Raw genomic sequence first — 72,089 nt, forward strand, 5'->3', positions numbered from 1 at the left:
CACAATATACAGGTAGCCCACAAACCTACCCAGACCTTACGAGCTAAAGTGATGCGCCCCAAGGACCAGCTCCCTACCGCCGAGAGATCAGCTATAGTTTATAAGATCAACTGCACGGGGTGCCAGAGTAATTATGTAGGCGAGACCTCAAAAAGACTTAAGACTCGTCTACATGAGCATAGGTTGGCTATTAGACGAGGCGAACAACATTCGCAGATTTGGGCCCATGTAGCAGAATACGACCATTGCTTTGACTTTGAGAATGCCCAAATCTTGGCCAACGACACGACAAAAGGAGGTCGCCTACTGAAAGAGGCATGGTTTTCAGGAACGGAGTCCATCAATCGGCGCGTAGACTTGTGTGCAGCGCACCAAGCTCTGAAAATGTGGAGTGCCAGCAACCGTACTAACATGTGGGGGGGACCCAATCAAAAAACTTGTAATCAAAATACCACCCAGCCCCCCTCCCTGCGTAATTACACCAATGGAGCCTCTTATTGACAGCTCCTCCCTCCCGGATCGACAACAGACTAACTCCAGCGGACAACTGCGGCTAGGTTTGCCACGATCCGCCGGGAGCAGACTCTTTTTGGGACGGAATGGAGATGGAGTGGGGCTTGAGGAACCGGAAGGAAAACGGAATATAATAAAGTCTAACGAGGACGATGAGAACGAGGATGAATCCCCCCTTTGAGGATACTACCAGGCACATTATGATAACCCAGTCGCAGTCGAGCAGAGGAAGGCACCCCCCTCTGACATTCTCAACACAAAGCTGCGGAGTGAAACAGCGACTGCAATTAAAGGGGAAGAGCCCCGTACGGAGTGAGAATGGAGAATTGGGGATGAGTGGGAATGGTGCTTACCGACAATGGACGGAACAACAAGGCACTGACAATGGGACAATGGCAGAAAACATCTTGAGTGTGCGCAAGGGAGAGAGCGTGGAAACGAACAGTAGATCATTTAGGAGAACTCACGGGAAGGAGGAGGGGAGGAGGAATAGCATGGGTGGTGACTATGAGCCTGCGTTACAACCCCGAGGGATAGATAAACAAGATCAAAGTGGTCTTGGGGCTTGCAGGGATATTGGAAGCAATTTAAATAATTACCCACCCCCGCTCCCTAAGGGAAGCCGTGTGTGGGATGGTGGGGGAGTTATGAGCAGGGGAGACAAAAAGATCCTGACCCCCAACTCTGAAACAGCTAACGGAGTAACGTATGACAGAATGCAAATTAGCAATGGAAAGAGGATAGATGCTGATGTGGGGCGTGCGCTTGAGACTCAACTCGATCAGCTGGGGCCGATGACACGCTCCAAGAGCCGGAAACAGGCATTAAACAACTGTATATAAGACTTCCCCCGGCGTTTGCCTTTTAACCCTGACGATGTCAAATGTATTTGACGAAAGCTTGGTGGATTAAATTCTATTTTTGATAGATATTCTCTTGGTGATCATTATTTTGACAATATGAATACCCCCAAGAGTCGCATTTTTGTTTTTATATATATATATATATATATATATATATATATATATATATATATATATATATATATATATATATGTTTTCTGAGGTTTTCGCGGCTGTTTGTATGTAGGTCTTTGGTTGTTCGAGTTTTCTCCCGCGTAAAATTGGAAGTGTCTTGGCGACGTTTCGACGAAGTCCCATGTGTCATCTTCAGGCTGGTGCTTTCAGCTTCGTGCTTCGAGGAGCAATGTGTGGTCTTAGCTGTTTCTTCCTTTTAACTGCCAGTGGGGGTATGAACTGATTGGGTGGGAGCTTGGCTGTGTTCTGATTGGGTGGAGGTGTGTTCTGATTGGTTAGGGGCATGGCTGTGCTCTGATTGGCTGGGGGTTGGCTGTGCTCTGATTGGCTGGGGGGTTGGCTGTGCTCTGATTGGCTGGGGGAGTGTTCTGTTTGGTTGTGCTCAGGTTAGTCTGAGTTGCAGAGGGGTTTAAGATTTTGGGCTGCCTTGCTATTTTCTGGCTTCGCTTTCGTGGTCGTGCCTCCTCTTCATGGAGGGTGTCAGTTTGCTTCATGTATGGGTTGGAGGGGTTTAAAGTGGCTAATGATGCAGCTGTGGTCTGGCTTCTGGTTTGTGGTCGTGCCTCGTCATCGGTGTGGCTTTGGGTTTGTTTTTTGCGTGGATGTGTGGTGGTGACATCCTGTGTGGTTCTTGTGAGTGTGGGTCTGGTATCATTTTTTGTGTTAGGGAGTCGTTTGTCAATAAGGGCGGGTTTCCAAATGGCTGGTAGGCGGGAGGTATCATCTCTCTTGTTCATGCTGTGTGGTCGTTTTTCTATCTCGATGGCTTCTCTGATTATTCTGTTATTAAAATGTTCACTTTTGGCAATGGTTCTGGTATTTTTAAAGTCAATTTCATGTCCTGTGGCTTTAAGGTGTTGGACCAGGGAAGATGTTGGTTCCTCTTTTTTGCCTGAGTTCTTATGTTCTTCAATGCGTGCACTTATTCTTCTGTTGGTTTGTCCGATGTATGTGGTGGGACAAGCAGTGCATGGGATTTCATATACTCCTTGATTTTCTAAGTCAATTTTATCTTTGGGGTTTCTAAGGATGGTGGATATTTTTCTGTTTGTGCAGAATGCTGTTTTGATGTTGTGTTTATGGAGGATCTTATTGATTCTGTCTGTGGTGCCTTTTATGTATGGGAGGAGGGCTTTGCTGTTTTCTTGTTCTTTGTCTTGGATTTTAGTGGGGGTTTCTTTTTGGATTAGGTTTGTAATCTTATTTCTATGGAATCCATTGGATGTTAGTACATTGGTGAGAGTGTGTAGTTCGGGTTTTAGGTGTTGTTCGTCAGCTAAGCGTTTTTTCTGGAGATGAGTGTCTTGGCTACAGAGTTGATCTGTGCTGGGTGGTGGTGTGAGAGAGCGTGCAGATAGCGGTTTGTGTGTGTTTTCTTCTGGTAGATGGTGTGTCCTAGGGAGCCATTGGATTTCTTGTAGACTAAGACATCCAGGAAGGGAAGTTGGTTGTTAGCTTCTGTTTCCATGGTGAACTGTATTTTGGGGTGTAGGCTGTTGAGGTGTGTGAGGAAGTTGTCCAGTTTTTCTTTCCCATGTGGCCAGATTATGAAGGTGTCGTCTACGTATCTGAGCCAGAGTTTGGGTTTGTGATCCGATTTTTCTAGAGCTTGGGTTTCAAAGTGTTCCATGTAGAGGTTGGCAATGACAGGTGAGAGGGGTGATCCCATGGGTGCTCCTTCTGTTTGTTTGTATTTTTGTCCATTATAGATGAAGTATGTGTTGGATAGGCAGTGGTTGGTCAGATCTAAGATGTGTTTGGGGGGTTATATTTGTTTTGGATAGCTGTCAAGTCTTCTTTGATAGGCACTTGGGTGAAGAGGGATATGACATCGAAGCTCACTAGTAGGTCGCTGGGCTGTAAGTTTTGTTTCTTTATGATCTCTATAAACTGGAATGAGTTTTTTACATGTGAGGTGATGGATTCTGCATAGGGCTGTAGTTGTTTGGCGAGAAATTTGGCTAGGTTTTGTAGAGGTGAGCCTATGGAGCTGACTATAGGTCTGAGTGGGGTTCCTTCTTTGTGTATCTTGGGGAGACCATAGAGTTTGGGGCATGTATTTGTTAATAACACTTAATGTATAAACAAAAATGCTTCAGCAAAAAAATTTTTTTTTCAAAAATGAAAAGAATGAAAACTTTATTTTGCAGAAAAAATAATGGACTAAAGTATTCATTAAATATATTTTTCCTTGTCAAGGATTTTAGGAGTGGTTTGCTACTGCTTCCTTCCTAGGACAGAGAAAGTGACTAGCTCAAAGTTACCCAGCTGCCTTTCCTACTATCTTCTTTATTGGTTTGTTATGATTTATCAACTGTTATAACTTATGATTAATTATTGTAACTATGATTTATGATCTGTGACCTATTATTTGCTATTTATATACATTTATATGTATTTATATACATTGTGAGCTTATGCACCAGAGAGAAATTCCATTGTCCAGTGTCCAGTCACATTTGGCCAATAAAGAATTCTGTTCTGTTCTGTTCCATTAAAGGCTAAGGGCTATTTCTGTGGTCACCGTTCATTCCAGATCAATTCACATTAAATAAAAAAAGAGATTTAAACTTTGTCCTTCAGCTTGTGATTTATGGAAAAACGACAAAGGGGAAGACTAGAAAGAGAAAGCAAAAACAAAAAGTATGAGAGGAATGTGATGTTTGAGAATATTACTGGCCTGAATTCACCATTATTACCTCAAATTTCACATCTACATTAGGTGACCTATACTTCCCCTCACATACCCCATTCAAAGTTATGCATATTCTAGGAATTCCTCTGGGAATTCGTAATGTTTCAGATGTTTCTTTAAGTATTTCTCACAATGAAACTCAATGAGGAAGCCTGCTTTGATTGCTTTTTTGCCCACTCTGAAAATATGACCCAATGGGGCATGGCTTGTCTATTGTTTTTTTTATAAGTGACCTGGGCTGTTTTTTGACACTAAATGAAAATTTACCTGAACCATTTTCAACAGTTACTAACATCTACCACCAGAGGGCGTAGGTAATACAGCGTACTTGATAGAAGCTTGGTACTGTATGATTTTTCTTGGATTTTTTTTTTAAATAACGTCTGCATTTTCCTAGAAAATGGAAAATACTAGCATTATCTAATCTGTAATAACTATAAATTATGTTTACTTTACATTTTCTTTCAATTTATAGTTATAAATTGCCTACTTAGTTAAAATGACAAATTTCACATTGTTTTTGAAAATTATACACATATTATTATTATTTTTTGTAAAGCGAGGAATATAATAACCAGGAAAAAGCCACCATTCTATATTTTTTTCCATACCTGAAACAGGCCAATATTGCACAAAACACTACATTTGAAATACTTCTAATTTGAGAGGTTACATTCCAAAAGACATCCGGTTGGTGAATTGCTGAATCAGTATTGTCCAAAGAAAGAATTGAATGCTCCAGAAGTTTTCTGGTTGGTTTAATCTCTATCTAATACGTATAATGTACCACTTATGGCTGCATTTTGATAACAAATTGTCATTTCTGATTATTGTTATACTTCATAAAAGTATCAGAACCTGGGCTTAATATTGGTGCTTACTGACTAGGCCTACAGGTTTGAGCTGCAAAAATACTGAAAACTTTTATAGTTTTTTCTAAGTCATCAGTTCAGAAGTGTTGCAGATCCTGTCATGGCTGCCATTTGCCATCAGTTCCTTTGTAACTAATTTTATGTAACTAGTTGTTACTGGAAAAGAAGAAACTTTTCATCTCATAAGGTAGTTCATTTAACATTTTATGTTTATGATTCTGAATGATCTTTTTATTGTTTTAATTAACATTTAATTTAGTTTTACATTTTAAGAAATATATTGATATATTACAGTTATCAGTTTTTAGTCCTTTAAGGAACAATTACTTTTGCTTTGTAATAAACTGTTCAGACTGGGGAAGAATGAATAAATCTATAGAAAGTATAAAATGTACTATTCCTCACTGTAGATCTCTAGCTGAAACATCTTGATGATCTCTATAAACTGGAGTGAGTTTTTTACATGTGAGGTGATGGATTCTGCATAGGGCTGTAGTTGTTTGGCGAGAAATTTGGGTAGGTTTTGTAGAGGTGAGCCTATGGAGCTGACTATAGGTCTGAGTGGGGTTCCTTCTTTGTGTATCTTGGGGAGACCATAGAGTTTGGGGCATCTGGATGATTTCTCTCTGGGAATGATTCTTTGCTGGATCTCTTCGCTAATGGGGGAGGCTTTTATTTTGGATCTGGTGGTTTTTTCCAGGTAGGTGGTGGGATCTGTATTTAGGGGTTTGTATGTGGAGTCTTGGAGTAGGTTGGTTAATTTGGTTTGGTAGTCAGATGTGTTCATAACCACCGTGGCGTTGCCCTTGTCTGCTGGTAGGATTATTATGCTGGTGTCTTCTTTCAGGTTACGTAGTGCTGTCTGTTCCTCTTTGGGTAAGTTGCTTTTGGGTGGCTTGCTGGTGCAGAGGATGTTGGTGATTTTGAGTCTGATTTTGTTAGCGTCATCGGGGTTGATTTTGGTCAGGCTGGTTTCAACTCCACATATAATGGTTTCAGTGGGGATGTGTTTGGGAGCGACTGCAAAGTTGAATCCTTTGGAAAGGACATTGGTTTCGGCTTTGGTGAGGATCCTATCTGAGATGTTATGCACTGTTTGTTTCATGTGTGGCTGTGAGGGAGGAGGGGTTTGTATATGTATATGTATATGTATATGTATATGTATATATTGCTGTGCAGGTTTTGATGTTTTGCTTGATAAAAAAGACAGGAAATCAGAAGTTTCAAGCTTCACATTTATTTATTTTATTTATTTATTTATGAGATTTATATACCGCTTTAAGTGCAAGCACTCTCTAAGCGGTGTACACCAGTAAGCAATGTATATATATATATTTACATTGCCCCCAACAATCTGGGTCCTCATTTTACCTACCCCAGAAGGATGGAAGGCTGAGTCAACCTTGAGCCGGTGAGATTTGAACCGATGACCTGCTGAACAGTCAGCTAAAGTGGCCTGCAGTACTGCATTCTAACTGCTGCGCCACCTCGGCTCTTTTTATTTTTATTCAGCTGAACAAAGACAGGCTCCTCTAAAAGAGAGAAAAGCCCCAAATATCAGAAAAGCCTTATTTGTATACCTTTTTGATTACATAAGCAATTCACCCAGCAAAGCTGACACACATAAGATAAAGACACACATTAGATAAAGATATGAAGGAAGAAAGCAGAAGTAGCTAAAAATGTTCCCTTTTGGGTGTTCCCCTAAGACACCATATGTTCCGTTTTGGGTGTTTTAGGTGTTTCCCTAAGACACCATATGTTCCCGGGTAGGTTAGGTTATTGGATGTTTCCTTTGCTGTCCTTTTATTACCCTGCATTCATGGTTCTGCAAGAGCCCAGAGATAGCGGGGCCATCTGCACGTATTCACAATTGATACTTCCTATGCTGTCCCCTAAGTCTGGGTCAACATAATGGCCATCTATGACTCTTGGCTAAAAATAGTTAAAAACTATACTAAATAAAAAAATAACTGTAAGGGTGAAATTAAAACATGCACAAATAACAAATTAACACTAGCTAAATAGCTGAATAGGTATTAGCTGAACAGTTATTCTACATATCCATGTCACCAAGCCCAGGGTGATAAATGCAGGATCAGGATCAACCTATCTCATACCTGGGCGTTCTATAGCCTGCAGGTCACATCTGGCCTTTTGACTATCCCTGTACAGCCTGTGGCAGCAGGGGCTGTGGCAGCAGTGACCCTATTGGTTCAGATCTCCACAACACTCCCAGTTTCTCATGTGGCCTCTTGGAAAAATTGTCCACTCCTGATCTAATTGAAATCAATTTCCATGGTTCTGACAGACAGAGACAAATAAAGCAGAACTCCGAGGCTTGGGAATTCCTCAAAGAACATGTTTATTAGTTACAAGGTATTGGCACATCAAAAGTGAAACCAAGTCTGAAGACACACCTAACAATTCCCCAATACAAAGTTAAGTCATTCTACCTCTGAAGCTATGCAGGCAACTACATCCCCCCAATACATCTTCTTGGTAGGCTTTTCATGAAATGCCCAGCCTGCAATCTCAGGAGCAGCTGATGACCTTTGTTCCCACAGGACAAAAGAATATTTTGACTAGCCAAGCATCTGGCAATCCCCCCTCCCACCTTTCTATGTGTCAACCGATGAATAAGGAAAATGGCTACATCCATGCTCATTCTTAAAGTTGACATCAATCTTACTATGATTCAGCTGAAACAAGTTCACAGTTCACACTCCCATAGTGTCCAGATGCTTAGAAACCTCATAGAATTACTTGAACAATCGGGCGGGGGGGGGGGGTGGAGGTATAAGCTGGATATCATCAGCATACTCATCGGTATCTCAATCCAAGCTATAAGATGAGGTCGCCCTACAGTTTAATGTAAATATTAAACAAAGTGTGGGGGAGGAAAGCAAAGCTCATCTTTTTCTTCCCTGTGTGAAAGCATACAAGCAAAACACTGAGCATGCCAGAATGTAGATGTGTAGGTGTGTTTGGGGGAAGATTTGTGTATATGAAAGAACAGAAAGGGATTTGCAGCTGAGAGAGTGGAATAAGTCAGCTGAATAGACAACTGAAAGTAAAACAGAAACAGAAAGGACTTCACAACACCAATAGCAGACAAGCTGAAAGAGAAACAGAGCCCAGCAGTTTCATTGCTCAGCAGAGACATGGAGCAGTATCTGGAAAAAAACAGCTTCCTTTTCTCACCCCAGCAGATTGACAAATTGCAAAACAATTTAGAACAGCAGCAGACAGCACCAGAAACCAACTTGAAGGTGGCTAAGTTCTTTGGCGTAAGCTCAAGCAATAAAGAAAGACTAATAAAATATAGACATACAGTAGGTGTTATTATAGGTATTCAGGTAGTCCTCATTTATTGACCACAATTGATATTGACATCTGTTGTTAAGCAAAGCACTCGTTAAGTGGGAAATGACATGACTGAGACTGTTTTCCCCACTCACCCACCCTTTGGAATGCTCATCTGAGTACTGGGATAATTAGCAAGAAGGGAATTAATGTTTGTATTTACGTTTATTGGAAAAGGATTGCAAGAGAGTAAACAGATGCAAAAGGAGAATACACAACAAAATATGCTGACATTGGCAGTCGTGAGCACAGTACACAAACAGCTGGTGTTATTTCCCATTGTGTGCCTGCTTACTCTCTTATAATCCCTTCCTATCCTGCGTATAAAAATACATTTTTTTTCTTGTTAATTATCCCAACATCAAAAGTGAGCATTCCATAGATTGGAGAAGTGAGACAAAAGGATAGTAAGAATTGCCCCATAAACCACACTTTCTTGTGAGTCATTCCAGTGACTATCTTAGGTTCACCTGGCTGTTGAGTAGTAGATCCCTCTGGCCTTGTAACTATGTTACAGGACAATTCTTAATAAATTTCTAAAAGGTTTATTGCTGTCTTGGGGTCTCTTTTGTTCTTTGCTGCTTCATCCTGAAAATCCTAAATTAAATGTCTATGCACAAGTTAGGGTCAGGAGAGCATTAAGAAAATAAGGTTTACTTTACAACAAATACTTGTTAGGAATATTATCTTCATACTTCTTTGAATAACAAAATGGTGAAAATGAATGGCATATATTTCAATTGACCGTATTATTTTCTTCTGTAACTCTCCCTCACCAACATCACAATTGAACTCATTTGTTTTTTCAGCAGTCATGTATAGGATGGCATTATAAAAGATGAGCACTTGATACATTGTATTGTACAGTAGAATCAAAATGCTACATATCTACATTATTCTCAGTTGTGGTTCCCTAACCCATGCAGATTACATTTCATGACAGGTCATTCCATGAGAGGTCTTTAAAAATTCATCAAGCTAAAGGAAAGCCTTTTGTTGAGATGTTCAAATGAGTAATTACAAGTATTTCCATTTCAATTATTTTTTCCCTTTCTCTAGAAACAGTTATAAATAAAACAATTCATATAGCTGTTTGTGGAAATCTCAATTTACAGCAGTTTTACTTGGGTGTAAATTTATTACACTGGATTTTTAAAACAATTAAATCTGTCCAATTTTAAAAATAATTTACGTAAGAAATTTGGTATCAACTGATAAGAAAATTCATATACAATATATGCACATTCATTTGAACCATGAATATAGTGTTTCTATATACAAAGACTGAATCATGTTATACTGGCTTGTTTCACATATCTAATTAGGTCACACTGTAGTTTTGGCTTAATAGAATATTGTGAAATGGAATAATATGGTTTCTGTAAATCCAATTATTACAATCTCTTCATGTTTGAATCCATTGTGGTCTCTATGGTTTTTTTCCAGATGGTGCAAACCTGATGCGCAAGCAAGACAGATTTCCATTCCTTATTTTATTACACTGGGGGGGAGACTAGTCTGAATTGGGTTATGAACCACTGTGTTTCACCTCTTCTAGTTGTACTGATCGTTGAGTCATTCCCAAATCTTGTGTAATCCCCAGAAGTACCCAGAAGTGACCCTTTGCCACTTTTCCTGCCTTGATCTGGGGTTTTAACGGAGAACTGCATTGCTGGGAACTCATCCCCCTTCAGAAGGTGACATCCTGCTAGGGTGGAAACCTGGCCTTTCTGTCAGCCCTTCACAGACACAGGATGACAAAGTACCCAGCAAGTGGCCCTTCTGAAGATTTTTCTCCTGGCAAGGAAGTCAGTTATCTATCCCTGTGCTTTTTATTTTTTTATAGTAACGTCATGTCTTTCTTTTGCTTCCTTGGTTCTGGCCATGGCAAAATATGTGGAGGTCTGGAATTTGCAGTTCTGTAGCAGAAATGTTTTCTTTCGTATGTGCCTAAAATATTAAATTAGCCATAAAATTGTCAAGAACAGCAAGTAGAAACTAATGATATATCTAGAATCAAAATTGAAATCGAAGGGACTTAGATACATAAACTTGATAGTGAGATTTTGGAGGGAAAAATGGAAAGTTTTGGTGAAGAAAAATATGGGATTATTATGGAGTAAAAGCAAGGAAAACAGAAAGGACCAGAGAAGGGTACTTTCAACATAGTTGAACATAGACTGTATTGGTGAAGAATAAATTGTTGGAAAATATAAAGCTTTGATGAAGAGAAACAAGTGCTTGGTTATTAATAGATTTTTAGCAAGAGAGTATTAGCAGAGTGGAAATAGAATTGTTAAGAAAAAATTGTTCTGGTAGTGTGAAGAGATTGGAAAAATAGTCTAGATATAAAGTTGAATAGAAATGCAGTACTTAGTTAGGAAAACTAAACACCTTCCTACTACAGTATTCATCCTATGTATTTGTACTTCTACATGTTTGCTATTTTTATGGTGTTTTGATGTCTGCTGTTTTAAACCTTGTTGGTCACTTGCTATTATAATTGCAATTATTCTTACTGTTGCTATTTGCTTCCTGGATTTGCCCTTCCTCAGGGCAGTTTTTATTGCAGTAATTTGTGTGGGTCTGATTGGGTTGATGCTTGGAAATCTTATTAAATCAAGTAAACTGCAATTTTATCATACTGCAATGTCTGTTAGTCATATGGTGTTTAAAATTGTTACAATGGTTTCTTGGGGTACTATAAGCATGTGTGGGCTCATTACTTTACATAAATAAGACCGTGCTGCAGAGTGCTTTGGAATGGATTTTACACTAAAGCAGTGATGGCGAACCTTTTAGAGACCGAGTGCCCAAACTGCAACCCAAAACCCACTTATTTATTGTTGGGTGCCAGGTGGGTGTGGCCCATTGGGTGGGTGTGGCTGCAGTGGTAACAGCAGACTGGGTGGGACTAAAAAGTTCAATCAATCAATTCCAACTTTGCAAGATCTTTTTTTCCCGCGAGTTGAAATTGACTGATTGAACCTTTTTTTTTGTACATGGTGGTGGAGGCCTAAAGCGAAAAGGTTTTATAAAACCCAGCTGAAGGCCTAGGACTGGGGCAACAGCGCATATGCCCACAGAGAGGGATCTGAGTGCTGCCTCTGGCACCCGTGCCAGAGGTTCGCCACCAGTGCACTAAAGGTTTGGCTGGGTGGTAATAAAAATTAGTTAAATTCAAGAATAATGATCAAGGAGAAGTGCATACAATTGCAAGGTTCAGGGTGGGAAGGTATGAGTAAATTCTCCCAGCAGGTTTCTATGTATTCCCATTTTTCTATGGGAAAAATGATGGGCTAAGACTGTTAAGGTGGTACTACTCTCGTTGATAAGCATTCTGTCCTGAGAGTTTACATGTATAAATATGAGGGCAATTCAGAAATAAACCTCTGTTTGGTTACCAATGACAGAGACTCAGATACAGAACGTTTATTATACATATTAGAAAACTACATTACATTACTTTTTGACATAATCGCCATTCAAATTGAGGCACTTATCATAACGTCTTACAAGGTTTGAAATTCCTTGGTAGTAGTCACTAGGCACCAAATCCGGGCTATGGGGAAGAGGGGGTGATAAAAAACATCCCAGCGGAACTGCTTCAAAAGTTCTTGGATGCGTCTAGTGGTGTGCAGACGAGCATTATCATGAACCAACACCACACTGGAAGTGGTGCCATAGAAAATCCCACCAAATGTGAAGATGCCAAAGGAGTACTGCTAGTGAAGTTCATGGAGTGTGGTTCGACTATCCATCCAGAAGTCTACTGTGAAACATTACGAAAACTCAGACGAGCCATAACAAGTGTCGAGGCATGCTGACTTCTGGTTTATTTCTGAATTGCTCTTGTACAATGTATAAAAACAAAACAATGTTCTGTATGATGTGAAGAGTGTCACGGATGTATTAAAAAAATCAGATTTCACATAGAATGACAGCTAATATCTTGAACATTGTGAGACTTTTAGCTTTATTAACTATGATTAAGATTTCCATCTGTTGTATCTTCAGTTTTCTTGATTGCCTGTATATATTTTTTGTAGTGTACACATATTTCACATTATTCCTAAAAAAAAAAAATCTGCAGCTTTTCATTTCTTGGTTCAGAAATTGTACCCTCAAGAATCATTTCTAAATAAGATTTAACTGCTGTATATTAAACTATTATAGCTCACTTCCTTATTTTAGAAATTTATGCATAAAAAACCCAAAACCAATTTATGCATAAAAAACAAAAGCAATTATTTCCATATATCGACTGGGTTTTTTCAGGATTTTGCAAATGGTATTAAATATTTCATTATAAATAATATAATATATTCTGCTAATCCCTCTTATAAGGAATCCCCATTAAGTATGCATAGTTGATGTTAAAATAAAGGGATTAAGCTAATAGGTGATTCTACCAAGGTCTACATTTTAAAAATAAAGAAAGATGAAGAATGCAAAACGAATAGGCCACATAGTACATATTGATATTAAATAGGAGGTGTTTTTTTAAGTAATTTAGTTAAGATTTATTTTAAAATTTGGACATAAACATATGACCCCCAGGTTTTCATCAATTTGCGGAACAGATTTTATTATCAAGAAATTACTTATCAATGTAGATTATCTATGGACGATTATAATGAAATAGAACAAACATTTGTTTGTTGAATGGTTTGTGTAGAATTTTCAGATGTATACAGAGTCATGAAAATCTGCCTTGTTTTTGTTACTTTGTTTTATGATTTTGTATTGTATATTAGTTTTTCTAATTGTATTCAAATAAAAAATGACATACCTTTTAAAAAAATCAAAACTATACAATTTAAAAAAGGATAAAAATATAATCTAAAAGGCAGTGTTAAATCATACTGATTGGCTCTAAAGTACATTAGAAAATATATCTTTTACTCAATTAAATTATTTGAAACAAAGCTGCCATTACTTATTATTTCCATTACATGTTAAATCAGCTGACTGTAAAAACAGTTCAACAATGAAACCAATCATCCATTTCCACTCATTGGTTGTATCCCAAGAAAGCGGGCAACCATCTGTCAGAGGTGCTTTAATATGGATTAGTGCTCTAAGCAAGAGGTTTGATGGCTTAAATTGCTCCATTCAAGTAGATAATTGCATGATCTTCAATCAATTTCATTTCTCTTTTCATATTTTCACATTTTTCATGTCTGGGTTTCTTATAACATTTTCAAGCAGTATATTTTTAAATATTTGGGAGACAAATATTATGTATAATAATTTACTCTATCATTGTCTGCAGAATTAAAAAAGAATGATAAAACAGAGTACTTCATTTCCTTCATAATGTAAAATTCATGATATATGACGTTTCTTCAACTTTATACCACTGTTATGTCACCCATCCTGCATGCGTTTTCATACTACAGAGAAAACATTAATAATGAATAAATGAGTTTTAAAATTAAATTGTCTTTAAAAAAGAAAAAAGACTAACACATATACACATCTTTCCTAGTTGAATGCTGATCGATATAATACAGGAATAATAATAAACATATTATATAAAATTATAAAAGTAATAAGGATTATTGATAGTAATAAAAGAAAGACAAAACCCTCTGTAACAGTTATTGTAATTAATCTGTAGAAAATTTACCATGGCTTCAAATCCCAAATCATTCCAAATATTAACCCTAATTGGTCCTGGATCAAATATCCATATCGGTTTCTAAATACCATTTCTTATTAGTTGCTGATTGATTGAATACAATAAGCCCAAACTCCAAAGTCAATCTATTCCCCCCCCCAAACAGATTAGATCACTCCTCAATTAAATGTAACAAATCCATTTCCCACTCTCCTTCAAACCTCTTAAAAAAGACCCATTTGCCAATTATTTACCCAGAGAATTCTCTTATTACATAAAAGCAGAGGGTTGAGCTTCCAGGTGTATGAAGTTGATTCTCTTATTTCTAAGTCCATATTTCTCCAAATATTTTCTATAGTCTGTGTTGTTTCTGAGTCCATATTTAATATTTTGAAAACAAATTTGTTTTGTGGGTTTAAAGTATTCAGAACTGGTTTCTTCAGAATGTTTTCCAGTCTTTATGAATTCATCAAATGTTAGGGGGAAAAAAACAGCTAAAGATTGCATGTTGCTAGGCTGTCTCTCCCCCCCCCCCAAGCCTTCTCCTTCTCTCTGTAATCTGATATATTGTAGCTCAATGATGTAAATAAATAAAACAGGAATGAAGAAAAAGAACAGATAAGATATTTTCTATTTTTATCCAAAGACTTTTTGCAGGTTAATAAATTGCAGATTCGCTGCAGTGTATAGTCAATAATATATAATTCAAATATAAATCTTTTTCCACGCATCGCCCAGCCATTTCCGTGGCCTACTGGCCAAGAGCCCATGGCCCGGTACCGGGCCACGGCCCATAGATTGGGGACCTCTGCTGTATATAATCAGTTATCTGAATAAAAATACTTAAAATATATTATTGGGCCTAGTAAGACTTTGACATACTTTTATTTTAATATAACATGACATAAACCATACTGGACGAGCAGAGGAAACAATAAATCTCAGAAATAATTCTTTTTTCTGCTTGAGTCCTTAATATAGAGGATAGTAGGAGAAGACTGGTAGTGCTCATTGTAATAAATTATGTTCACACAATCTACTTTTCTCTTTATATTTGTTTTAAAAAATTCTGTTATCAAAAATTTTTGCATGAAAGAGCATGTAACATGGACTATATAACATATCTATTAAATTCACACACGTTTTTTGAAAAAGATGAAAAATATATATTTCCAGTTTCATGAATATAAATAACAACCAAGCCCAGTATTTTTGGTAATTTTGCCAATTTGTTTTTGTTTTGGCTTAATTATGTAAAAACGAACATACCTAATATGAACATTATCTTTTTCAAAGCGTTTACAAAAAAAGTTGCAATATTTAAGAAAATCACAATATGATTTACTTGTGTCTTTATTGCAAACATACCAGTAATAAAACATACCAGTTAATAAAACCAGTTCCTATCACAAATTTCAGTGCTTATAATTTTTAACAAAAATTTAGAAAAAAGAATCTACATATAAGCGGGTTCATTACAAAACCCAAAACTTGTAATGGTGCCTCATAAACGTTCTTTACGTGTTCCATTTACTGTGTTAAAATTTTGAATCATATGTTCATAATGCATATTCAAATCCTTTGATTTTTTTTCTGAAAGCATGGGAACATATGCAAAGAAATCCTTCTTGTTTTATTACAATAGTCACACCTTTTTAAAAACATCAATGTACAAACATAATTAAAAAAAACAAAAATTCATGAGCTTGACTAGACTGAGTAGATTTGTTGAAATTAGTCCCCTGATTTCAGCAAGTCAACTTTAAACATTATAGTTAGGTTTAATCCAATACAAATTTAAGGGGAAGCTGCCTTCTTATTGAACATTTGATTTTTATTAGTATCTTACTATTCTATTTTAAAAAGCAAGAAGCAGAGGTTATAATAACAATAATTCAGGAGTCTGTTGCAGTGGAAGTTGTATGAGTAAGATCCCCATAAAGGAATTATAAAAACAGTAAAGGCATAAATTCTGAAATACAAAATTATTTAGTGACATAACCAGCATTTGGCAGAAAATATTAAACAATAAAGGAAATGGCAGTGTTTTGTCAAAAACTGCTTTTCTTAATGGTGCAGACAGAAATTTTGTAGGAGAAATATGATATACAATCAAATGTAAAGTTTATTGAACGCACATTTAAGGCAGACATAAACATTTCATATCTAACAGTATCAAGTAACCTAAAAGATCTTGATATCTGAAGACTAATACTTCACTTCAGTATCTAAACTTAGCAATAATACACTGTGCACTTCAAAAATTGTTTATTATCTGATTCAATATATCATATTATCAGATCAGGTCTATTTAAAAAACATGAAAATTATTTGTACTACTGTGTTGCATTACAACATGTAGATATAAACATTCTACTGTGTTGCATTACTACATGTAGAAATATTAGTAACACAGAAACATTTTACTACAGTTAAGAGTAACATATTACAGGTAGTTCTTGTTTTATGACCATTCAATTACTATGGTGCTGAAAAGATGAGTTTAAGACCATGAGCTCATTGCAACACTCTACAATCATGGATTAAAATTCAGGCCCTCGGCAATAACCCCCCTCCATCATCTATTTTTCCCCAATCTATTACTTTTTGATCATCCTACACAATGGCACCTTCGGTAGCAGGGTAGGGACTGAAGTAGAAGCCCAGAACCTTCAGCAGTCTCAGCCAGCTATCACCTCCTACAAGCCTCTATTTTAGCCCCAGGACTTTCTAATCTTCCCCAAGTTTCATGAGGATGGGCGCACTATTTGAAGAATGGCAAAAGTCCCATTCTTAAGATGCTTCAGACACCTCATTCTCCAAATCGTGTGCGCCATTCTTTCTCCAAGCCACTTATCCCGTTCTAGTGACTCTTCAAAATCTTCTGGTCTTCCCCAGGTCTTGCAAGAATGGATGTACTATTTGGAGAAGGAATGGCTTACCAGTGCTGCTTTGCAGGGTGGCCAAAAGGGGGCAGATCAGGAAGAAATAGGCAGATGAGGAGAGATGCACGGCCCTGCAGTCATAAAGCATTGCTTGGCCTGGTGAGATAGCTGAGGCTTCTCAAGATGCAGCCCCATTGTGTCAAGCTACTGGACTGGGATGGGGAAGTTGAGGATTCCAGCACATTTGTACCACACTGGAGCTGTTCCCAACTTACATGCAGCCTGCACCAGGCCTCCTATTCTCTGTGGTAAATGAGACAGTGTCTGCTTAACAACCCATAATTCAGGATTGCTGAGATTTCGGTTACTAAGTGATATCACGTGACATATCGTTTTATGGCTGCGTCACTTAGCAACTGAAATTCTGATCCCAACTGTGGTTGTTAAGACAAGAGGTTACTGCAAGAGAAGTTTAAACATTTATTCTTGATATCTTAATTTTTTCAATTATTCATGTATACGAGAACCACTAATTCAAAAAAATTATCAAATGTAAATATTTAAACTTCTCTTGCAGTAAATTTTTGAAATTATTCATATGTATGAAAAGCATGAGAGCCAATCTGGTGAAGTGGTTAAGGCATCAGGCTAGAAACTGAGAGAAGTGAGTTCTAGTTCTACCTTAAGCATTAAGGTAGACCATAAAGCATAAAGCCAGCTGGTGATCTTGGGCTAGTCGCTTTCTCTCAGCCCTGGGAAGGAAGCAATGGCTTTCTAAAAAACCTTGTCAAGAAAACTGCAGGGGCTTGTTCAGGCAGTCTCCAAGAATTGGACATGATTGAATGGTAAAAAGAAAGAGAAGCAAACTTTCTAATTCATTGGGAGCAATTTCCTAATAAGAATTTATAACCTATCACATAATACATATAAACTATCAGCATAAGATGATAGTCACATTTTGGTACTCCAGTTTTTTATTGGTATTAAAACAGTAGAGAAATATAAATAGGATGAATTAATAAAAAAGTACTAAACAATAACACTGAGGATATTAATATAGTGGAGATGCCCTTACCAGCTCTTGGGTTTACAGAGAATTTTACTACAAAAATGTAATTGTTCCAGTATATTTTATAAAGTAAACGTAAGTATTCTGCTCCCATATAGAAAAGCTATTTGCACAAATCTTTATAAAAAGCAGGGAATTTCAAAATGGCAAGTACAGCTTGTAAAATGTCATTAATGATTGAATTCAGGTTTAATTTCACTATCAGATATGTAGTTAGTATGCTGACTAAATTCATTCAATATTACATATCTAGAAAGGAGAAGTTTGTCCACATAGAATAGTGGTGTCAAACTGCCAGCCCGTGGGCCGGATGCATCATCCAGGAGCCGCACCCACCCCATTGCTGGCAATGGCAAAACTGTCCCAATACGTTACGCAATGTCACATGACATTGTGAGTTTGACATGTATGACATAGAACACGCAATACCCTGTAAGACTGGAGAGAGCAAGAACAAGAAAAAGGGAGAACAAGTGTGGGTGAGAACATAAATTGGTAAATACAAAAAAACTTTGCATTACCATAACTAACAATGCATTTTAAATATTTAAAGCTTTTGAGAAAAATACTCCAAAATCAATATTACAAAAATCAAGTCCCTATTTTCAGATCTGTGAACAGAAAAACTATCATTGTAACAGTTGTCATATAAACAAATACAAAATACTTCATATCATACAATCTACTATATCTAATAGATCAAAAATTCATATTTCAATATTTAGGAAACCCTACAAATGAGGATAACATTTTTTACTGTCAACTTCTTTCAATGCAAGCAGTCAAACTTAATAAAAATCTTGTGAGCTAAGCACATATCTTGATGCTCAAGAGCGTATTTAAATGTGTAGAACTGGAACAAACTAATCATCAATGTGGTAATGAACTGGTGAAACTTCAAATTAATGTCACGTTATACTATGGAACCATCTTTGCTTTGTGCTGGTATCATCACAGGAATAGCTCCCATTCTACTTAGATTAGGTGCAGCTACCTTTGGTGGATCAAAGTACTGATTCTGAGAGGGAGTACGTTCAAAGTCTTCACTCGGCACTTTATTGTATTGAGTTTTGGTAAAACCATCCATATTAGACGGAGACATTGAGCCCAAAGATGATCGATTACTCCCTATATAGCTGCGGGCTGTTGAGGCACGACTCTTTGGAGGAGGGACATCCTCTCTAAAAATGAAACATATTTAAGAATTCACTTAAGAATCTTTAGAAACACTAAACACCCATCAGCACTATTTATTTAATGAAGAGTACTAACACTGCCATAATAGCAGACATCTCATTTTCTCTGTCACAATGTTTCTAAAACTTGGCAACTTTAATATGAGTGAACTTTAACTTCCATAACTCCCAGCCACTGATTTATTCTATCCTTATTTTTTAGATTATTTTTGTCAAATAAATCTATGTAACATAAACTATTTTTCTCATTTATTCTAAGCTATATTCCTTGAGCCTAAATAAATGTAAATAAAAAAATGTATGACAATCTAAGATGCATTTTATTTATTTACTATTAATTTATTTGTTTAATTTATCTGCTACCGACTACCCTGACAATTTAAGAAAATTAGTGTCTCTCAAGTTGCAGTTTCACTGTCAAAAGAAAAAAAAATCACGGGTAGGGAATAAAGGAAATGAAGAAAAGGGGAAAAATGTAACTTCTTGAAGAACAGAAAGAATATACTAATATATATTATATTATGTTATTTTTTTATTTAAAAGCATTAATATTTATATACAAAATTGTACATCAATTATTTCCTTTTCTTGCTCTACTAAAAATAACAATTTATGACGTTTGTTGTTTTAGTCAACAAAATGGCTTTGAAGAACTGCTTTTCAATGTTAGGGCAAATATCAGTATCTATTCAGTATTCTATTGGCTTATAAAGCCAGAATGTGCTTATTAGGTTTTCTGGCTGATATTGTTTCACCAAAACAAATACAAACATTTATCGACTATTGCGTCTAAAATGTGTCAACTTTTTTGGTTGATTAAATATTCTTTTAGATTTAAAAATTTTTTTAGAATAATTAATATATCTATTATTATTGCTACTAAATTTCTTTATATTGAATTACACTCAATAGTTTCTACCTTTTAATCAGGTTTAATTTTTCACACATTCTAACATTTATTTTGTCATTTATAAAACAAATAAAATCTTGCTAGCCCCATTACAATATTTTCCCACTTTATTTTATAAACTTGTGAATTTTGTATAACCACAACAAATCATATGAACCCTTTTTTCAAGCAAAAGATTTTCCAGACACTTCCACTTTTATTTAGCTGCTATTTTTGTAGATAAATCAATAGTACTAGAAGTTAACATTTTTAGAAATGAAATGTTGAAGTAATATTCAGTTAATCAAAATGTGCACCTGATATCATGATGTACTTCTTTTTCATATTTTGTGTCTCTTCGTTTCTTATAGTAACAGAAAATGAAAAAAGCCACTAAGCCGAGTGCCAGAAGAGTCCCTATAACTGCTCCAGCAATAGTACCAGCTCTATCTATAGCTAAAATACAAAAAACAAATTATGTCAGGCAGCAGAAATTAATTTTTACATTTTAATGACAAATGTTTAGCTAATATCGATTTTTATTACTTCACTGTTGCCTGTTGACTAATACTTACGGGGTGTAATAGTCAGTATGACAGAACATCCATCTCTGCCGACCTTATTGTAAGCCAAACATGTGTAAGTACCAGAATAAGTCTGAGAGGCATTTTTCACAAATAAGTCACCTGTATTGTCATCTGTAAATATTTAAGGTATTTGTTAGGTTTTTTCTTGCAACAATATATAGAATAAAAAACAATGTTATTTCATGTATTTTATTACTTAAACATACCTTATTTTATTGAGCTAAGTCTACTGCTAATACTATTAGTATTATTTTGGGAATGAGGATAGATAAAAGCCCTTCTACTAATGCCTGTGCATATAAGCATTTCTACAGATGAACACTTTTTCTACTATGATCAGTTACTAATTAATAAAAAATCATACACATTTTAAGAGAGAGATAAGATTTCTGATGAAGAAACTAAAAGACTGTTATCACCTTACAAAATTATTAATGTGTGAATTCTTCAAACAAGAAAATTCATAATACAAGTTAAGTTCATTCAATGCATTACTTTTCTGATTGCTAGATCAACCATGTCTTTTGCAAGGCTACTCCTCCCTGTCCAAACATTCTGAGGTAAGTCTAGAATGGATAAGTACTACCAAAAAGACTTCATAAAATATTATAATTACCTCAAGAGACTTAGAAGAATTATCTCATTTAAAGTTTTAAAAAAAATCTAAAGATTCTTACGCAAGGGTGTGCAAATTCACTGAATTAAGGAGTTGAAGCAAAGCAACTTATTAAAGATGGCAGATTCCAAACTGTGTTTTTGACTGGCTTCCAATTTGGAACAAAACAAATGTTCTATCCTGAACATTAACCCTTCCAAAAGAGTATGGACAACAGTAAGCAGTGGAGAACAATGCCATAGCTTTATTTCCTTCAGCTAAATTTTAGTCTATTTTCCCTTTTGAACTAGCTTTAAAAAACTCTGATGATATATCACTGAGAAATATTTTGGACAGTTACATGGTAAAATAAACAAAATGTTTTTCCTTTTATTTCAAAGTTATATCTAAAATTAATTTAGCATTTGAAGGCAGTAAAGGTAGACGTAATAGTCCTGTCAATGAAAAATATATTAATAACATGAAAGCATACCTGGTAATGCTGTTGCTGGAAGTTCTTGTGAGCCAGTTGTTTTTTTCCAGGAGTAAAGTATGGTGGGAGAACCTTCTTGGGATTTACATTTCAAAGTAAGATCACTTCCAATCACCTGTGATCCCTCAACGTGGCATTTAGTTTTCATCGGTTTTTCTAACAAATAAATATTCTAATATAAGTTTTAATGATGATTAAATTAACTGGCATTAGCTTGTATACCCAGGAATATTTTGTATAATCAGGAGATTTTAGCAGTAGCGATTTACCAACAGTATGAGACCAAATCCAGAACAATATCACATATTTGTATATTAACCCTAAAACCATAACCTTTTCTCGGTTCACAATAATCCTGTTATGTGCCTCCTTAGCTCAAACATGTATTTTCCTGGACTGTTATGTTAATCTGCGAGCCAAGGAAAAGTTTCCCACTTTAGGAGATAACAACCTATAATCCTGCTGAAATACTGTGTCACTTCAGATCATAACAGCTGACCATTCCAAGCTACTACTATTCTACAAGTCTTTGATCTGCAATATCAAAGTAAATTATATGTATTATAGATATATAATTTCTAATTATATGAATTATCATGATGACAGTATGTCACAACCAGTGGGTATTGGCTTAGGTTAAATTAGATCACGATTTAAACTCCCTTGGTCATGGAAGCCAATTGGTTGACTTTAGACCAGTTAATCTCTTGTCAGTGGTTCTCAATCTTTTCTTCACCATGGACCCCTTTAAATACCTTTTGTGGCCACAGGCCACCAAGACTTAACTCAAGATTGCATCAAGCCTTTGCAGACCCCCTGTGACATCACAGCCCCCCAGCAGTTCATAGACCACTTTTCTAGGATAAAAGTGAAGAGTGCACTTTGTATGTCAATTTGAACTACTAGAGTAAATGAATGAAATAATGAATATGTTAGAATAATGAATGACAATCTTAATAAGTGGAAGACCAACAAGTTACAAACTGAAACATATTAATCCCTCAATTTCTCTTTTTAGTTCTATGTACTAGTTCTCTTCTGTAAGTTTATTTTTAATTGATTCAACCTAGTGCTTTTATTCTGAAACATGTATGTTTACAAATAAACTGCTTAGCTACAAAACTTAGAATCTGAAGAGACATCACAAATTTTGTAGGGGAAAATTTGAAAGTTAAATATAGTTTCATCTTAGTAGATCAAACTATATTTCTACTAAAAACAAAAAACAGAAATTTCAAGCAGCATAATTATGTAACATAGCTGCTTGCTAGGAAAGATTGGGATATGTGTAACTCTGTTATGTGTAACATAATCCAGAGAATTTTACTAGAAAGTCAAATATTGTAGTATGAGCAGTATGACAGATGCCAATCATAAATTTATATTATGCAACACAACAAAAGTATAATTCACATATCATTTGCATTGCATATGTATCATCGTACCTCATTTTTCCTGTTTTTAATTTCCCAAGGTCATGGGAACATAATTCAAAAGATTTGAACTTTAAAAGGTAACACATTGAAATTTATGAGAATTTTAAAAATATGCTAATTTTAAAAGAAAAGTAACCAAACTATTGCTGAGTATCCAACAGTGCATTTTATTTTTTACATTACACTGCACTTTCTATGTATTAAATATTCATATTTAATATTCAAACAGAGCTATACAAAAAAGGCTAACCATAAATACCTTACCAAGTACTATCAAACGGACTCTGTGAGTTTGAACACTAGGAAGTTTCTTCACTTTACATTGGTATAAGCCATCATCTTCTGTTTTTAAATTTAAGATATCAATGCTTGCATTTCCAGATGCTGGATTTTGCTTAGCAAACTGTACTCGTCCCACCATACGATAGGTATCATAAACTTTGCCTACATTATATATAATAACCTGAATGGGAAAAAAAGAAAAGGTTAAGTTACAATAGTGTTTAAAATTTGTGAACTCTTTTGACTTTCCCATATTTCTGCATAAATATGGCCTAAAACATGATCTGTTCGCCACACAAGTTCTAAAATTAGATAGAGCGCCCTGTCAAAAATATACTTGTTAATTAGTGATTGAAGATTGGTCCAAAGCTACATATTTCTGGGTGAGCAAAAATATGTGAATATCTAGGATTATCAATTCATTTGAAGGAGAAATGTCAAGCGTTTTAATCAATAGAAGATTTCAGCGGTGAGCATGGGAGGTCCTGCATAATTTAAAGAACAAAGTAATTCTGGATATTCACTATCAAAGTCTGATACGCATAACAGGGTGGCATCTCCACAAGACTTGCATCATGCTTGGTATCCAACTGAGAGCAAATCCAAGTGATTTTATCTGCTAGATGCCCGGAGAATTCCTCCATATGGTCCTACAGGTTGATTTTCAGGCCACCCTTTCCAATGAGAGTCCAGATAACTCTAAATAGAGCCACTGTTTAGGTGGCATTCAGTGGATGCAATAAAGGCAGAGAAGTATTGACACTTGGCCATTCTTACTGCCATAAGGTAAACCTTAACAGTGGCCTTAACATGTGTTTAGTCAAATTCATTCTTTGTTTCTTTCCAATGGCACTCTAGAGTCTCTTGAACCTTTTCAGCTTATTATGTTTTTGACTCATTTGTTTAATTGACTCATTTGTTTTTTTTTTTACCTACTTTTAGAACTTGTGTGGAGAATACATTTTAAGCCACTGTATGTCTTAGCAATAAATAATCTGTTCAATATACTTCTCTAAAGTGCCCTAGAAAAAGATACAGTATTCTCATTAAGAATTTAACTTACAGTGCATACAAAGACTAAATTCCAAATAAGTATTATATCCGTGCAATGTCTTCTACTTACTGGCTCTTCCCCTTTTGGTGGCAAAAGACTCCATTCAATTTCAACTGTGTCTTCATCTGGTGGAGTGAGAGTATATGTGCACAGCAGTGTAACTTTATCTCCTTGAGCTTTTGTGATCGATTTCTGTTCTGTTGTTATTGTTATACCTTCAGTTAGATCTAGGTAAAGTATTGTGAAATCAAGTATATTAGATTCAATATCTTAAAGGTTAAAGACAACATCTTAAAAATACATGTGTCATTGAAACATTTTTACAATTATTTTTAGATAACTAGAGGAATCAATTGACTTTATAATCCTCATTTGCACATTATGCTCAAAAGGAGTATGTATTTTTATAGAAAAGACTATTACGAGTGAAAGAGTGAAAGAAAGAGGGAGGGAGGGAGGGAGGAAGAGTGGATGGGTGAATTAATGTGGATCATGTTGGGCACCACAATGTTCAAACTCCCAAAGCCACTCAGGTTTTTTTGGATGAAACCAAAGCCTATTATGCCACATCCAGACTCCCACATGATCAGACAAGATGTCTGCGACATCACTGACGCAGTCAGGACTGAAGATATAAAGTTGAGTATAATCAGCACACTGATGATACATTACAAATTGTCAGATGACCTTACCGAGCACCTCACATGGATGTTAAATAGAAAGCAAGAATCCAGTCTGTGGAACCCCATAAAGCAGAGGGCATAGGCTGGACTTCCTCTCAACACTGACTGGAACCAGCCACAGAGAAAGGAAGAGAATCAACCAGGGTGGATAATAATCGGTTTTAAAAAAAATCAGATTTTTTAAATTTAAATTTAATTTTTTTGATTTTTAGCAAATTTATATTAATAAAATGCTTTTGGAGTAAAAATCTATTTAAATATAGTTTTCTATTTAAGATATATTAATAATTTATTCAGCATGAAATGGAGCTTAAGTTATTAGCATGAGGCTCTATATATTCTGCAATATTTACATTTTTGATAAACTCATTCAATGAATCCAAGCTTTGTAAGCTGAGTTAACAATGCACTGATGCATTCATACAATTTCACAGTAACCATGAGATAAATCATAAAACAAAGTTCAGGAATATTCTTTTATCCTATTGTTTTGCAAAACTATGTACACTACAAACTGTACGATTGTTTGAAGAAAAATGCATCTGTATCAGGCTCTAAGTGTTTTAATTAAATAAAAGAATTTGAGTAGTTCTCCAAATACTGTGTTTCTCTGAAAGTAAGACCCAGTCTTATATTATTTTTGCTTCCAAAAGAGACATTAGGTCTTATTTTGGGGGGATGTCTTATATTTTTTGTGATACCTGCTTCGCCTCACGGTGGCGGCAGCAACAGCCCTGTCCAGCAGGCACCCACATGGCTACCGGTCCACTTCTGCTGCGGCCGCTCACGGCAGGAGGCCACATGGCACATCGTGCTGCTGCCACGAGGCAAGACTGGTGTGGGAAGGGGTGGAGCTGCCCCATGTGCCCCGTACCTATTTACTTCAAAGCCCCACCAGCCAGGCCATTTCTTGCTTGGTGACCTTCCCTTTCATTCCCTTCCCGAGCTGCTCTGCCATGCTATGGAGGATGGGTGGGGTAGGCCTGGTCCAACTCCGCTGTTTTGGAGCCAGGGGGGAGTGACAGTGAAAGGCTCCGCTGCTGCTGTTTGCTACTGGAGGGGCTTTCTTCACACTTCACCCCACAGATTACCTGCCCGGCAGCAGCCGCCTTCTCCTCCACCAACTCTCCCATGGCTTGCACTGTGACCGGGCAACACAAGCCTCCCCAGCCGCTTTCCACCAGGCCTCCATCGCCACCACTGGAGAGAACTGAGAACAGGGAGGGGAGCAGCTCTGCGCAGCGATGCAGAGCAGAGAAGAGCACTTGCTTCCCATCCTGCATTGCCCCGCGTCTCCCTTCTCTGTTCTGGAAATGGCAGTCCCATTTCCTGCCACTTCTCCTCCCGGCGCTGCTATAGTTTGGCTCCTCTCTCTTCCTGAAAGCATTTCTTCACTAACATGCTTTCTAGCTCTGGCACATTTCTCTCCTGCTGCAGGGAAACGGAGTTTGTGGACTAAAAAAAACTTTAGTCAGAGCTTCCAATTTCTCATGAAAAAAAAATCTCGTGAGAAGTTAGAAGGTCTGACTGACGTTTTTTTAGTCCCACATTTCTTGATAATTATGGGATTCATACCTTACACTATATGCTCTAACCACACTTGCTGTGAATCAATCAGTAGGTACACCTTTATTGCTACGTTCAGACCTCCTCGGTATCATCTGTTCATGTGTTTCTGTTACTCTTTTTATCCAGGTCTATCCTCATCTATCATTATTTTTGACCTGCTATCCTATTCTTCCTTCATTGGGATTTGGGTAGCCTCTCCTTCCTGAGAACTAACGCTACTTGTTAGCATGAACACTTCAGTGTTAGCATGCACCCTGTTCCAATTATTTTGTTCTGTGAAACTGGCAGACCTTGATATCACATCCTTCCTTGTTCCATCTGAAAATCTATATCCCTTGGAACCTGGCTCAAATCCTACAAACCCATGTTTCCTGACCTTTTTCTGTCCTTTCCTTCGGTGCCTTTGGGGATATGTACCCAGGCATAACTGCCAAATGCCCTTAGGTGAGCTAATGAAGGTTTTCTTCCATATAACATGTAATATGGAGTTTCATTGATAGCAACACTCCATACCCTGTTCACTAAATAATTGGCTGTTTTTATGGCTTCTCCCCAGTATGTGTTACTCATTGCTGAATCTGCCAGCAGTGAGTCCTTCATGGTCTGCAATATACCATTTCTTCTTTCAGCCACTCCATTTTCTGCTGGTGTGTAAATGTTTCTACATCTATGCATTATGCCTAAATTTCTCAGCCATCTTGGGAAATTATCAGACATGAACTCTGTTCCCGTCTGTTTGCAACTGGCGATACTTTATGGCATACCTTCTCTCTATAAAGTTCACCCACTGCCTGAACTGTTGAAGAACTTCAATTTTGCTCTTTATTAAATAGTAGAACCCATAGCTGATGTAGTTATCTACTAAGACTAGTACGTACCTAGCTCCTCCTAGAGAGGGCACCATAGGACCAATTAAATCAGCGTGCACTAACTGCAAACCCGTTTGTTTGCCTAATGCTTTTCTTACTTATAGATACACACTAGACTTTGACTCCCTGCAAATAGCGCAATCCAAATATGTGTTGCATTGTTTAATTCGTAGTCCCTCAGCTAGATCTGGCATTCTCTGCAGCACTTTAAAACTTCCATGTCCTAACCTTCTGTGTAATAAATGTACACAATTATCATGCTTGGGAGTGTTCATGAGCGTTCGTGCACAATCTTCCTGCTGCTTCCTTAGTACATATCAATTATCCTGTTTAACACCTTGTGCACAAATCCTCCCACCTTTCCTTATGGTATATTGACCCTTTGCAAACATTACTTCATACCCCCATTTTATCCAAGCTTAAAATACTAAGTAAATTATGGTCTAATTCTGGCACATATAACACATTATCCAAAGTTTCCCCAATACCAAGTACATAAACTTTATCTTCCCCTTTAATCACGAACTGTTGTCCATTATCCAAGCTAACAAATGCGTGCTTAGCTGGTCTCAAACTGGAAAACATTTGTGGGTTATTTGCAATATGCTGACTCGCCCCACTGTCCAACAACCAAGTGGTTTTTTTCTGTTAAAGTTGCTGCCAGGGAAAATGTCGGTTGTATAACTCTATGACCTTATCTCGCTGCTCCTCTGTTTCTCCTCTTAGGGCAGCATCTCTGGAGATGCTCTGTAGAACCACACGTGAAGCAGCGTTTCACCATGCAAACGTTCTTGGCTGCTCTGCTGACATCTTTGGACGTTGTAGTTCTATTCGAGGCTTGGTCTGTGCCCTCTCTGCTGCCTTTCCAGATGTTACTGTTCCTCCTCCAGCAACCGGCCAGTCAAATAACTCATGGTTAAGTCCTTCTCCTGCGTGGACTTTAAACTAGTCACTAGGTTGTCCCATGAATTGTCCAATGAACTGAGCACCACATACACCTTACGTGACTCAGTAAAAGTCATCCCTCTTTTCTCTAATTCTAGGAATGTCTTTCTCATTCACTTCAAACCCGTAGACATGCTCTCTTCCAACTTCAGCTGTACTTTATATAGCTTTCTTGTCAGCATTACTTTGCTGCTCACAGTCTGTCTCATGTACACACTGCGTAAAGCTTCCCAGCACTCTTTAGCACAGGGCTTTTCAACCTTTTCACCCATTGTACCACTTTTAGGATATGGCAATATCCGAGTACCACCAGGCGCCTAGCAAGGTGTCAAAAACTTGATGATCAAAAATAAAAAAGTAAAAAAGTGATGAAGTACAGGTAGTCCTTGACTTACAACAGTTCGCTTAGTAACTGTTTGAAGTTACAATGGCACTGAAAAAAGTGTCCCCCAAGGCACAGCCAAGCAAGACACCTGCCTGCCTGCCCGGCCGGCGGCGCTCTTCCTCCTGTCCAAGGTTTTCATTGTTGTGAGCATTTCTGTTGAGGATTGGGGGTAGGGGTGGGATGTTGTTTGGTTTTTATTCCCCCCATCTGCTGGGTGGTTGCAGCAGGTTTTGGTTACTTCATAAGACCCTGGGACACTAACTGTCATAAATATGAATCAGTTGCCAAGCAATCACCTGGAGATGCTGCAACATTCCAGCTGATCGGCGCTTCTTCTGGGCTCAGCAGAAGCGACAGGATCAGCGACGAGCTCCAGCTGGAGCCTGGCGCTGATCCTGGCGCTTCCACTCAGCCCCGACAACCCTGCAGCTCCAGCCATCTCTCGCTCAGGCTTGTGCAGTGCTGCCACTGGTTCAGCTCATTCCCCTCCCCTGCTACTTTTCTAGGATGGTGGCGTACCACCTGCCAGGGACCAATGTACTACAGGTGGTACCCGTACCACTGGTTGAAAAGCCTTGCGTTAGCAGACTAGAGACCCTTCATCAGTTGGCTATCCTCCAAACACAGGATTATAGTGGCCAATGCTTTCTCATTCTTTCTCTGGTCCCCATCATCCAGGGCTACAAGTGGATCAATAATTATCATCTACAACTCCTCCCTTCCTCAGGTACATCTCCATTTTCAGAATCCAGGAGAGATAGTTGGTCTCATTCAAACGAGATACTACGAAACCTCCTCCCATTATGCTGACCGAAGCCATGTTGCCTGCTTCTTCAAACCACCACAAACCACAAGCCTTAACTCCTCTGGCTCTGGGTCAAACTCTCACTGGATTTCTCCTTACTTTGGACTCATAACCTGTCAGAGCATGCAGTCTTATTGTGCTGAGATAACCCAGAAGTAAATACAGAAAACAGTGGTCTATATTAAATGGTGGTTTATATTATACTATCTACAATATACACTAGGAACAAAATACATACACATGGTAGTACAGCAAACTCAAACACACAGTAGTTACAGCAGAAAATGGATGAGAGAGAGACACTCCAGCAAGAGCCTTCCCTTTTATATTCAGGCTCTTAAAGAGACAGATACACACCCTGAGTCATTCCTATCATTGCATCATCCACCTTACATTACATCAGCTGGTTAGCCTTTAAATCATTACCCTGACAAGATCCATCATGGCAGCACCTGTTAGTGGGCATTCACTCACCTGCTGCCCGCCATGTCCCCCACCTTACTGCCACATCACCAGCTGTCCCATTAAAGTGTATGGGACTGTCAGTGAGTCAATAGCAGGTCAGAGGAGGAGTCACTGTGGGACAGAGATGACAGTTACTCTTTAAAAATTATGATTTAAATCGAGTTGATTTAAATCAAGCCTTTTTACTAGTGTTTTAAATCATGATTTAAATTGACTTGATTTAAATCAAATCCATCCTGGAATCAACACAATACTACGGTGTTCAACTGAAATACAATCAGATCAAAAACCTCAGGTACTCTCTTATTTCACATGGTGATCAAGGCTTCAGTTAGATTGTGTAGCAGACCTCCTGGACAACTCTAAGCTCCTTCTGAAACCCAAGCAAGTCAATTTCATGATAGAATACATGTCAACACATGGTTTAAAGAGGGGGAAAATATTTTGGAGGCATTTGAAGAAAACACCAAAGTTTGCTTGTGTTCCTTCATATATATTATCAATAAAAAGTCCAAAATCATTTAATATTTTAAAATACAATTACCTCTATTTACAGGTAGTCCTCAATTTACTATGACATTTATTTCATTCAAACTAACAGCAGCACTGAAAAAAGTGATTTACAACCATTCCTCGCACTTACAGAGCCTTGATGGCAGTGGTTAGAAAGTAGTATTGCATGCTAATTCTGCCACAGCCTGGAGTTCTATCCTGTCAGGCTCAAGGCTGAATCAGCCTTCTATCCTTCTGAGATTGATAAAATGAGGACCCAGATTGTTGGGCAATATGCTGATATTGTAATCCACTCAGAGTGCTGCAAAGCACTATGGAGCAGTATATAAGTGCTATTGCTACAACCATCACAGCATCCATTAGAGACCTATCAGCCTGACGCAGGAGTAGGCAACCTTGGCTCTTTTATAACTCGTGGACTTCAACTCCCAGCATGGCTGGCTCAGGAATTCTGGGAGTTGAAGTCCACGAGTCATAAAAAAGCCAAGGTTGCCTACCCCTGGCCTGACCTCAATACCTGGGAAGATTCTGGAAAATATAATCAAACAACGAATCAGCAAATACCTAAAGGCAAACAAAGTCATTACTAAAAGCCAACATGGGTTTGTCAAAAACAGATCACGCCAGACAAATCTTATTGCATTCTTTGACCAAGTGACAAAATTAGTGGATCAGAGGAATGCGGTGGATATAATGAGATGCAGCTGCAAGCTGCAGGGCCCCTGTCCAGGTCTAGGCCTTCGCTGAGGGAATGCCCCCCCAAGGTTGAAAGGGAGACCTTTGATTGGATTTAGGAACAGGCGAGTTAGGTGAGAAAGTCCGCAAGGGTTTTGGAGCCACGTGGTCGTCAAAATGGCAACTGCGACTCAGGTTGCTCACCCCCTCCGGCTCCACGGAGTATAGAACTCACCCAGCCTGATGATCCTTCCCGGGGAGGAATGGAGCCAAAGAAGGTCCTGCAGCTGGTCGTCAGTGGCCGAGAGACGTCATGAGGCCGTCCAAGGCCTCCACACACCCAACCAGCTCTTTAAGGCTGTCGGAGCTGCAGCCACGAGGTTCAACCGCCAGAAGGGAGTTGAGTCCTCCCCACAGCCTCCAAAAGGTGAGAGCAAGTAAATCCGAGGCCCCTGAGGCCTCCACAAGCCGGCAAGCCCCGACGCCGGGAGAGTTGGAGAGGGGGAAGCGGGGTGGGGGTGGGGGTGGGAGAAGGCAAACCAAACAAAGGAAACTCGGAAAGCCTTCCTTTCCTCAACAAGGGAGGGGGATTTAGAAGCCAAACGGAGTCCTCCGTCTGGAAAGCTGAGTCCCAGTGGGAATCAGTAAAGTTTGGTCCTCTAGAGGAGCGTTGGTCCCAACGCTGCTCAGAGGACTCAGAAGGAAGGAAAGTTTCTAGTCTAATAATGAAATGGATAATCCACTAATAGGTACCTATCTGTCTGTGAGCCAAACCTGCAGTTCTGTTCAGGGCCAGATCAAGTTGAAAACTGGGGCAAGTTTGGCTGACTTGATCTGATTGGGCAGGAGGATTAAGTTAACCCATTAGTGGATTATCCATCTCCAGTGCTGGAGAAAAATGTGGGTTAGACAGCATCACCACCAGATGGATCCGTAGCTAGCTGACTGGCCATACTCAGCGTGTGGTCCTCAATGGAACCGCATCTACATGGAGGGAAGTGTGTAGTGGGGTGCCCCAAGGCTCTGTTCTGGCCCAGTGCTCTTCAACATCTTCATCAACGATTTGGACAAGGGGATAGATGGGGAAATCATCAAATTTGCAGACGACACCAAGCTGGCAGGAATAGCCAATACTCCAGAAGACAGGCTTAGGATACAGGAGGATCTGGACAGACTTGAACACTGGGTGCTACCTAACAAATGAAATTCAGTGGTGAAAAAAGCAAGGTTCTACATTTAGGCAAGAAAAACCAAATGCACAAGTACAGCATAGGTGGCACCATGCTCAATAATAGTAACTGTGAGAGGGACCTCGGAGTCCTAGTAGACAATCACCTAAATATGAGCCAGCAGTGTGCTGCAGCTGCCAAAAAGGCCAACACAGTGCTGGGCTGCATTAACAGAGGGATTGAATCAAGATCACTTTACAATGCCTTGATAAGGCCACACTTGGAATACTGCATCCAGTTTTGGTCACCATGATGTAAAAAAAATGTTGCGACTCTAGAAAGAGTACAGAGAAGAGCAACAAAGATGATTAGGGGACTGGAGGCTAAAGCATATAAGGAAAGGCTGCTGGAGTTGGGTTATATCTAGTTTAATGAAGAGAAGGATGAGAGGGGATATGATAGCAGTATTCCAATATCTCAGGGGCTGCCACAAAGAAGAGGAGTCAAGCTATTTTCAAAGGAGCCTGAAGGCAGGACAAGAAGCAACGGATGGAAGCTAATTAAGGAGAGACATAACCTAGAACTAAGGAGAAACTTCCTGACATAACAATTAACCAGTGGAACAACCTGCCTCCAGAAGCAGTAAATGCTCCAACACTGGAAGTTTTTAAGAAGAGACTGGACAGCCATTTGTCTGAAATGGTATAGGGTTTCTTGCCTGAGCAGGGGGTTGGACTAGATGGCCTCCAAGGTCCCTTCCAACTTTATTATTATTATTATTATTATTGATCATCGCATAGTCAGCCAGATGTTCAGACTGGGTTTGGCATTTTGTCTACCTATCGAGTCCTTATCCAGGACCTGGGATAGGCAGATGTGAATGTTTGATGGTATTACAGATATCGTCGCAGGATGGAAGCAGTTCCTAGTAAGGCCGCCTTTTGCAATTGACTAATAGCGAATTTGTCAATGCCAATGATGTTCAAGTGATGCTCCAGTTGTTTTGGGATTGACCCAAGGAGCCTATTACTATTGGTATTACCCTTGCTTGCTTTTGCCACAGTCTTTCTATTTCTATTTGTAGGTCTTTGTATTTTGTTATCTTCTCCAGTTCTTTCTCTTCTATTCTGCTATCTCCAGGCACTGCCACGTCCACTATCCAGACTTTTTTGTCTTTCTTATCGACAATTGTTAAGTCTGGGGTGTTATGTTGCAGGTGCTTGTCTGTTTGAATTCTGAAGTCCCAGAGCAGTTTAATTTTATCATTTTCTATGACTTTCTCTATTTTATGATCCCACCAGTTTTTGCTTACAGGCAAATGATATTTTTTGCAGATCTTCCAATGCACCATTGTTGCTACTTTGTCATGCCGCTGCTTGTAATCAGTCTGTGCAATCTTCTTGCAACAGCTTACCAAGTGGTCCACTGTTTCTTCAGCTTCTTTGCATAGGCGGCACTTACTGTCTGTTGCTGTCTTCTCAATTTTGACTTTGTATGCATTTGTCCTTAAGGCTTGGTCTTGTGCAGCCAGAATTAGTCCCTCGGTCTCTTTCTTCAATTTTCCTGCTCTTAGCCATTGCCAGGTCTTGTTATTATCTGCTTTCCCAGCTATTTTTTTTAAATGTATTGGCCATGTAGTGCTTTGTCTTCCCATGTCTCTATTCTGTTCTTCATTTGGTCTTTCTTGTAGAATTACTACTACTACTACTACTACTACTACTACTACTACTACTACTACTACTACTACTACTACTATCCTCATAATTATGTGAACAAAATTTGGATGCTTGGCACCTGGCATGTATTTATAATGGTTGTAGCATCTCAGAGTCATGTTATCACCATTTGCGACCTTTCCAGGTGGCTTCCAAACAAGCAAAATCAAGGAGGAAGTACTGATTAACAACTGCATGATTCACTTACCAATTGCAACATCCATGGCAAAAAAAGTCGTAAAATTGGGTGGGACACACTTAGCCACCACCTGGCTTAGCAACCAAAATTCTGGTCTCAACTATGGTTGCAAACTGAGGACTACCTATAATGGTATTTGTTTTTAATATAAGTGAAAAATTGGCCAAATATATACTGTTGTGTATTATAAAATAACACCAAGATGACATTTTGAGGATAAGCCTGAAACTCTGGCCATTATGCTATGAAATAATCATTTAAAAATTCATAATTGATGTAATAATTTATATTATTTGATGCAAAACTATTTTCAAAAATATAAACATATAAATAACTGCTTTTTAACTATGAATTTTGATTTAATTCTATCCAAAGATAAAAATAAGTTTATTTTTCAATACCGTGCAGAATACTGATAGACTTCAAATGTTAAAAGAACAAACACTAACACTAACTGATGTTACAAGAAATACTTGTAATACCATACCAAGAAATGGTAACATCTAATACAACAAATCAGAAATCTAATCTTCCTTTCCAACAATATTGTTCCGATTTCTATTCTTTTCCTTCTTACAATTACAAAGATATTTCTCATACACTGAGTGGCTTGCAAATATAAAGACCTTTAAAATAAATAGAATGTTCTCTGGTCATTTAAAACTTGGAATATTCTTCTGGTATATGTACAGGTATGTGGTATATCTCAATTATTTTTTAAAAAATGTATTCTCAAAAACTTAGTGCATTGTTTCAGAGGTTTATATTCACATATTATTTAAAATTTTGAACAAAACATACTAGTTTTGATGTTTTAGTTCCCTTTTTCTTACTAAGTTAACTGGCTTAAATATTAATAATTTGATTCTACAATAACATTGTCTTATTTTGGTAATAATTAGTGTACATGTATGGGAGTTGTAATTTTTGTGTGCTTTCTTCATCTTCACTTATAAAACAAAAGATTATACCTGGCCTCTGCTTTAGCTGTGTTTAAAGTAGCTGGCAAAATTTAAAAGCAAAATCAGGCAATACAAATTAAAAATACAAACTGAAATTAGTGATGAATATTAAAATCATATTTTAAAAAAACTAGCAAGAGAAAGAGTGAAGACCAAACAATTTGTGAAAGAATTATGACCCATGATTTGGGAGGAAAGATGAAGTGCCTCTTTCACATGTCATGCAAATGAGCTTTTGCCAGTGGGGTGCATTCAAAAGGGCTTCCACTGCAGATCTATTTAGGATTATAAAGAGAGAGTCCCTCAGATATTCAAATCCCAAGCTAGTTAGTGTTTTTATGTCAATGCCCACACCCTAAATTGTATTTGATAAGCAACTGGCAAGGCATAATACAATCCCTTTAGCTCCACTATGTGGTTCCTAGCTAGTGTAATGGACTAATAACAAACTTTCATTTCAAGTATTGACCCATATAGAGTACACTGCAGCATCAGAACAGAAACCAAACATAGCTCTGTCCAAATATGATAGCTAAAGATAAGATGTAGCTGATAAGGCAGACATATTACACAAATCCATTCATAGAGAAGACTGCAAACCTGTCCCCCAAATGCTATATCTCAATCCCTATCACATTTCCTATACAGCAGGATTCCCCAACCTTTGCAGCTTGGCGGCGCAGCTATGGGAGCGAGAGAGGAACTGGGCCGCATGAGCGCAGGAAGGCGCGCAAGCACGCAGCTCTTGCGCAACTAGTGGGCCAGTGCACATATGTGCAACTCAACTTGAGCAAGTAGCAGCCAGGGCACACGCATGCAAGTGACCACATATCCCCTGCTTATGTGAGCTGTGCACGCGCATTCCAGCCAGACATTCATGCAGCCCAATTCCAAACAGTCTGGGATTGCGAACCTCTACTGTACAGTATACCAATACTACCTCAGGCCTGTCTGGATTTAATTTCACACTATTCTCCCACATGATAAGGCAACAAAATGTTTGAGTGGTTAGTTTCCTAACTATGCTTTCTGGATGTGACCAACAGGAAGGGTAAGGCAGATGAAAGCCATGGATAGAACAGTTTTGGAATGGGAGGAATATTGACTCATGTCTCATCATTAGTTACACTACCACAATGTGCTCTATATCAGGGCTTTTCAAACAGTGGTACGGGTAGCACCTGTGGTACATTGGCACCTGGCAGGTGGTACACGACCATCCTAGAAAAGTGGTAGCGGGGGAGGGAATGTTGCATCTCCAGGGTCTTGTGATTTACATTCAGATGCTTGGCAACTCATTCATATTTATGACGGTCAGTGTCTCAGGATCATGTGAAGTGACCCAAACCTGCTGCAACCACCCAGCAGACGGGGGGAATAAAAACCAAACACCCCCAACCCCACCCCCACTGCCAATACTCAACTGAAATGCTCACAACAATGAAAACCTCGGATAGGAGGAAGAGCGCCGCCGGGTGGGTATAATGGGTAAAAAGGTTGAAAAGCCCTGCTCTATATAGGCTGCAATTCATGTCTACACACTCAGTACATCTACTCTAAAATACAGCAGTCTAGTTGCTAGCTGATGCTTGTCCTTAAAAGCCGATCTCTAATAGATTTAGACAGTCTACACACACCTGTTAAAATGCTAAGTTTTTGAAATGTGAAAATATCCGACCAGGAAAAATCCCTTCAGATTTTTTCCACCTTTAATATAGAATGTAAACTGCACTTATCAAAAGGCTAAAAGATATGACACTGGAAGAGGAGTCCCTCAAGTTGGAAGATGTTCAATATGGTACTGAGGAACAGCAGAGAGCAATTAAAAGTAGCGCCAAAAAGAGCGAAGTGACTGAAAAGATGCTCAGCTATGGACGTGTCTGGTGGTGAAAAGAAAGTCCAATACTGTATAGAACAATATTGCATAGGAACCTGGAACATAGTATCTATGAATCAAGATAGGCTAATGTGATCAAACATGAGATGGCAAGATTGAATATCAACATCTTGGGAATCAGTGAACTAAAGTGGAGAAGGGCAAATTTAATTCCAATGACCATTATATCTATTATCATGGGCAAGAAGCCCTTAGAAGAAATGAAATCGCCCTCACAGTTAACAAAAGAGTGGGAAAAGCAGTACTGGGGTACAATCTCAACAATGATAGAATGATCTCAGTTTGAATCGTAGGCAAAGCATTCGACATCACAGTAATCCGAGTCAATGCCCCAACCATTGATGCTGAAGAAATTAAAGTTGACTGGTTCTATGAAGAACTACAACACGTTCTAGAACTAACACTGAAAAGAGGTCCTTTTCTCCATATGGGCTTGGAATGCTAAAGTAGATAGTCAAAAAATGACCAAAACAATAGGTAGGTTTGTCTTTGGACTACAAAATAAAGCAGGGCAAAGGCTAACAGCTTTGTCAAGAGAACACACTGGTCATAATAAACACTCTTTTCCAACAGCCCAAGATGTGACTATACAGATGGACGTTACCAGCTGATAGTACATAAAGACATTCAAATTGCACACCACTCATGAATGAAGAAGTGCTAATCTAATCCAAGAGCAAGACTGAAAACGTTTGACTCCAGAGCAGGCATGTCAAACTCGCGACGTATCGGAGCTTTTTCGCCATTGCTGGCAATGGGGTGGGCGCGGCTCCGGTATGATGAAACCAGCCCGCGGGACGGCATCTTGACACCCGTGCTCCAGAGGGACAATTTGAAAAGAACATAAAAAGTTCAAATTTTACTCTGTTAGTCTAACAATTATAATTCTAACAATTCCATTTTCCCTATGAGTAAACCACATAAAAGATATAAAGCAATCATCTGCTGTTGCTCCTCAGTAACAAATGCAGCCTCTTCAAATAGTGGTGGCTACATCTAAATGCCACATTACTATTAAATGTATATGCTACCTGCCTTATTAATAAGGCAACTATTAGAATATTAGTAGCTAGTGATGCACTTTTATTCAAACATTTATTTATGTAATCATCTCTTGAAGCACTACACCCTATAAATTAATTATGTGCTATCTGAAGATGCACCAATAATGTATAAACTGTCTTGAAGCTCTTGGTCATTAATTTCATTGGATCACTTTCTAGTATTAAAAGGCTATAAAACTTCATAAATTTTTTTCATAGGTTGTTGGTTTTATACATCTTCACTATAGAAATAGGTAAATTTTCTACCAAGGTTGCACACCTTTTGAAGTAATAACCCCAATAGCAGAATACAGTATAGAAAATCAAAGCCAAAATTTCTCATTTCTTCTCCCTTCTTTAACCAGTACAGGTAGTTCTCAACTACAACAGTTCACTTAGTGACTGTTTGGCACTGAAAAAAGGTGACTTATGACAGTTTTCACACAACCGTTGCAGCAACTCCATGGTCATGTGATCAAAATTCAGAAGCTTGGCAACTAACTCACATTAATGATGGTTGCAGTGCCCCAGGGTCATGTGATCAATCTCCTTTTGCATCTTTCTGACAAGCAAAGTAAATGGTGAAGCCAGATTCACTTAACGAACATATTACTAATTTAACAACTGCAGTAAATCACTGTGGCAAGAAAAATCATAAAATGGGGCAAAATTCAGTTAACTGTTTTGCTTAGTAACAGACATTTTGGGCTCAATTTTGTCGTAAGTCAAAACTACCTGTAGCTTCAACGGAGAGACAAGATTATTCTCACATGAGATTAAACTGTTGGTAGGAGCTTCATAAATTTGAATGGGTACAGAGATTTTGGCAAATGCTATAATATATAGCTCTGATGCTAGTACCCCACGTGCCTGCAAAAGGACAGAAGAGGAAGTTATCCTCTTCTCTGGCATCTTTACTTTGGCACATCTGATGTCACTAGTGATCAAATTAGCTATTAAATCACTAAGGAAGGAGAAAAATAATATATTTACCATCATCCTATACTTAAGATGATTATTTGCAGTATTAAATTTCAAGATACAGAAAAGATACTGGTGCTTCTATATTATGGTTATTTCATCTGTCCTTCCCTTTTGCATATAATTCTTTCTCTTATTTATGTCATTATATATCTGATATATGTTTTTTACTTGACTCTATTATATCTATGACTTTGCTTATTTTTATATTTTCTTTTACTTATTTTTAATTATACCATTTTCTATCTCTGTTCCATAACTGGAATTTAAATATTATGCAGCAGTTGAATCAGGCAGTCCTTGATTTACAAATGTTCATTTAATGACAGTTCAAAGTTATGATGGTCTTGATAAAAGTGATCTATAATCACCTACTGTCACACTACTCTGGCAGTCACAATCACTAGTGATCACAATTCAAACACTTGCCAAACACGTTTACAACCTGCTGCAGGATCCTGTAGTCATATGATCATGATTTGTGACCTTTTTTGCTGATTTAAGCATAAAATCCCCACCCATTCAGGAAACTGGATTCGCTTAACAACTGTTGTGATTTAATAACTATAAAAATTGTTGTAAAATCAACTCTGACTCAACTGATGACTGCAATGACCTATGATGGAAATTCCAGTCCCAACTGTGGTAGTTTGCTGAGGACTACCTGTACAGAATATTTGTGAAACCCTAACTTATAATTGAGTTTAAAAAGTGATACCCGTTAACCAGGTATAATTCCAGCCTGAAATTATTAAAACAAAACTTTTCCACAAGTATAATTATAAGTTTTAAAAGTGAACATTTACAGATGTTTCAGTTTTAGAAATTTGCGACTGGGTGGAAAGCAAAAGGAAGATTGCCAGGATCATTTCTACAGGACCTATCTACTGTACAGATATGTCGTTCTGCCAAGTTTACACTGCTAAAATTGCCTGCCCAGGTTCTACAGGATGTTCGCAATTATTTTATAGTTATTGTTACAAGGCAAAATTTTGTATTTTAATATTGATAGTTTTGGGATACTTTTTGTGAATCATAATTAATTCATTAAAATCTGAGGAAATAGCTTTTTGAATTTCCTATTTTAGTAGGTGTATTTAAACTGAACATGATATACAGACATTGATATACACAAAATATTGCTTGATGACCCAAAAGAATTTTTATCCTATGAGTAATGTTGCAAAACTATGACATCAACAGTGGCATGAGATATCTGCACAGGAAACAAAGAGCTGGAAAGTGCTGAAAAGCTTTTAGTTTCCCTAGATTTTAACTTCACATTGTTGGTATAAATTGAATTCTAACTGTGTGCAATTTAAATCTTGAATACAGGAAATAATTATAGCAAGAGAGCAGTTTCCTAAATGATTTAAATCATATTATCACTCAACTTTATGAAGAGAATCCTTCATAAAGATGTGTATTTTTTAAAAAAAATTGTAGATCAGCCAGTCTACATATGGATGGCATACAAATTTAATAAAAAAAAAATTGAGTTCTAAACAACCAAAGCATTTGCGTTCCTAAGCTTAATACTTGCTACATAAAATTTTTAGGATCTAGCATAATATTTAAGCAAATGTCTTCTTTTACCTGTACATCTAGTTATTATTCTACAAGAATAAGTAATAGGGTTATTTACTAATTTTGATTTATCACTTTATTTTTATTCCTCTCAATGTGGCTCAAAAATCGCAGGTAAGGGGAAATTTGTCAAACCATAAAAATCGGAGTATAGTCTGCAGCATGATTTCTAAACTAACCCATTTCGAACACTATATAATATTTCCAAACTGAAATATTATACAGCTATTTGGATTCTAACATTTTTTTCTGGAAGGCATTTTACAAAGATATGTGTAAAAACATGCCCTATAAAATCTTTGTGGAGCTGTATCTTTAGTGACCAGTGCTGAAGATAAAAAAGACTCAAGTTTTAAAGAATAAACTTTGCAATTCTACAGCCCTGTACTTGTCAATTATAAGGCCAAAGTTCAATACAGGTTGGTCTGAAATGAGTGAGGTTTATCTACTTCTAGTAATTCCTCCATTCTTCATTTAAAAAAGCTACGAATGAGTCCTAAATTGGGCTGCAACTGGTACCCTTAAATGTTCCTCCCTTTTTGTACTTTGGCAAAGATAATGAAGCCTTATCGACTTGAAGCAAAATAAGGCCACATTCTGATCAGGAAGAGATTGTTAGAAAAGCCTTTGTTTCCTTCATCTAGTTTCGGAAGCCTTTCCAACACTAGCAAAAATACATCAGAGCAGCTTATTTTGGAACAATTTTGGCAGCACCTGCCCCATAATATACAGATTTATGGAGTAGAAATCATGCGGGTAGTTAAAACTTATGAATTAAATAATAATAAAGAAGTGTAATTATTTAAGTGTAAGTGCCTCTCTTAAATGTGTTTTTTTCCTTACATTTTTCGGTTCAATTCTTCGCCTGGTTCACTCTAGAGAGCGAAGGACTTTGCTACTGGGCGTAGGGAAGGGTAGTAGTTACGCGAGCCCAGCGCTCACAACAATACCTCCGGTGAATCATCACAGAGTGAAATCCTGATACCTCCTGCTCGCCCCACCCCCCAGAGGGTGAGATTTCACCAAAAGAAAGAGGCCGACATACTGGTGTTTTTTAAAACGAACCTAGGGGAAGAGAACCGCCAAGAGGTTAAAAAAAAAAAACCCTCAGTAGTAAGCAAAAAAGCCGCGTTTCTTTTCTCTCCCTCTCTTCCTTCTTCGGAGCCCTTTCACAACTGAGGGATTCCTCCCGAGAAACCCCAACAATACAGGAGCTATAGAGTCACTTCGCAAAGCGATCCATCCAAGCTCCAGTCCTTTAACTCGGAGCCTTTGTTTTTCCATCTCCTGGGGAGACTTCGGCAAAAGAAACGCTGGGCGACCGGGTGGCGGGAGAAAGGGGGCAAAGGCAGTTGGGGTGGGCAAAATGGGAGAGGGAGCTCTTCTGCTCTTCCTCGCTGACTTCCAGCCTTACCTGCACAGAGAAACGTTACAGCCCACAAGAGCGGCAGCAGCGATGCCATGGCGGGGAGAGAGAGAGAGAGAGAGAAGAGTCGCCGGCGGCCAGAGGAAAAGGAGCGACTCTCGAGCGAATTCCCAACGGACACTCGTTGCCTCGCGCCGCCCTCCTCTGGTCCCCTCGCAGCCCAGCAGGTGAAACGGCCGTCACTTCCGCCCGGCCACAGCCCTGGTGCGTCCTCCGCTGGAGTTGCCGAGCTAAGGGCAGCCGAAATCCCAGAGAAAGGCGCTGACCTCTCCTCTCCACTTACTCAGTTGCTCACTCACCCTGGGCAGAAACTCCCAGCAATACAGGCTCCGGGAAATTGCAAAACAGGCAAAAAGCGCCCGCGCTTGCCCTATACTTCCCATAACGCTGGTTTCTCTCTCCGGCACACGCACAATTCCATAAATAATAGCTACGAGTGCAGAAAGCTTAGGAAAGTGTGTGGGGATTTAGCCACTTCTTCCTAGACCCTTTTTAACTCAGCACGCAATCATGGAAAGGAAGAAATTTGTGTACATGAATGAGAGTCCATAGCTGGCGTTTTACAGAAAAATACATACCATAATCATCTTTGCCATATAGCCCACTGCTAATACTAACTGTTCAGATGTTTAACCCCTTTCTCCTCTAACAGGTGAAATCTATGAAAGTAATTACTCTTGGGTCTACGACTAACCTGTGCACAAAGTACATGCACTTATCACACAAATCGCTGGAAAGACAAACTCCTATCACAAAATACAGGCCATTGTGATAAAAGCGCTCTGTGGGAAAGAAAGAATGTACAGGATACCTAGAAGTATATCAGCATGAATAAAACAGCAAAATTGCATGAAATTGACACTATATAGAATTTGTAATGAAAACTCCAAGAACTATGATGATTTGCATGCAGCAGATTTTGGAATAACTTAAAACATAGTCAAAGAGATTTTTTATCTATTTCCTGCCTGGGTCTTTTAAAAATCCCGTTGAGTAGGTCTGCTAGATGATTTGGCCAAAACAGCTATTAAAAGTAAGTGATGTATACGTTTATCTAGCTTCAACTTCAGAAATATTTATTTAGAGGGGGGGAAACGATTCATTTATTTGCAAAGCTTATAGGCTGATCTAATTTCCTCTTCAACTGGCATATCTTTTCCTGTATTTAGAAACCACAATATTCGAAAGAAATATTGAACTTGACTATTTAAATAAGGTTAATACAGTCAAATATGCAGATAACTGGTTAAATATATTAGAAGGAGCATTTTTAGAAAAATGCACATTGTTACTATTATGTTCCTTAAGTACTTCCAGGAACTGAGACCGTTTCTCTTAAGTCCTGTCCCTGCAGGGATCAGTGTCACCTAAGAAGATGATTAGTAATTTCTTGTGTATGATGATGGCAACCAAGATGTCTCTTATTCTGCTGAAATGAATATGTTAATGTACTGTACAATCTTATGAAATCATTGGTTTCTGTAAATAAACCTACATCTTTTCCCTTTGTAATCTGAGTAACTCTTTTCAGGATAAAATTACAGGGGAAGCAGAAAATGCATGTCATTTTTCCTCCTGAAAATACAATTGAAATTTCTGTTTACCATTTATAAAGGAATTTACTGTGTTTAACAGTTTGTTTACTTTTACTTCTAAAATAAACAAAACAGATACTTAAGGATTTCCTTATATATTTAGATTTTATTTATACATTTAGCACTGATTTCAGAGATCGGTTCTTCAAAACCAAAGCTTTGTAAATTACAGAAAATATTTAATTTTGCCAAATTAGACATAGGATTACTCCAAATTACTAAACATGTCAGGCTTCAGATTTACTTAACTAGCTAACCAGTTGGCTAATTCAGATCACATTAATAGCTTTCATAAGTAACAAATGTATAAAGGTGTGTAAGTTTTAATTAGGTAGAAGTATTCACTTAGAAACCAGGAGTTCTACTCCTGCCTTAAGCATGAAAGCCAGTTAGATGATTTTGGGCCAGTTATTATCTCTCAGACCAATTCACCTCACAGGATTGTTGTTGTAGGGAAAACAGAACTAAGAAGGAATAGAGGTAGTCCTTCATTTATGACTGTTTATTTAATGATGGTTCAAAGTTAATGATGGTGTCAGAAAAAGTATCTTACAACCCATCCGCTAAGTTACAATTGTTGCCCCATTAACAAAATTCACTTAATGATTGCAATGATTTGCTTAACAACCACAATAAAAATGATTGGAAATCATTATTAACCACATCACTTAGCAACTAAAATTCTGGTCCCAGTTGTGGTCATAAGTTGATTTGTGTACATTCACTGCCTTGAATTAGTTATAAAATAATAAGGACCAGATAAAAGTCTAATAAATAATGTTTTACCTCTCCTCCATAGCTCAAGACAGCATGCATAACACTGTTCCAATTTGCTCCACAACCTAGTTCAACTGAATTAAAACAATTCTGTGTGTTTCCATGATTAAGGATGGACTTAACTTTGTATTTCTGTGATTGTAATATGTTAAACACTCTTATGATCCTCACATTCTAATACACCTGCTAATCTTTATATTATGATTAGTATTATTATTTTGCTGTAGTGGACTAAAATGGCTGTTCTCCATGCTAAAGAGATACATGTCATAGCAGAAGAAAATGATTAGGAAGAGGAGGATAATGACAGGAACTACACATATAAGTGGTACTTATTACTTCGAAGTATACAAATATCTTGCTAAATTAGGCAGATGAGTCCTGCAGGAATAAATTGATTTTTTAAAAATAAGAGAATAATTAGATGATAAGACTCGGACTTTGAATTGGAAATTATTTTAATTCCCAATGAAATAGAGAAATCAATATTTTTATATGTGTTTGTACTAACTAAACATGTGTTTGTGTGTATTTATGTATATTCTATCAGGTGGTTGCTTATCCACACACTGATGTTGTTGGAACCTCTGAGCTGATTGGGTCATTCAAGTGGCTTTTGACTACCTCAATAAACTCTCAATAAACTCTCTGGCGGCTTGAGAATAAATCATCTATCAGAGTCATTGAAACTATCACTGGAACTGCTGTTGTAGAGTTCCTGACTTGCAGAGTTGATGGATAGGAAAAGTGATGACAGCATCTATAGTTGACATTGTTGGAGGATGGCTGAGAGGAGTTGAGGCAATGAGGGCTGGAACTAGAACACTACCTGGAACAGCAATCAGAACATTTACAATATTGGCAGAAAAGGAAGTGGGACATTGTGGTTACCATCACCTGTGAGGCTGAGGCTGTAGCATTGAAGAAGACAATAGAGATACCAAGACAGATTGGTAGCTAGCAGAAAAACAACAATTACTGCTATTGAGGCCTGTTAACTGGACTTGGAATGGTAGCAATGGTGGAAAGGTGCCATTTATGGTGCTGATAGTTTAAAGAACTAGTAAACCTGGGACCAGTTCTATAATTTGGAATCCTCTGAGTTAAATTTAGATTCTGAGAATGAGAAACTCACTTAGATCAGTACTAATAGCGGTGGGAAAGAACACCAGGGACATAATTAGGCTGGTGAAGTGTGGGGATATTGGGACCTGATTCTATTCTGTACCTGTGCTAGTCACAGAGTTCCATGGAAGGTGATCTAACAGATGTGACATACTCTGAATGAACATACTGATGCAAAATTTCAGAGGATGCATATGTCTAGGTGCTGGCTGAGAAGGATTTCCTGTGAAACCAGCAATTCATTATAGGAACTTACATGAAAGTGTGATTAATATTATGATTTAGCACATTCCACTGAAATGCTAAGAGAGACTAATGAGATGATAATAAATGCAATATAAAAAAGACTTTTTAAGAAAAGTCTCTTAGTACCTGCTGAGAAGCAACAATCCTAAATTACAGGATTGTAGATAAAACTGATTATAATGCTAATAAAAGTTATTAAATATAAGACATGGGTTAAATTTACAAATAACAAGAAAATATGTTGAAATGGATTAATTTATATATTTTTATATATAAATTGTGATTTATATATTTTTAAAAATTACAGTCAAGTAATAACAGTAAAAAGTACAGCCACTTAAAATCTATTTTTCAAACCTAGGTCTATTTTTTCCACCAAAAGAATGCTAAATCCATAAACTTTCATAATATGCCTGTGTAGAAGCCAGATATCTCTGAGCCATTTCTTAGAGCTCAAACTTCAGTGGTTATAGTACAGTGGTTCTCAACCTGTGGGTCGGGACCCCATTTGGGGTCAAACGACCATTTCACGGGGGTTGCCAAACAAAGTAGTCCGCCATTTTTCCCCCTTTTCCTTAGCTGTGCTACTCCCTTTTATTCTATTGGCTTTTGAAAGCCAATAGAATAGAATCTCTTTTTTTCTTTTTTATTGAAAATTTTTATTTTTTAACATGACCCTCTTGAATAGAGTCTAATTCTATTGGCTTTCAAAAGCCAATAGGAATTGTCCAGGCTGTCTCTGCCCTGCTGACCCCACCAAAAGTCCCATTCTGCAAACGGTGCTGCACCAGTTGAGTAGTCCTCGACTTACGACCGGTTGAGTAGTCCTCGACTTACTACCGGTTGGGGGTCGCGGCATTAAAAAGGTTGAGAACCACTGTTATAGTAACAGTGTACAACAAGAGACAGAAAGGCATTCAGGCACACAGAGACTAAAATTAATGATAAGGAGCAGAGAAATCTTAACTTCTAATTGTATCATGAATCATCCAGTCAAACATTGTCTCCACAGCAAATAATATTTAGGGACAAGAAGGAAAACACTACACTAAATCTGTAATGATTATCACATTAATTTGTCACGGGCACAAGATAAGAATAAAACGGTTGTCAAACTGGTCGCCTGTGGGCCAGATGCGTCACGACATGCCACGCCCACACCAGCTCCACAAAGGCAAAAAATATCACAATACATCACGATACGTCAAGTGACACGATCAAGTTTGACATCCGTGGAATAAAACAATATGACACTTAAAAAATCTTTGTGGTATATGTTTGTGCCAATAATGAGAATCCTATAGCTAATTTGCTTACTTTAATTAATTTATATGGGTGATATACAATATTAGTAAATTAAAATTAGCCAATAAAAATCATATAATAAAGCATATAATTTAGAACACATATAAATGCATATAGTGGTGGAAAAATACTATATAAGTTGTGCCATTCTCTCTATTAATACATTTCAAAGGGCAGGTAGATGAGATCTTGCTATGAGAGTGGGAACAGCAATAATGGGTAGCCCTCAATTTACAACCACAATTGAGCCCAAAATTTTGATTGCTAAACAAGGCAGTTATTAAGTGACTTTTGCCCCATTTTATGCAGTTATTAAATGAACCATGCAGTCATTAAGTGAACCTGCCTTCCCCCATTGACTTTGCTTGTTGGAAGTCAGCTGGGAAAGTTACAAATGGTGATCATATGACACTGGGACAGTGCAATTGTCATAAATATATGCCAATTGCCTAGCATTCAAATTTTGATCAGTCATAAGTGTGAAACTCTGTCACTTTTTTTCAGTGCCATTATAACTTCATCACTAAACGAATGCTTGTAAGTCGAGAACTATCTGTATCCTGTATCCTGACATATGATATTGTCTAAGTGACAGGATCCTGAGATTGTTAATATATCACATTTTAATAAATGGGGAGAAATAGCCTGAGATAACTGGTTCTGCAGTAATCTGGCCTGCACCATGAAAGGCTTGAATTGCAGCACCTTGAATTGCACTTGGAAGCTAATGATAACTAATATAATCTTATAGATGTTTATTCACAAGAAATCTTCACTGAGGTGCAATGACTCTCTATTCTGAACCCAAAATACTACTTACAATAACATTAAAGATAAGATATGCAAACGGTTTCCAAAACATAATAAAACAGGTTAGGCAGGTTTCTCTGAGCTATACCACAAGTGTAAATAGTATTTTATTCTTGGAGAAAATTAAGATTTCTTAATCCCTCAAAAAAGAATTGGATAATCATTTAGAGTACAATTTTAATCAGTAATGATTCTAAAACAACGGGAAACAAATGGCTCAGTAAGATATTTATTTAAACAAAACATTGCTTTACTGACTGTTAGAATAGCTAGTTACTTGATTGTTTATGTACTTCTTGTTTTTACATAAATTATGAAGAATCCAGTTCAGGGAATTGCTGATTTAAAAAATGAAACAACTCTTCAATTTAAGACAAATGTTATACCAGTCCTGGCGGTTGGAGCTCTCCAAATACCATGCTGCCATAACTCCAGTCACCAACTCTCCTGTGGCCGTGTGGGCAGAGCCACAAAGATGGCCAGTGGCCGAAACTGCCAGACCAGAGACGATGCAGAGAACCTACCACCGGCCTCTAGAGCTGCCGCCATTGAAACCTTAAAATACATGTGGCAAATGGGCAGTAGACAGCACGACACATTGCTACAGGACCCAGGCAGCAGCAGAGGAGGTGGCTGTTGGGCAAGTGATCGAGGCAGGGCAGGGCCGATGGAAACCAAAGAAAGCCCCTCCAGCGGCAAATGTGATTGATGTGCAGTGGTGGTGGAGACCTTTTGCCTCTCCCCTGGCTCCAAAACAGTAGAGGCAGACCTGGTAAGGCAACAAGCCTCCCCCGCCTGTCTTTCATAGCGTGGCAGTCCAGCTCAGGAGGGGAGTGAAAGGGAAGAGGCAGGTGGGCAGCCGGGTCATTGAATGGGCGGGAGAGGTCGCTGATCAGGGAGTGGCCTGTCTGCGAGGACTCTGAGGTAAATGGATGTGGGAGCAGCTCCACCCCCCACCTCACCTCAACTTGTGACAGTGGTACCGACGCACTGCATGGCCTCCTGCCCCATTGTGGCAGCAAGGAACCAGACGCTGGGCTGAGTGGACAGGCTCTTAACTAGGGCTTAGTTTTGGCGTAGGGCTTATATTAGGCACAAATATAGGCCTTATTAGGCACAAATACAGGCTGTTAAAATGCTTAAGTTATACTATTTGAAAATAAAAACAAACATTCAGAGCCCCTAGATCTGTATTATTTAGCTTGGGAAAAATAAGGCCAAAAATCTTATTCACACGTTTGAAATATCCAAAGAATATGGCAGGGGGATATTTAGTTACCTAGTCTACCTGCAAATGGTAAGATAAGGTGTGTCTGGTATATCTATAACAGTTAATAAACATTAAGCATTAGTAAATTCCCTCTACCATTTTTAAATTTTAAAGTGTGGGATTGGCTTACGAGTGGGAGTAATATATTATAAAGAAAACTATCGACACAAACTCTATCCTACAGAATTCCGGTAAACAATTATTTGGTAGAATTATCCTGCCTCAATATAGGATATTGCTTCAATGTTACTCTAGGGTCTTGCAAAATCTTTTGGATCATCCAAGATTAGAACAACTGCATTCTTTATTATTTGAATTAGAAACAAAGAAGATTTGTTTTGACATAGTTACTCTGAAAATGGAAAAGGAGAAAATATTGATATTATATGTCTGTGGAATTCTTAAGGTGACATACAGATGCAAACTTCTCTTTTGCTAATTAAGTAACTCTCCCACACGTTTCCCACAGATATAATCAGTTATAGTGTTTGTCAATTATTTCCCCAAAAGCCTCAAAATGAGAAGTTATGTATAGTATGCTTTTCACAGTACTTCAAACCAGATGTCACACAATGTAATTAATAGATGTTTCCTAAATATTATGGACATGTTCCAACATTGATGTATGGGGTAGTTCTTAAGTACATTTAAATTGATTATTGTTTGTACCAATGGTGCAGGCAATTTTCCTCCAAATTGTGCAAGTATGTATTTGAATAATCATTTTACTCCAGAATGCCCAAAGGTGGTAGTGGTTGTGATGGGGAATGTGTGCAGGGACAAAGGAAAGAAGTAAGAAAAAGATACCATATTACTATTTTCAATGAGTTATATCAGAATGCTCTTGTAGTATATTCTAATTCTGTGATTTTTCAGTGGTGTATACCAGTATATTATGAGGAACTGATTCAATAAAAATACCAGTACTTTCCACATTTCTATGTTTATGTTGTAATATATGTTTTTTATGAAAGAGCCCATGGTACCAGGGAAAAGAAAATAGTATCCAAAATATGTACATAAATCTTTCAATTCCACCAGTCTGGATGTAGTTTACAGAAGATTAGAGAATCGTTATCCAATCAAATGTTGCAATGGTTTTAGAAATCTTGATACTTAATATTTAAAACATACAGTAAGCTAAACATGTGTTAGGTTATGTATTGCACATCCAGGGCTTTTTTTCTCATAGAATGCCCAGAACAGAGTTCCAGCACCTTTTTTGGATGGAACCTTGTAGGGTAGGCAAAGTGGGTTGTATGATGTGTATGAGTTACGGCACCATAATTTTTTTTTACAAAAAAAGCACGGTCCACATCTAATACAAATCCAGTTCTCAATATCATAACTATCTCCTGGTAGATATGTGCATCACTGAGTCAAGCTAAACTCCTCTTGACTTCATGGAGACAACTCTGGAGTTTTCTCAGCAACAAAACAGACATAGTTTACCATTGCATTCTTCTAATATGTTTTCCATCTGCCTAATCTTCCCTACAATTTGGCATTACTTGGTGGCTTTCCCACCATGTAATAACCAAATCCAACTTTCCTCAGCTTCTAAGCCAGGCAAGATACGTCATGCAAGGGGGCCTTAGCTCTGAGTTAATAAACGTTGCTTAGAGTCTGGCTTTACATTTATATTTCAATTATGCTCATATTTAAAGTTTACGTTAAAATAACCAAACAAAACTAAAGACGCTTTTTTCATGATAGAATAGAAATACTTGTATCAAGAATTTTCACCCCAGAAAAGTATATATATTATAGAGCCACTACACTTTGTCCTTTTATAGGGGAAAATGAGTTATACAATAGTAACATTGGTTTTTTGTGGTTTTTGTTAGGTGATTGGCTTACTTCCCATGTGGCTTTGTACTGCATGTGGCTTTGTGTGGGATCACATTATGTGTCTTAAAAATACATTCATTCATTTGAAATTTAATACTAGAGTTAAATTTTGAGTTTGTTGTCTCACCAAAAGTAATGCTGAATATTTTAAAAAGTATTTTTTAAAAAAAAATAAAAGGGAGATCAGCGCAGTAGAGGAACTCTTCCTATATAATCCTATTTCTTTCTCTACTGTGAAATAAAACTCCAATGAAAACACACATTAGAAACAGATCATTTCATACTATAAATCTAATATCGCCAAAGGATTAGCAATCTTATTTGAGTGTGGGTGGGTTGTTTGGTCAAATGGCGAACAGAACAAAATGAACTCTGACATACTGTTATCACACATTTGTCACATACCACATAACTTGAAAGTACTGAAAACAAGCTGGTTTAAAGTCATAATATTGGAGAAAGAAAGCCTCAAAGATAATTCTTTTGAAAGAACAGGGCATCATTTGTCTGCTGTCCCTGAATCATTTCTCAATGAACTCTGGAGGGAAGTGATAGCATACACTGTTAGATAAAATCCTTCAGAGACAATCCATGATATCTATGAATGTGGCATTTTTCATTTAAGCTGGCCAGACCATGAACAAGAGAAAATACGAAGAACACATACTCCTCCTCTGAAAAGTAGTTATCTACAAAAGCAATTGAAAGTGAAAACAAAGTGAACACATCAAATCATCCACCACAAGGAACTTGTTTGATAAAAACCACTTACCATGACCCCCTCAGAACTGGATGTTTAATATAGTTCTTGTTACTGTGTTCTAATAGCAAGTAGTTTTGATAGTCCCTAACCTGTTCTTTATTTAAAAAAAGCCTTTACTCTGTTATTGGTTGTTATTGTTAGTTGCGAAGTCATGTCCGACCCATTGCGACCCCATGTTCAACGTTCCTCCAGGTCTTCCTGTCCTCTACCATCTTCTGGAGTCCTTTTTAGCTAAATAAAGAAACCTTACTGTGGGAAAGATCAAAGCTCAACTAAATTCTGTTTGCTTCCCCATTCGGCATTTGTGCACTGTTTTCAAAACTCACGTTCATCTTGCATAATCCTTAAAACACAAAGTAGGTGCACTATATACATATACTAGGAAAGTAGTTTTATGCTTTACATTTGTTATTCTGATATACTTGATTTAAATGTTCGTATGTGCATGTGTCTCTATTTCTGAAAAGTAGCAGCTTTGTTCACGCATAGCGGCTTTCCACAATGCAGCTGGAATTTAGTTGATGTTGCTGACAGCTGCTGGTTATAAGAAAAACACAGATCTATTGAGACCTATGGCCCTTGTTGGCTTTAATCTGAGCGGCACTGAGTGCTTAAAGCCAACTTGCAAAATCAGTGACTGTAACTCTTCTTCTTCAGTACTTCCCCTTCTTCCCATGTTTGGAGAACAATTTCTTCAATGTTGCACCATAAGGCAGCACCTGAGGAAATAAGAACAACCTTTTCCTCTTTAGAGAAGACTGCAGCTAATTCTTTCTTGATGTTTGTTCTCATGCCATGCCCTGTTTGCTTTTTCTCTGGGCCATGTTAATGCCCCACCTCTGAGGCATATTAGTTTCCCTTTAACCTGTCAGCAGAACAGAAAACAGGCCTGTCAGCAAACAGGGAAGACAGTAGAAGGATGGATGATGCAGTGATTTTAAAAAAATAGTAACTGGGAAAGTGAAAATGTTCCCAAAGCAACAATAGTGTTGCTTTAATTCTCATTTTCATTTCATTTTTCATTTCTAACCAACTTGAATATGCTATTTTGAAAAATAAGGAATAAAAAAGGGACAGTAATTTTTTTAAAAATACTATTAGATAACATTGTTATGTCCTGAGCCTGTGCAAGCAAACGGTTCTGGCAGGTGCAGGCTGCCCGGGACCAGACAGGCTGTCGCCAGTACTTGTGCGCATGCGCAAGTGCTGGCGTGCCAAAAGTTGCATATTTACCCGGGGATGGCCTATATAAGAGGCCAGGAGTTTTGGGCGTCGTCGGCGTCTTCTAACTGTAAGCTGAACACATGAACAAAGAAGTTTCCTGAGAACTACAACTGCTTCTCGTGTCTTGCCATTTCGCGTCGGACTCAACACTGGGGACGAAGGTGGGATTGCCTTACATCAACAAAAAGGTATAAGCTTACCCGAGTGAGTCCTGAGCGGCAGGAACGGCGTTGACTCGGCAGCTACCCGCCAATCCAGCGTGCATTCGGGGGTAGGCTGGCTGATAGACCCTTCCTGATACAAAAATGGCAAAGATTGGAAGGCTTTCGGAATTCGACGTCTCACATCCAGAGAGGTGGGAGTCCTACGCAGCCAGGGTGGAAAACTACCTCAAAGTGAACCAAGTGAGGGAAGAAAGTTTGAAGGCTGCCACCCTGCTGTGCGTTTACGGTCAAGACGCATTCGAAATCGCTGAGAACCTTGCAGCACCTGTTCCTTTAGACTCTGTCAGCTACGCAGATCTAAAAAAGCTACTGAAGGAGCACTTCCAGCCTAAGATGTCCGTCATCGCGTGGCGCCACACCTTCGAGCAGAGGGATCAACAACCCGGAGAATCGGCCAAGGAGTACATCACCGCACTGAGGAAAGCTGCCAAACATTGCGAGTTCAAGGACCTCGAATAACGACCGAGGGACCGGTTTGTATGCGGGCTAAGGCATCGAGAGTTGCAACAGAGACTTTTCGCCAAGGAGGACTTGTCTTTCCAAGATGCCTTGAGAGAGGTTACCGCAGAAGAAGCAGCGGGCGGCACCATTAAGAACATGCGGCCGATCAGAAACAGTTCCAGATGCTGCATCCGTGCACCAGGAAGAAGTCCAAAGAAACTCCGAGGAGGATCCGGACAAGGAAGTGGACCGTCTCCACCCCACAAAGGAAGGAAAACCAAGAGGAAGCTCTTCAGCTCTCCCCAAGTGCATCGGTTGTGGAGGTCACCACAAGAGAACCGACTGCAAGTTCCGCTCCGCTATCTGCTGGGCGTGCGGAAAACAAGGCACATTGCAGCTGTGTGCCTGGGCCATCAGAAGGTACAACCTCAGGAAGAATTGCGCCTGAAAGGTACCAGGGTCCCCAGCCAGAATAGGGTGGGGTTTTGCGCTTCGCGAAGAAGCATCTATAGGACAGGCACACACAAGCCAATTAAGAAAAAGCTGTCACTTAAGGTGAAGCTACAAGGGGTTCCATTAGCTATGGAACTGGATACGGGGTCTGCCCTTTCAATCATTTCCATGCAAACGTTTAGGAAGATTTGTTCCGGTAGTGGAACTCAGGCCAAGCTGAGGCCTTCTGACATTGTGTTAACAGACTTTCAAAACTCCAGAGTGTGTGTTAAGGGGGAGGCCACCCTTAACGTACAGTATAAGGATTTTGAAGGTCCACTAGACCTATTAGTAGTAGGGGGTGAACGAACGAGTCTCATAGAACTCGATTGGTTTGAGGCCTTGGGAATACACATCACAGGGCTCAACAGCCTACAAACACTCGATCTACAGGAAGTCTGCAAAGAATTTGCAGATGTTTTCAGCCCCCAGCTGGGCACATTCAAAGGACCCCCTGTGTCCTTGAAGCTAGACCCCACTGTCACTCCCATGAGAATTAAAGCAAGAAGGGTCCCTTTTGCTTTAAAGAGTAAAATTGACACTGAGTTGGATAAACTGATCCAACAAGGAATTCTGGAACCTGTTGACTCCAGTCCCTGGGAGACCCCCATTGTCACGCCTTTCAAGGCAAATGGGGACATTGCATCTGTGCTGATTACAAATGCACTCTGAATAAGGCATTGCAGCAACATGCCTACCCTGTTCCTGTGGTCAGTCATATTCTGGCCTCCTCAAGGGGGGACGTGTTTTTCCAAAGCTTGACCTAGCTCAAGCATATCAACAGCTGCCTGTTGATGATGATGCTGCTATAGCTCAGACTATTGTGACCCACAGAGGGGCTTTCAAGGTAAAGAGACTTCAATTTGGAGTAAATGTCGCTCCTGGGATTTTCCAAAGCATAATGGAAAACACACTACGGGGTATACCAGGGGTTTGCCCCTATTTTGATGATGTCTTAATTGCAGGAGACTCCACACACATTCTAGCTGAAAGGCTAAGGGCTGTCCTGTTAAGGTTCAGGAAAACGGGACTCAAACTCAAGAAGGACAAATATAAAATTGGGGTGCCTTCCACAGAGTTTCTGGGGTTCAAAATTGATGCTGCTGGGATTCACCCTGCTGAATCCAAACTAAAAGCCATTATGCAAGCCCCTAGGCCAAAGTCTAAGGCCGAACTACAGGCTTTCCTGGGCCTTCTGAATTTCTACAATTCCTTTCTTCCACATAAGGCTAGTGTAGCTGAGCCTCTTCACAGGCTATTAGATAAACAGGCAGTGTGGCAGTGGTCACAAACACATGAGGCAAGTTTCAATGAGGTCAAGGCCTTGCTCACTTCTAACAGTGTATTTGCACACTTCAATGAGTCTCTTCCTGTGTGCATCGCTTGTGATGTTTCCCCTTATGGGGTAGGAGCTGTCCTGAGCCACCTCAGGTCTGATGGAACTCAGGTTCCTGTTGGATATTACTCCAGGACATTGTCTTCAGCTGAGCGTAACTATGCTCAAATAGACAGGGAGGCCTTAGCTGTTATTGCTGGAATTAAAAAATTTCATGATTTTTTATATGGTAGGCATTTCACAGTCTTCACTGACCATAAGCCTTTGTTGGGACTGTTTACCACACATAAACAAACCCCCCAAATCATCTCCCCCAGGATGCTCAGGTGGTCTATCTTTTTGTCTGCATATGATTTTTCCCTACTTCACAAGCCTGGGAAGGAAATGGGCCATGCTGATGGCCTCAGTAGATTACCCCTGCCGATAATAGAAGCTGACCCTGCGCCAGCTATCAATATTCTCTCTATCCAAGCCTTGCCCGAGTCTCCCCTGAATGCCAGGAATGTAGCCGCTGAATCAGGCACAGATCACACACTTTCACGTGTCCTTTCTTGGGTTTTGTCTGGATGGCCTGAGCACTGTCCTAGTCCTGAGTTTTAGAGTTTCTGGTCTAAAAGGAACGAGTTGTCCACCTCTCAGGGTTGTCTGCTTTGAGGAAGCAGAGTTGTCATCCCCACCTCAATGAGGACTAGGGTCTTAGGTTCCCTCCACGAGGGTCATCCTGGCATTGTACGAATGAAGGCTCTTGCGCGCAGCCACTTGTGGTGGCCGGGCCTAGACAAAGACATTGAAGCTAAGGTGCATGCATGCCACCTTTGTCAACGCTCGCACCCTGAAATGCCCCAAGCTCCTGTGCATAGATGGGAGGAAACACAATCTCCATGGTCTAGGGTGCACATTGACTATGCTGGGCTCTTTCAGGGCCAATTCTTCTTGGTCCTCGTTGACAGTCATTCAAAATGGCTTGAGGTTGTACCTGTCTCATCCACCACCGCTGCAAAGACTATTGAGGTACTGAGGGGGATTTTTGCTGCACACGGCCTACCAGACGTCATTGTGTCTGACAACGGCCCTCAATTCACTTCTTCTGAATTCCAAGCTTTCTTGCAGGCTAACATGATTCATCATGCCACCTCTGCACCCTTCCACCCGTCCACCAATGGTATGGCTGAACGCATGGTGCGCATCACCAAGGACGCCTTGAAGAAACTCACCTACGGAGACTGGCATCACAGGTTGGCTGACTTTCTCCTTTCTTATCGCACCACACCGTCCACTTCTACAGGGAGAAGCCCAGCTGAACTTCGTTGGAGGCGCAAACTGACTACCAAGCTTGACCGGTTGCACCCGGACAGACTGCCTCCTTCTGTCTCACACCCCAGGGCACCTAAGCAACTACTTGTAGGTGCCCCGGTTTGGACTTGTAATTACGGGCCTGGTCATACATGGGTCCCCGCATCTATATCCAGGGTCACAGGTCCTCTATCCTATGAGGTATCCCTGGACAACGGTCGTGTCCTGCGTCGGCACATTGACCAACTTCGCCCTAGATGGGACCTTCCCACTGAGACTCCTGGGTCTTTTCCAGGGGGGAGGGGGAGCCCTTTGGGCAAAGGGAGGGGCATGGAATGATGCCCATTATCAATGGGGAAGCCGCAATCAGCCCATCTCAAGATTCCGTGAGTGCTCCGAACAGGAATTCAGGGAGCCCAACTAGATACCAGGCATCAACGCCTACTCCAGCCAGGGAGTCACCCCGGGGGCATAATCACTTCTCACCTGCATCACTCAGTACTCCAGTCAGAGAGAATACCCGGGAGCATCCCAACAATTCATTCCCTGCAAGAGAGCTGGCAACATTCCTCCTAGTTGGCCTGACTTAAACCCTGTCCCTAGAAGAGGGCAAACACACAGGGAGGTGGTTGAGGAACCAAATCCCGACTACAACACTTCTGACTCCACTCGGGACAACTGAGTTTTGGGACAGTACTGAAACCCACACAAGCCCGAACACAGAACGGGATTCAGGGGACAGACAGCCTCCTGACAGGTCTTGGATGGACCTAGGAGGTTCTACAGAAACGCCCAACAGTGACAGTCACTTAGAAGGGCAAGAGAGCCTACAGCTAGGCGGGACAACCAGGTCACACACTGGAAGAAGCCCTGGCCTAATGAGCCTGGTGGGCAAGCAAGCAGGCCAGGCAGTGGAGCACAGTCCTTGGGAATCACCAAGGCGAAACAAGGGGGACAGGCACGCATCACCCCTCAGTCAAGGGGTACTTGGCAAGCACCCAGAGCTTAGGAGGTCACAGAGAGCGAGGAAATCTCCTAAGTACTTAGAAGATTACATAACACTATTGGCAAAACAGAGCCAGTAACAATAGAGGCACAGAGACCGATGGTATTGGGGAGCATGGCACTATACTACAGAAATGAGTTATGTGTTATTATGGTATAAGGAATAGTTTTAGCCGGGGGGAAGGGGTGTTATGTCCTGAGCCTGTGCAAGCAGGCTCAGGGCATTGCAAACGGTTCCGGCAGGTGCAGGCTCCCCGGGACCAGACAGGCTGTTGCCAGTACTTGTGCGCATGTGCAAGTGCTGGCGCGCCAAAAGTTGCAGATTTACCCGGGGATGGCCTATATAAGAGGCCAGGAGTTTTGGGCGTCGTCGGCGTCTTCTAACTGTAAGCTGAACACATGAATAAAGAAGTTTCCTGAGAACTACAACTGCTTCTCGTGTCTTGCCATTTCGCGTCAGACTCAACAAACATGGTAGAGAGTTTTCTCATAATATATCTGTGAGACGGTAAGTAGTCAGTTTGCTCATGTGAAAACTCAAAAGGTAGTGTGAGTACAATCATCACATCCTGTTTCCAGAATCCTAATCTATATTGCATTGTACTGACAATTGCTAAACCTTAGTAATTTTCATTAGAATGTAAATCTACCCTTTAATGTATATAAAAGAAGACTTCAAATATCCAGAAGCTATTTCTTCTGTTCAAGCCATGTGAGTAGAAGGAAACTTCAATGTTGCTTGCTCTCTAAACCAATAAATGTATCCCATTTCTATTGGAAGTGCAGTACAAAATTAAACTAAACAAATATTGGTGTAGCTGCCTGTTCCTTCACGAGCAGACAGGTTATAGAAAGATAGACTAAAGGACTATATTTCCACTTTCACTGTGTGATAAAAATAATTAAATAGATAAGGTAATCTATATAGATTTAATTATTGTTATATATGGTTTTATAGAAGGGAAACAAAGGTCAGTGGATCAAATATAAATTATGTTTATTTAAAAAGAAAAAGGCTCCTGTATCAGAGTGGAAAAATATCAACTGGGCCTCAGTTTCTCCTTTATCAGGGATTCATAGAAATGACGCATTTAAGTTATCAAGTCCAACAACTGTTCAGGAATCCTACAATGTACCTAAAATTGCCTTTGTAGTAATATCACACTGCTGGCTCATGGTTAGTTTTCAATTAATTAACACTTACTTATTCTCAGGTAGTTAGGTGGATTCAGCCACTAGTTAGTTTTCAATGATGGACCACTTTGCTTGACTAAATAAAACAATACTAAGTTTTTCTGAAGAAGCTGAGTTTCACATATCTTCCTTATTCTGTAAGATAGAGGATGCTATAAACAAACAAATATATAAGGAAAGCCAGCTTGACCTGCAATAAATAAACAAATGAATTAATAAAGCCAGCCTGTCAGTCTCCAAGCAAGAGACCCAAATTCTGAATTCTGAACACGTATTGAATCCCAATAATTATATAATATCATATTGTATGTTTGTTCATTTAGTGAATTATTCAATAGGTTTATAGAGCTGTCCAACTCAAAAATGTGATTTTGTGAGGCACACAAGCAAGCAAACAATGAGTAGGAGTCCTGTCTGGCTTTGTTGAATCCCAGTACAGAGGAAGAGAAAGAGTTGGAATTGGGACCGTCCCAACGGGAAAGGCATAGTCCCCTCTGAATGAGTGGAGAGTCCAGGGGCTGAGGACAAGGCAGTCTCAGGGCTGTCTGGCAATGGGGAGGGGGGATGACTGGACAGAGAGCTGCCTGCAGGAGTGGAGCAGCTGCAGAGGATCAGCAGAGATGACAGACTTCAGACCACATGAAGAGGGATAGCTGCCTCCCTCACTTGATCAATGGTTGAGGAGAACAGAGTAAAGGGAGGCACAGAAGAGGTCAGAAAGGCTGTTTGTGAAGAAACAGGCCTGCCTCCTCCTCACAAGGAACAGCTGGGGAAAGGTAATATAACCAAATGCTGGGGGAAGTGTGTTTGTTGGGAACACCTCTTTGTTTTGATGTGCACTTTCCCAGATTGCCTGGATCCTGTCTCTTGAACTTTGGACTGTTTTTGGACTCTGAACCTCAGACTTTGCTTATGGACTTTGGACTTGACGTTCAGACTGTGCTTTTGTTGTTGGAATTCTGGATTTGGGGGTATTGTTACTTCCAACTTTGACTTATAGGTTGGCTAGGACCTAGTTTGTGGAGCCAGAGAATCCAGATTGGGGGCTGAGGGCTGGGGCAGAGCTTCACCAACACCATTGGTGGGTTGTTTGACACTATAATAAATGAGCAATAAATAGTCCCTACTTAATTTCTGCCTTGCCAGTATGACTTAGGACAGAACAAGTTCCTCCTCCCTGCATAACATTAAATCATTATACCATTATGTAGTAAATTAACAATTTAGTAAGATCAGTCTTTATTACAGTCATAGACCAGCACCAAGAGTGTGCCAATTAAAATTCATAGAAGATACATCAGAGTGAAGGTTCAATCTCCAAGCTTGTGGGTTGGTTTCCAAACATTTAGGGGATGTCAGTGTTCTTCTGTTTATAAGGGCTTCAGGTGTGGGTGTGTCAAGTGAGGCCTTGTGATGGGTTTTGTGATGGATCAGGTGTGAGTTGTCATTGAGAGGCTTATGATGGGTCTTGTGATGGGGAGATTAGGGTCAGATCAGGGTCATTGGGAGGTGAACTATTGGTGGGAGGAAGGCTTGCATGGGTTGGCTGAGGATCAGTGCTGTCACTGGTTGGCTGTGCAGTTGATTTGGATTCTGAGGAGTTCATAGGCTGGTTGTACGTCAGTGTGTCTGTTAATAGAATTGCTTGTGAAGTGCCAGGCTTTGATGAACTCACAAGCATGGTGGGTAGTAGCGTGGTGTTGTTTGGGGTCAGTGTGGATAGAAATTAAGGATTTGGGATTGTGGCATTTGACTGCTAGCCGGTGTACATGGATCCTGTTTTTTAATTGACGTGATGTTGGTTGCAATTGTTAGAGTCTAAAAATAAAAATTATGAAAAATTAGAAGATATAAACTTATTAAAAGAGAAGAGAGAGTCTAAAAGAATTTAAAAGGAGAGGTATGACAATTAGATGGGGTAGAGAAGCATAAAGTATGTGGAAGATGATATCTATCAAATTAGAGACTACTCTAATACGATAAACTAGGTGGCCATTAAGTTTATGGCACAAGCCATCATCCAATCATTTTTAAGCACAGCTGTGCAGAACCTGTCATCAGTGTATATTGTAGAAGAGTTGGTATAATGTAAACAGCAGAGAGCTGATGAATTGTCCTGTGCAATTATTTATGTGGTAATATTGAGATGAGGCTAGTACAATGTCTATGTAATATAGGCACTGGAGAGGCACACGATCTATTGTTTCTTTGTGTCCAGAGTCACAGGGGCATTGTCTCTCCAGGTATGGAATCTTCCTGTGTTGGCCTTCAATGACAGCTAAGGAGAGAGCATGACATCTGTCCAAGTAAAGGCCCTCCTGTTTAGGTACTTGGAGTTTAGTTAAGTATGTACAGGGGAGCAGATTCACTGTCAGTAAAGATTGGGGTCCTGGCTAAATCCAATTGGCACTCTGCATCTGCTACACACAGACTAATGACAGCTTGGCTTGATCATGTCCTATGCTGAGGAGAAGACCTGGACAGAAGCCCAAGCTTGAGATTTTAGTTTGCTGCTGCCTGTTTCCAGGTGAAAATGATCCCTCTGAGTTAATGGAGCAAGGTGAAAGGAAAAAAAAGGATAGTTTGAGTCAATATTTGAATATGGTCAACCGCATTCTAGCCTCTACTTTCATAGGCCTGTGTCTAGTTGCCTGGTGGCATTAGAGACACTTTTGGGGACTTGAAGGGCTAATCTTAGAAATTTGGATTGTACAAGTTCTAATAGTACAAAATTGGAAAAGAGACCCAGTAAGATTGTATTGCTTGTATTTGGAAATCTGTATTATGATTATTGCTTCTTCTCATATTTCCAGATTGGCTTCATTTTTTTTTCTTTCAAAATTTTGTATCATGAACAATTTCAGAGCTCCTTCTCACATTTCAGAGTTACCAAGAGATTTGTTAAATTCTATTTTACCCCAAACCATTTTCCTTTCTATTTTTCTTCTGGCTGGGTTGCAGGGGAAATTCCTTGGTTAAAGGGCTAGGAACTCAAAGAGCTAGACAAATTGCAATGGATCAGAAGATTCAGTTTGACTGATGCCTTTACCAGGAGAACCTTGGGGAAAAAATCTGCTAGTTTTAATTACTTTGCAACTTTAAGAAGTGTGGACTTTAACTCCCAGAATTCAAGGCAAGCAGGCTGGGGAATTCTGGGAACTGAAGTCTACACATATGAAAAGTTGCTAAGGCTGAGAAAACTATTATAAAATATGCTGATCTGTAATCTTAATTACAGATATCTTAACTATATAGATTCTGTAACTTGTTACTTCTTGGCTATCTCCTATCTTCTCTCTAGTGAGAATTTAATCTTTTTCTTTTTAAATGACATTGGCTTTTCACCCACTTTTTCAATTTTCCAGGAAAACAATGCCAGGGAAACCACATGTTTAATTTAAAGCAGTGGCAGCAAGCTATCCTTGCACAACTATTTCTGCAGCTGCAGCATGATTCTGAGAAAAGATAAGTTTGGTTTAAGGAGTTGCCAACAGATTCTAGAATCTAGATGCCCACATGTTCAGCTTTTTCCTTCAAATCCCACCCAAATTCTACAGTGTCTGAGTACACATGTGTATGTGCAAACTGTTTCAGTGTAAAGCAAGAAGTGGGTTGTTAGCTTGTTTATTGTGTCTTTGAGTCAGTTTTTGACCTTTAGGGTCTGCCTGGACTAATCTTGGCAAGGTTTTTCAGAAGTGGTTTGTCATTATCTTCTTCTTAGGGTATGAGTGACTGGCCCAAGGTCAACCAGCTGGCTTTATGCTCTAGGCAGTATTAGAACTCATAGTTTTCTGTTCTCTAGCCTGGTGCCTTAGCTACTACACCAAATTGCCTCTCAGAGATAAATTGAATTAATTAATTAAATTCATTTTATTAAGTAATTAAATTATAAATTATTTTATGTGTATATTAAGATGTTTTAGTATATATATATATTCTTTAAAATATTTATAGATTCTAGCAATATCAAATAACAAATGAATAAAATGTGTGGTGGTCTCCCATGGAGAATGAGACACGCACGCAGGTATCTCGGGATGGGAGCCCAGAGCTGACTCCAACACCCTCTTTTATTGTTACTATAGTTTTTACATCACACAGCGTAATCAAAAGACGTGTATAGGGGTGGTTACAATGTATCACATAACAGACACTCTCCAGATGCAAGGCTATGCAGGTGTTCTTATCAGACTCTGTCCAAATGGTTGATGAATGTATTCTGTGTCTAGAGCAGTCCGTTTGTTATCTCAAAGACTTTGTGGGAGCACGTCTATGGGCATATTTGTGCAATTAATCCCACATCTCCTCGTTTTGTGTTTTTTTAATGTTACTCACTTCCAGTTCCAGAAGGGATCTTGATTCACTAATTAAGGTGTCCTTCCTAGTGGAGGGCGTAACATTTTTGCACATTTGCAGGAGGGAGGGAATACATTGAATGCAACAACATAGCAATACAATTAATATCAAAATGGTTACTATAATAGAAATCAAAGATCGTAGCCAGGATCCATCTGGTAGCCAGGACCAAAGGGCACCCCAAATATCCACGGTGCCTGATCCATCACTGCGTAAGGGATTATTTTGGAGCATAGATTCCATTTTCCTGGCTGTAGCAGAAATATTAGGTTGAAAATCATGTATATACATACAACAATGAGAATGAATTAAGGCACATACACCGCCTTTTGCTGCTAAAATAATATCTAAAGCATACCGATTTTGCAAAACTACTTCCCTTATTTCCCTCATTTCTTGATTAATCATTTTAATGCTGTTGATTGTTTCATTAAACATATGAACAGTCCAATTGTTAAGCAAATGAAGGTCTCTATAGTTCATGGCAACTCCTAGATTGGGTAGAATTCCTCTGCTGATTTGAGTCTCTAAACTACCACCCAATGTTAGGGGTGGATCCGAGGAGCCAGTATCACGTTTGTTCCACAGGCGTCCATCAGGGAGATGAGGCAAGGCATATGCAGCAGGGGTCAAAAGGCCCAGTGTACAGGTGCCTTTCCAATCCTTAGGCACCTGGCGATAGGCTGTACGGCCACATAGTAGCCACATATCGGGTAACTCATAATAACCCTGGTGAGACTCATTAGCAAATGTTATTATGGATTCCATGTCAAGGCAAGCCACGTAGGTACTGATGTTTGTCCATTGATTGCTTCGATAAGTGTCATTTATCTTAGTAAGGTTGCTTTTGATGGATTTGAATTTCTTTGCTGAATTCCATATAATAACTTGTTGACAATTACTATAATTTCCCAAATAAGTGGCAGTACGGAATAGTCCTGTGCTATAAAAACAAAATCTGGCAGGTTCCATTATACGAGCGCCCACAGCATATGTCATATTCAATGTCTCTGTAGTTATGTTCCACAGCTGCTTCCATCCTGTTTCATTGAAAATAAGGCCACCACGACTGTCACCAGGAATTTGCATGCAAATCCAACAGTTCATGACGTTAAGTGTAAGAGCAGTGCGCCTGGCATCCCGTACAAAAGCATTAAAGGCCCACAGTCCCTGATCCTCATATGCCTGGCTGAGGTGGCGTACGTTGAGCCATATAAGGACGAACACAACGAGCTGGAGTCCAAATGATCTCGCCATGGTCGTCTATTGCAGCGTAGCCTCGACCCCAGGTAATGAGGGAGGCAGGCCCTTTCCAGGTGGGATCAGGCAAACGTTGATAGTATACCTGGGGGCGTGAAGAATCTGTGGGAGAAGCAGAAAAATGCCTGCTTGCGGCAGTTGAGCCAGGGGTGCCAGAAACATTCAAAAAGTTTAAGGTAAAAAGTACAAGATTAAGAGTGTTTTGTATCCCAGGCAATCCGGGGGTATTTTCCCCTTTCTTTTTTGCATGCATGTCTAGAGCACTTTTTACGGTCTGATTGGCTTGTTCCACGATTGCTTGACCAGTGGAGTTATATGGAATGCCAAATTTATGAACAATAGACCAGCGAGAGCAAAACTGCGCAAAGGAGGTGCTGGTATAAGCAGCAACGTTGTTAGTTTTAATTTCTTTTGGATTGCCCAGGGTAGAAAAGGTATGAATACAATGATTAATAACATGTTTAGCAGACTCACTCCTTTGGGGGGTGGCCATAATAAAACCTGAACAGGTGTCAATGGAAACATGCAAATATTTCCAGGGGGCAAATGGCAAATATTGCGTAACATCCATTTGCCAAAGTTGACAGCTCTGCGTCCCTCTTGGGTTGACCCCTTGAGGAACAGAGTGTGCTTGGAGGCTGCAGGTGGGACATTGTTGTATGATAGCCGCAGCCTCCGTAGCTGTTAAAGAAAATTGTTTCATTAAAGCCTTCTTATTTTGATGAAAATATGAATGGCTGTCCCATGGGGTTATGGGAAATAAAACAAGGACAGAAACGTCCTGGTGAGTGGAGGCGGCCGAAGCGGCAGCATCCGCCTTGGCATTGCCTTCGGAGATAATACCAGGGAAAGGTTGGTGACTTCTAATATGAGCAGGAAAAAAACAAGTAGAGCGGGAATGAAGAAGGGATTGGAGGGTGAGAAATAGACTGAGGAGAGAGTCATCCAATGAGGGTGACACATATGAGTCAGATAAAGAAGTGAGAACTTTATATACATAAAGACTATCTAAAATAAGATTGAAAGGTTCAGAAGAAAAAGTTTGTAAGGCCAGAATTGTAGCGGCAAGTTCAGCACGCTGAGCAGAAGTTTGAGGAGGAGTAATTTTTGTGTGCCATTGTTCACCCTCCTTCCATACACATGAACCATAAGTCTTGCTGCCATCAACATACAGGGTGACAGCGTTAGGAATGGGAGAGGAGGAAATGGGAGAATGCAGAGAAATTGAAACATTATTAAGGAGTTGGAAGCGAGGGTCAGAGGGAATATGACAGGAAACAGATCCTGCCCAGTCAGCAAGAGAAAGTTGCAATACATCTGAAGAGGCAAATAAAGGTTCCCATATAGTAAGAGACATGGGGACATATAAAAAAACAATATCAAATCCAATTAAACATTTTGCTCGAAAACGGCCCTTTGTAATTAAAAGAGCAAACATATATGGCAGTGGATTGATAGATTTGCGAGGGGTATTGGGGAGGTGAATCCATTCAACAATGGAGACGCTCCCCTTTTGATGTTGGAGAAGGGCAGCTGTAGGAATAGAGGGAGTATTAAATATGGCCAAAGACAAAGGCTCATTGGGAATGGCTCGGTCCACCCAGTGGGTGGAGAGGGCACTATTAATTAAGGCAAAAACATGTTTTGGAGTGGGGTTAAGAACAACAACAGAGGAGGGGGAAGTGTGGCCTCGCAAAGCCAAAAACAAGGGTGCCAATTGGGCAGTGGTGAGTGCAAGAAATGGACGCACAAAATTTATGGTGCCCAAGATTTGTTGTAAAGCAACTAAAGTGAGAGGAGAAGGAAGGTGGATGGCAGGGAGCACCGAAACAGAATGAGAGGCTAGGACTTTGTGTCCCAGATATAAAAAGGGAGATTTGGTCTGAACTTTTTCCGGGGCGACAATAAAGCCATAAGAAGCTAAAAGCTGAATGAGTTGGGGAAGGACAGTTTGTAGGACAGTTTGAAGGACCCGGGGCAGCTAGGAGAATGTCATTCATATAGTGATAAAGCAAAAAGTTAGGATAGGATTTGCGAAAAGGCAACAAGGCAGCGTCCACAAAAGCTTGACATATGGTGGGGCTGTTAAGCATGCCTTGGGGAAGAACAGTCCATTGATAGCGAGGAGTAGGTCGGGACATGTTAGTTTGAGGCAAAGAAAAGGAAAAAAGTTGTTTGTCATCAGGGTGTAAAGGAATGGTAAAAAAATAGTCTTTTAAATCAATAATTGCCAAATCATAGTCTTTGGGGATCATATTTGGGTTGGGCATTCCGCACTGTAGCGGACCCATGGGTTTAATTATTATGTTAATGAGGCGTAAATCATGAATAATTCTCCAGTTGCCTGATTTTTTCTTGACTACAAATACTGGGGTGTTATAAGGACTGGTAGTTGGTTCCAAATGGCCAGATTGTATTTGCTGATATACCAGTTTCTGCAATGCTTCCTGTTTTTCTAAAGTGAGTGGCCATTGGTCCACCCACACGGGGGTGTCAGAAAGGAGCGTAAGCTTCATGGGTGAAGGAGGCATTATTAGTCTTCCAGAGTTAACTTCACATTAAATTGAGAGAGTAAGTCTCTGCCCCATAAATTTGTGTGAAGAGGGAGGATGACAGGTTTAAATTTAGCAGAAATGCCTTTTGTGATTCGTTGTGCAGTAAGCCAATTTTTACTGGAGCTTGCTTGTTGAAGTCCTCCCACTCCCCTGACTGCCGGTGAGGATTCGAGGGGCCAGTTAGAGGGCCATTCAGCTGTTCTTATGACTGAGACATCCGCACCAGAGTCTACAAGACCAGAGAAGAGAATGCCATTGATTAAAAAAGGCATCACCAGTTTTTGGGGAGTAATTTGCTTTGTTAGTGCCAATAAATCAGAGGAAGAATTCCCAGAGTGAGGTGCATATGCAGCCTCTGGAATGGATGGTGCTGCATGTGGTAATAAAACCAAGCGTGCCACCGTATCCCCCCGGTTCATTGTGACAGGGAGATTGGTATAAAATTGGACTTTTAGGGTGTCTCTATACATGGGATCTATCATACCTGGAAGCACAAACACTCCTTGTTCCCAAGCGACAGGTGTGGGAAAGATTATTCCCTCTGTTTCCGGAGGCAAGGGTCCAGAATAAAGGGTTTCAGCAACCGTGAGTAGGTTAGGAAAAGTAACAGAAAGATCAGAAGCCAATTTTAAATCAATGCCAGAAAAACATTGCGAAGCAGAAGAAGTAAGGTCTGAAAAAGATGCAGCCTTTGGAGAGGGGTTAGCTGCAGACCCCTCTGTTAGTTTCCCCGATTGGACTGAAAGGAACGGCACTGATTGGCCCAATGAAAACCCTTTTTACATTTTGGGCACACAGTTTTGGGCTTGGCTCCGGGGATGGCAGCGGGTCGAGCCGCGCCGCCTCCTGGGGCTCTGCATTGCTTTTTAAAATGACCAGGTTTTTTACAATTGAAGCAAGTGCCTTGGGGTTGATTCCCCTTTTGGATTGCAGCTGCAAGAGTGTCCATTTGAAAAGCACTGGTTCCCACAATGCGGCAGGCTTTAAGAAAGTCTGCTAGGGTGGCCGTGGGATTGGAAACAAGTGGTTTAAGAATGGACTGGCAGTCTGCATTTGCATGTTCATAAGCCAATTTTATGAGGATTTCATTTGCTGCATCTCTGTTTGAAATTTGACGCTCAATGGCAACTTGCAGGCGATTCACAAAGTCTGCATAGGATTCAGTTGCAGTTTGGCGAATGGCAGAAAAAGATTGAATCGGGGTGCCAGACTCATCAACATGAGCCATGGCAGAAAGAACACAAGTATTAATGATCGGAAATGCAAAGGGGGTGAAAGTTTGAGCCTGAGCATTAAGGGTAGCAAAATTGCCTTCTCCGAAGAGTTGTTCTGCTGTCCATTGTGAACCTGGGTGATTAGCTCTGTTTTGTGCCTCTCTTTTATATTCAGATTCAAAAACTACGTATTGCGTTCCGTTAAGAAGCATGCGGAACAGATCTTTCCAATCTTGAGGCAACATTCGATATGCACTAGCAACTGAGTGTATCAGTCCTCTAGTATAGGGACTGGTTATGTCATAATCTTTTGTAGCCTTTTTCAATTCTCGGATCATAGCCAAGGGAAGTGCTTCCCAATCAACTACTATCCCTGCTGCAGTCTGTTGGTAAGTAACAGGGAACAACTCTGTCTCGGATAGTTCAAAAACGCTCAAATCACCATTGTTCAAAGCCTTTTGAAAAGCACCACAGATGATTCCGGGCCAGGAGACAGGCGGCAACGTGGCAGGAACAGGAGAGGCTGTTTGTTGTTTATCAGGATCCATAGAATTTGCAGGAGCAGAAGGAGGGTTAAAACCTGCTCCAGGTGGTAAGGGAGTGGCCAACATAACAGACGGACTTTTGTACGGTGGAGGGTCTAATAAAGGCTGATGAGGCGAGTCAGCATGGGTTTGAATCAGGGTATAGGCAATTTTCCAAAGGCACAAAATCTCTGGGGGGGCTCTCGGAGACTGATGGAGGACGGCACCAATTTTCCTCCATGTATCTACTTTTAAAGATCCAGACTCCGGATAGGATGAGCAGTTAGCCCATACGTAAGCAAGCAATTTAACAGCCTCAGATTTAGAAAGGTGACGGGTTAATTTCTGTTCCTGATCAGTAAGATATTTTTTCCTGCCAAGTAGCCTCAGCTCTTCCACATGCTGCTTTTGAGCGTGAGACATTCCACCCCCCCCATACTTACAAAGAGGAGTCAGTTGCCAGCAACTTCGTCGGGTGCACCAAGCCTATTCCAGGCGATAAGTAAAGGGTCGGCAGGGACGTATCCCTCAGTGGATCACGTCGGGATCACCAGATGTGGTGGTCTCCCATGGAGAATGAGACATGCATGCAGGTATCTCGGGATGGGAGCCCAGAGCTGACTCCAACACCCTCTTTTATTGTTACTATAGTTTTTACATCACACACCGTAATCAAAAGACGTGTATAGGGGTGGCTACAATGTATCACATAACAGACACTCTCCAGATGCAAGGCTATGCAGGTGTTCTTATCAGACTCTGTCCAAATGGTTGATGAATGTATTCTGTGTCTAGAGCAGTCCGTTTGTTATCTCAAGGACTTTGTGGGAGCACGTCTATGGGCATATTTGTGCAATTAATCCCACAAAAATGTATTTTCATAATTAAAGTAATCCAAGGAAGAAACAGTAACAGAAAAATATTTCTCTAAATATAACACTATTGCTGTTGCATCACAAATTCTATGTCATTGACAACTGAAATTAGAATAGAATAGAATAGAATAGAATAGAATAGAATAGAATAGAATAGAATAGAATAGAATAGAATAGAATAGAATAGAAGGGACCTTGGAGGTCTTCTAGTCCAACTTCCCACTTAGGCAGGAAACCTTATAGCATTTCAGACAAATGGTTGTCCAATCTCTTCTTAAAAACTTCCAGTGTTGGAGCATTCACAACATCTGGGGCAAGTTGTTCCACTGATTAATTGTTCTTCTTAGTTCTAGGTTGCTTCTCTCCTTGATTAGTTTCCATCCATCTTGTCCTGCCTTTGGGTGCTTTGGAGAATAGTTTGAATTTGAAGATTGCGTCATGTATTTATTTACAAATTTTGTTACAGAAAACTTCCAAATGACATAACAGCAAATAATAGCCCAATCAAAGAACTACCCAGACTACTCCTACGAACACTGATAGGGCAAGCCACTAGCATATAAAATGAGAGCAAACTACTACTACTACTCCCTACTAGTTTAGTAATGAAATATTTGCAAGAAAACAATGAAGCTCAGAGAGCACCAAGGATCCTACAATTCAACTCTGAGCTACAAATATTCTCTTTTGTCAATACCACTTTCTGTATGTAGAAGATGTGTTTCTAATGTGGGAATCACATTGGAGATTATATATCTTGACTTCTGCATTTGAAATTATCCACTTTCCTTTCCCCAGGCTCTTAACAGTGTTTTATTTTTTTAAAATAGAAAACAAATCAGCATCAGACATCTGGGAATTACAGATTCAAAGGATAGGATAAAATATTAGATCAAAACATTAAAACACTGTCTGAGGTGTGGAGTATATTTATAAGGGGGCAAAGCAATTCTACTGCAAAATCCCTAAATTAGTTCCCTGGGGATTAAGCTTTGACAACAGTTAACTATCAAATAAAATGTAGAAGATTCCTCCTTGAAGCAATTAAATTTGGTTCCATCAACAGCTATCTAAATGCTGGTTTGACTTGACAGAAGAAGGCTGTCTTTTGAGACACAACCTTATAATAAAGTAACTACACTTGAGGCATACTGAACACTCTTCCATATGCTCCTTCTCTATGTTTTTTTTAAAGCTTTTCTATTGCTTGATATCTCTCTTACCCAATGACCGGGATGGGAAGACATCTCTTGCAATTAGCGCCCCTTGTCCATCACCTGTTTTTCAAACAATTTTTTAAACTGGGTCTTATCTTTTTTCTTTCTTTCAGAACTTCAGAAAACTCATCTTCAATATTAGCCTGAGAAAAGGCTTGCCCAACATTAGGTTTGTCATATGTTTATCTTTCCAACTTCACTATGCTTCCAATACCATGGTCAATGTCTCTTGTTTTATGAATTCTCCAACAAGTACTGTTTTTTATTTATTTTTATTTTTTTATTAATAATACAAAATTAAAAACACATTGGACATAGATATGACGTCACTGGTTCCATACATCTTCCAACATTTTACAATAGTATTAGTACTCATGTAGACATATAGTTCTTGAACTTTGCTCATTATTTATAATATACTATTAACACTTTTTCCCTTATTTCTATATATTTATTTATCTTTTAAATATATATCTATATTTTATTCTAGCACTATACGTTTATCTTGGCTACCCTCTTATTGTCTATCCAATCATAAAATTGTTCCCAGATTTTATAATACTTGGTTTCACTTTTGTCCTTGAGTTTCCATGTAAGTCTATCCATTTCAGCGCAATTGAAAATTTTCAATAATATTTCCTCTTCGGTTGGAGTAT

General features: G+C 39.3%; 1 protein-coding gene across 2 annotated transcripts; it reads right to left on the reverse strand.

Moving 5' to 3' along the window:
- Positions 1–12,441: 12,441 nt before the first annotated feature.
- Positions 12,442–42,783, reverse strand: CXADR (CXADR Ig-like cell adhesion molecule). 2 transcript variants are annotated; one of them, XM_039349361.1, is made up of 8 exons: positions 42,470–42,783; positions 24,663–24,820; positions 23,522–23,720; positions 21,822–21,977; positions 20,722–20,844; positions 20,464–20,602; positions 19,056–19,242; positions 12,442–13,880 (listed from the first exon to the last, which is right to left on the reverse strand). In XM_039349361.1, the coding sequence occupies exons 1-8, from the start codon at positions 42,516–42,518 to the stop codon at positions 13,839–13,841; spliced, it is 1,053 nt and encodes a 350-aa protein (XP_039205295.1). In that variant the 5' UTR covers positions 42,519–42,783; the 3' UTR covers positions 12,442–13,838. The 2 variants fall into 2 exon arrangements, with proteins under 2 accessions (XP_039205295.1, XP_039205294.1); XM_039349360.1 differs by lacking the exon at positions 12,442–13,880 and having other exon boundaries at positions 15,445–19,242; positions 42,470–42,779.
- Positions 42,784–72,089: the final 29,306 nt, after the last annotated feature.

Source organism: Crotalus tigris, unplaced genomic scaffold (assembly GCF_016545835.1).
Source record: "Crotalus tigris isolate CLP2741 ecotype Arizona unplaced genomic scaffold, ASM1654583v1 scf7180000018265.1456218, whole genome shotgun sequence".
NCBI classification, from domain to species: Eukaryota; Metazoa; Chordata; class Lepidosauria; order Squamata; family Viperidae; genus Crotalus; species Crotalus tigris.

Coding starts and splice junctions, on each gene's coding strand:
- CXADR (XM_039349360.1), bottom strand. CDS start 42,518: ATGGCATCGCTGCTGCCGCTCTTGTGGGCTGTAACGTTTCTCTGTGCA. Junction 21,978..23,521: donor AGTCCGTTTGATAGTACTTG/GTAAGGTATTTA, acceptor TTTATTTGTTAG/AAAAACCGATGAAAACTAAA. Junction 20,845..21,821: donor TCCAGCAACAGCATTACCAG/GTATGCTTTCAT, acceptor AAATATTTACAG/ATGACAATACAGGTGACTTA.